Below are 72,089 nucleotides of genomic sequence, written 5' to 3'. Positions count from 1 at the left end.
CCATGGGAGATTCACGTACCAGAGAGACCCAGTTTAGGGTTTTTACAGAGGTCTTGCAGACTGGGGCTAAGGTTAGGGGTTTTGACAAGGACCTTGCTCAGATCCTCACGCAGCCCCTCACAATAAGCCTGATCCAGTTGAAATGTAGGTAAAAGCTGAGAGCCAAGCGTGCTACCTCATGACCACAAGCGAGGTTGAAGACTCAGAGGGAAACAGATAAATTACCCTCATTGTCTCAGTGCTCAAACTACTTTGATTTTTTTTAACAGAATAAAAACGCATCTCATTCTACCAAACAAACAAACAAAAAACCTTCTTTATGTAACTTTCTCCCTCCAAAATGCAACAACAAAACAAGCACCCAGCTGTATTGCACATCCATAATTTGGCCTTTTCTGTGGAAGGACGTGACTAACATTTCTGTGCTACGCAAGGGGATTTGAATACCTCACACCCCGTGGTTTTCTCTCCTCGGGGCAGCTCTGCAAATCCCAGCATAAATCAAAGTAGCTAGCGGCAAACATCAGTGAGAGATTTGCCTGTTGATCTGCTGATGCGCTGCCACAAGAAGGATCAGATCTAGGCTGGGGAAGGAGGCAGCCAGGGTCTCTTTCTGGGGTGACGTGATGCAGCTGGGTGCTGCTGGATGCGGCGTTTGTCAGGGCAAGGACACAGCAAAAGGGGGCAACAGGAGGAGAAGAAAGGTCCGGCTTGAAGAATAACTGAGAAGCACCTCTCCCCTAGGAAAAATGTCTCTTAAATAATAAATATTTTGATTGATTTGGAGTAATATTTAACAGATGTGGACAGAATATTTGCCCCTAAAATAAAGTACTCTTAATTGAAACAATATTCCTTGTATCACTATCTGCAAATTCAAAGAGCTTATTTTAGTTTAGGGATAAAATAATCTTAAGCGATGGGAAGGATAGCCATTTTCCCAATTTTTTTTTCAACAGCTACCTCTCATCTCTCAGAATCCTTTGTTTTATTAAGAAATCCCGCAGTCCGAAGCTGATTTGCAGGAAGCCCAGAGGTGTGGGTTGCAGTCACTTCCATAAGGGCTATTTATTTTTTTAGCAGCTGACAATAAAAAAAATGCCAGTCTGTTCCATATGCAAAGCAAAGGATTAACCAGGAGAGAAACACTAATAAATTTCTTTCCTTCAGGAAAGAGCCAGCAGAGCTGTGTCTTCAATTTTATTTAGCCGAACACCGTTGCCCATTGCTTCAAAATACCCTGCACCCCCACTGTCTGGTATTACAAGGAGCATCGTTTGCAGGGAAAATCACATGCAGAATCATATCTATAACTGGCATGCATAATTACTCCATGTTTTCTTCAGAAGGGATTATCCTGTGGCAATAATTATGTCAAAAACATGCCCCAAAGAATAATACTTCAGACAACTGCAGCCATCAAAAAAATACGCTGTATAATTATGTTATTTTTTCCCCTCTGAAAGCTCTCACTCATATTTGTATCTTGCCTTCCTAAGACCTCCTCCAAGGGAAGCACCAGATTGTTTCTGACTATAGCACATATATCAAAGCAGGGATGGCGAAGCCGGCTGGGCTAGGGTCTCGCAGCAGCCCCCGGCAGGTCTGGCTCAGATGTGGAGCTATGCTTGGACTTTGCCCCGAGCAAAAGATGCCACCTCTAATATACAGAACTGTCATGAATTTGGTTTTTGTCATAAATGAAGCATGGGTCTGTGGTTTAATTTTCCTCACTGCCCTCTGTCAGGTAATAACCATAAATATTGTCCTGAATCATTAAGTCACAACCTGAAATGTGATCCTGCCCAGTTCCCAATCAGACAGCCATCTGGAAGATGAAAGAAGTCTATTTTTGTTTTAGAATGATCCAGACTCTAATTTGTAGTAACAGTCTTAACAGGCTGTTTCAGAGACATTAACCAGAGACCGGTCACGGTTGCTCAAGGAGGGGGCATTGTATGTGCTGCCTAAAGCATGCATCGCAGGCAAAATACCCCGTCACTGCTCTGAGCTTGCAGCATCTGTGGCTTTTTATTCCAGCACCATGTTTCTAAATGGGCACAGGTTACGCATGCAGGGTGACTGGAAATATACAATGTCGTAAAAAATGCAAACACGTTTGTGGGAGACAGAAAATAGTGTTTCCACAAAGCTAACAGTGGTACCACAGGTCGTATAAATGCCTCCTATCTTAGGGTTAATTCCAAGCTGAAAGCAAATATTTTTTCTGTATATATGAATGTATTTATACATAAATATATCTTTTGATTTTCTGGCTACTGAAAAAAGTGTTTCCACCATCAAAGTGCTCTTTTATTGCAACAATGAAATACTTTTTACTCTGCTAAAAGCAAAGAAAAAAACTGATCAAGTGATTATGTGGTTGAGCAAAAGCACCATCGATCAAGAGCTTCTCATTACATATCTGAAGCCACTGCCCCCTCCTGACCCATGCTACCTCCAGTTAGTGCAGGACATCAAAGACCAGCTGGCCCGTGATTGTGCAGAAGGAGCCCAGTGGATGAAATGGGAAGCACGTGCACCGGTTCTCCCTGCCAAGACGCAGGATTGCGGCATTTCTCCACTCCCCCGATGTCTGCAGTCCTGGGTGTCCCTGAGCAAACCCCACCAGGACTCATTTTTCCCACTTGTGGAATTAGGATAACGCAGTGGTCTGGGAGCATGGTGGATCCATCAGCACGTGTATGCTGGTCTGTGACTAGTGTTGCTAGGCTTAAAATTAAGCCCAAAATAGATTATTTCAGTACAAAATATTAAAAAGCTACAGCCTTAATTCTGAAGGACAGGTAACTTTGTCATAACTCTCTCCATTCACTTCCCACGAGGAATTCAGAGATTTTTCCCTCATTCTTAAACAGTGATGAAAGCACAGTATTCAGTGTGTCCTTGTTCTCGCTCCCTTGCTCTTGCAAACCTGCTGATTAAAGATGGATGCAGAGGCACAGAAATGCATCTAACAGCAGACATCTCTCAAACAGAAGTTCAGAGCGGTGATTGTTTGGCTGAGTCTCCTATTTTCCTTGATGTTTTATCATCCTGGGTTATGTTTCCTTTAAAGCTTACAGAAAGCATTTGCTGTAACAGATGTGTATATGTGAATGAGCTTAGCCCAGAGATTTGGAAATGACCACACGGGGATCTCTTACAGGTAGAGATAACTGAATTAGCATCCTTCTGAATAAGCCCTTCTGTTTTTCTAAAATGCTGTGAGTTAGAAATGGTGCAGCGAGAAGATAAGGAGCAAAATAAATGCCATTTGCCTGCATCTCTGCACTGCAGATGTATGCTAAAGCAGGACTATTTTCTAGCAGGTGGGATTGAAGTGTGTCTTGCACAGGGAGGAGAAAAAGGAAGGAAAGATAAGGATTTCATCTTCTGAATATTGTTGCTGAGGAAGAGCTGTACCCTGCCATATGTCCTGCATCCCGAAAACCACCTTCAGCCCCTGTGAGCACCCAGGTCCCTGGCTTGAGTTACCCTTTGAAGTCTTTGTGCCCTCTGGGGTGGCATTTCCCTTGTGCACACCAAGGTATGCATGGGTGTCCTACACGTTTCCTATCAGACTGCTGAATTATTGGTGTTTTCACCTAAGCTTCACAATGGGAGGAAGTAAAAGACACTCTGGGTGCATTTGCCCCATGCCTCACCGCATGAGGCTTGCTGCAGCTGTTATTTGCATCCCAGCAAGGCATTAGGCGGGATCAGTAGTCTCTGGTGCTCGGAGCTGCATGTGGCAAATGGAAATCTCCATTTCGGACCTGATATATGAATAGACAAAACGGTCGCATAACAGGAGAAGGGAAATTCCCTACCAAGTTTCAACTTTCTGGATCAGAAACTGATGGAAGAGCGAAATCCTGGGTGTGCTGGCACCAGAAGAGTTGTCCGTCTTGACCTCCACAGGGCTTATGTTCAACCGCGGAGGTGAAGATGTCTGTGGAAAAGTCAGACTTGGACCCCTATTTCTATGACCAAGACACTATTTTTCCTTCCCTGTTGCAAAGTAAACATGTCAGAGTAACAGCCACCAAAAATCAGCAGGAGCACAAAGCACTGAAAGCTTTGCCAGTGTTATCCTTCCAAAAATATGTAAAGGAAGCTTTTTTTCATTCTTTTTTAGATGTGAAAGCATACACGCTCTACTACCACAGTGCAAGGTATTGAAAATAAATCACAAACATGATCTGGTGTATCATACCGTGTCTAGTGAAAAATGTTCACCACAGCCCTTTGAAATTGTTTGGTAAGTTTTTATTTTGCTTTTTTAAAAGTCACATAACTTGGACAAAGCACAGTTGTGATAATAGGGAGTGTGCCGGGTTTTTCTACATTCCAGAACTGTAATAATGAAGCCACTAAATTACTAGGTCAGAGGCCCCAATTCGCAAAGAAATAATACCAGTTTATTATTTCTAATCTTATTAAGTTAGAAAATTGTCTCGAGATGTAACATCAACCTATAATGGTTGAAGTATTGATTATATTAACCCAATGCTCATGGATAATTCAAAGAGCCTGATTTCATCTAATTTCTGTAATTTTTAAAACAATCCAGCCCAATTTCTTTATGGCAAACTAATCCAGAATTATTTCTATAAATAATGAAAATGTATTATAGGATTTGCTAGCAGTAAGCCAATAAAACATTTTGTGTGATGGCTAGAAGAGTGGGGTTTTATTCCCTTTCTCCTTTATCTTTCTTGAATCATGAATCTTCTTTTTTTCTTTTTTTTATCCTTTTTTAATCTTCCATTGTCTCTTTTGGAAATGTATACCCGCATATTTCAGAAATACCCACGGACTTGCTTTGTTCACCTTTTAACTGAAATTGATGGGTCCTTTAAAGATTTTACTTAGATAAATATAACAAAAAATATCATTTCAGCTCTGCCAAATTTGAATCTTCCCCAGTTCTGTGCAATAGCTACACTAGCAAGGGAGACGGTGTAAAATTCCAGAAACTCCAATGTCACCTGGTTCCTGGACCAAATCTTTGAATTATTTTAATTTGCTCTGAAATTTTTAAGAAATATATAGTTGTGCATGTATGTGCACAAGTGATGCACATACACTTGTACTTGCAAGCACACCTGCATGTGGTCCAGGGTCCGTTAAGCTCAATGGGAATCTTTCCATTACTTCATTGAGCTTTGGATGAAGCCCTAGAGGGGCTGGTTAATTTTAAATATACATTTTCTAAGGTTGTTTCTGATCTTCCCCACTGACCTCGCTCTGCACCACTTCCCCAGTTTCCATCCAGAAACACCAGCTTGAGAAATGCTGTGTTTGGGGATTTTTCTGTGCCTCCTTTTCTGCCTTCATCCCTGCGGCTTTCCTATGAGAGCACTACATGCATTAAGAAAATTAATGTGACTTAAGTTACTGAACCAACCTGAAGGCTAGTTCACTCAAAAATATTTCCTATAAGGATATTTATTGGCTCAGAAGACATGTGTGGGCAGAGCATGTTATTTAGTGACCTGTAATGCCCAAATAATGATCACAATAAATCAGTACTCATTACTATGTAAGGGAGGTCTGGATCGAGTGACTCAATAGGTAATGAGGTCTAATTTAGTGCCACGGTATTATTTTACAGAGTATTTGGGGCAGGGGGTGGGGGGGAGGGAAGCAATGGCTGAAGGGGGTCTAATTACCTCAGATTTCTCATGTGATGATGAGCCTCTAACTTTGGCTGGTTGCTTCAGTGGGGTGTTAGAGGTCAGGCCTTTAATTGCTATTGGCTGCATTTGGCTACATTAAGTGAATAAATATTTAAGGTCTGGACCTCTAGCACTGGATTAAGTGGAGCAAGACTGGGGGTAAAATCAATATAATGGCATATAGGGAGGGGGGGAAAAGTGCATTGAGGTAGAAAATAAAGAATGTAAGTCCTTCCTTGTAAATGGGTGAGAGATGAATTTGGGGGATGGGGAAGCTGGTGCCATGATTTGCAGACAGCAAAACCCAGGACCTCGGAGGGACCAGCACAGCCCATAGCATCCAGGCTAAAAGGCCCCAATACTAAAAGGCTAAAAGGCTTTCAGCCTTTACTTTGTGCTGAGACCCTAGAGGCATTACTCCTTCTTTCCTGCCTCCCGCTGTTGGGGTGGGACTATTCTCTCTGGCACCAGTGAGCATCCCTCGGTCATCCACAGGGAAGAAAAGATGTGCTACAGGTGATACAGAAGGGGGGGACCCCAAGGTCCTCCTTTTCATCCCCACCAGCTCTTGAGGTAGCCTGGGAGCGCCACACCCCAGAGGCAGGCTCCTTTATAATGCACATGTGCATCCCAGGAGCAAGCTAGTCCTCACATAAGTACATCTTCTGCAATGTGTTTTCTTCCTGCCTCCATGTTTTTAAGCCTGTCTGGAGGTTAGCTGCATGTCAACGACTAAAATTAGCAGTGGGCATGAGGTGCTGAGCTGGCCATTGCCAGGGTCCCTAGGTGAAGTTCTTCAGAGCTGAAATCCATTAAAAGTTAGTTACTCCATCTGCTGGAATGGCCTTGAGTGATTCCTGTTCTGGGAATTCACAGTTTGGAAGCAAAGCTGAATTCTCCCAAGTTGTGAGTCTTTGGATTTCAGGGATTCATGGGGCTTCCAGCGGCACATGGGGTTCCAGACCCCAGGAGCCAGGCACTGGGCTCAGCCTATCTCATCGGTATAACAGTTCAGGAAAAGAATGGTATATTCTTTAGCATGGCTGGAGCCAAATTGTCATCCACAGAAATGCATACTCTTTCTGGTGGAAAAGAGACTGTGCCAGCTCATCTCCAAGCCTCTGCTTATACCTGTTATGTCTGGATGTTAGAAAATGATGAGGCTCATGGGAGACATCAGTACAAATCCTGCCTGGAAGATTCAAGTGGAAACTAAAACTTTTTCTACGCTCTAATACCCAAAGGAGCAAAGGAAAAATTTCAAAAATGATTCTACATCCCAGCTTTCCCTCCTTTTTCCCCATCTTTCTCTCTCCAGACAGACACAGTGAGAAGTGGGAAATTGCTCAGTAACTTCAGTCCCACTCTGCTTCAAGACTGAGCCTCAACATAAAATCCCTATGTCAGAAACGTGGAAAGGGCTGTGAAAAATAAAAAGGAAGCAAGAGACAAATGAAGCCCTGAAAATAACATGATGTGTGAAAAAATTAGAGAGTAAATAGCAAGAGCTAGGTAGCAGCAACCAGTGTGTGCAGAACATTATCATGTTTCTGCATACTTCAGAGCAGGAATGAGCCATTTCTTTGCAGCGGGCATCATTTTAGATGGGAAGGAGAGCAGCCAGAGACTAGGCTGTCTGTCTGTGAGCTCTCCTACCTCCTGCTGTGGCTACTGCACAGATTATCACTGTGTGCTGCACAAGGCAGGCTCCAAACAACATGCTCTTCAAGCCTTGTCCAAGGAACATCACTGCAGCTATTTTTAAGTCCCCAAAGAAGGGCTTGCTACTTAGCAACTGTCCTCTGATTTCCTAAGAAAATGAGATCTGTGCAATGATGCACTATACCAGAGCATCTGTGTGTCAGTGCCTTCTCTCTCCCCTCCCTCCGTGAACTTAGGGACTGATTTTAACTAAATTCGACAGAGCAGTAGGAGTCTCAAAGGTGCAAAATTTTGCAAATTTCATTAAATAGTCAGCCATGTAGAGGAGACAGATCCCAGTGGTTCCCATGCTGGCAGAAAGGCTGCCGAGTGAGCTCAACCACACATACTCACAGGTGCTAGACATGAGCGAATCCACGAGGAGAGCACTGTTATGAGTTCCCCAACAATAGCTAGAGAAAAGTCTCATAGCTTATTAGACAGCAAGGACTCCACACACAAACTACAGAGCCACTGGAAATCAGATTTCATGGACCTTACTATTTAGAGTTTTAGTACTTTATTTTCACATATATAATCTGAAGGGACTCTACAAAGTAAATGAAGAAATCCTGGAGAGATTGAGGCACTGAGCAGACTCCAGGACTGCAGATAATATACAGAGGATTTTTATTCTACCTCCCTTTCCATTCCCTTCCTTGGTCTTCAAGTCCTCCCTCTGCTCTTCTGCAGGTTATCTGACTACCGATAACTCTTAAAGGTTGCAGGTTATAGGGAGGCCATGTGTCCGATAATGCAGTATTATTTTTGGCTTGCTCTCCTTTATGTTTTTGTTTCTGAATAAAAAGGAGCTCCTTTGTTCTAGGTGTGGGTAGAGGCTGAAGTGAAATACCCAAAGGTCTGGATGTCTCTTTGAAATGTCCAGTCAGCACCGATTTCTTACTGTCTGGAGGCCTTTGACACAGAAATCCATTATTTCTTGGTTTAATTCTTTATGCACGGCTTTTCATATTGATTATTTAACATTATTAGTTTTGGTCATTCCATACCAAAGACAATGGAAAGATCAATTTTAACCATATGAGCTAAAGGAACTTGCTCTTAAAGCATCCAGGGACTGGAATCATTTATCTTCTGCTCTCTGAATCATAAATCTTTTACAAGTGCAGCATTAGATTCATTGTTTGCTACAGCCGCATGTGATGTAGTCGGGGATCATTGTAAAAGTGTCCTACATTGCAGTGTGAGGCTGTACCCATAAAGCATATTAATGTACAGTATTGTCATGGAAACTGTCATGAGCTGCTGCAGAGAGCATGGTTTTCACAAGAGCTGTGCAAATCATCAGTTGTTTTTAATCTGGTGGTTGAACTGGAAAGAGAGAATTTTTTTCTTTTAGACCTAGAATGGAAAATATTTCCTTCCTCAACTAATCAAAAAATGTTTTGCATCCAAGAAAATATTTCTTTTTCAGGCTTTTTTTAGTAAAAGCAAAGGGAATTTGGAAAGGAGGAGCTAGCTTCACACAGGGATTTCAGTGACATTTGCAGAATTCAGCAGAAAATGGGAGGTAGTCTATTTACATGCAATAACTGTGCAAATAGCTGTCAATAAGGCTCTCACTCAAAATAAAAGAACATACCATTCAGGCCCATGTCTGTCTGTTTAGGACCTAGGAAAGAAGGGTAAATGCTGAGCTACAGGGTCTCTCTTAATCACATCCATAAAAGCTATATTGCTTTTCAAGATAATTTATACAAACACAAGAGGAAGGTTTTGAGCCATGGCCTCTCATATCCTAAGTCCCTACCGCTGGGGACAGATGGAGGGAGTGGAAAGACAAGATACATCTGAACTTCTGCTCAGAGCCTGTACTGAAGCTTTCCAAGCAAACTTTAAAACAAACCATTTATCATTCTTGTGTAACAAACTAGCAGTGTCCAAACTCTCACAGATACTGCAGCAAGAGTGGAGCGGGACAAGCCGTCGTTGGAAAGTTCAAGCCTCGATGACCTGAGTTAATGGAGCTCTTCCATGGCATCATTACTGCAGTTAGGGCTTGTCACTGGGAGGGGACATGATCAAAACCAATGGGCCAATCTAATAAAGGGGTATTTCTGCACCGGCTACTTCTGACCAAGATCAATAGAGCTGCACAAAAACAAGAAGAAAGGTATTTTTATTGGTTTTGACCTAAGAAATAGTCATGCGGACATCCATATACGTGCATAAGGGTTCTGACCTCTCCAAGTCATCTGATCCAGTTTTCCAGTCTCAAGAGATGTGAGTCGGGTTGCTTCAGATTAGCATACAAATTTGAGCTTTTGGATAGTTTGCCAAACAAGTGGATGTGCTGGAACTTTAGGGATATTTCATATTCAGGTTTTGTTAACAATAAAAGTAGGAGAGGAATCTAAAAAGTACTAATATTTTTTTTCAATCTCATTGGAAAGAAGCTTTTCATTTAAAAAAAAAAAAACCAACTTTTTCAAACAAGAGTTTGACTCCTTCCCCAAGAGTTTCAAACAAGACTTTTTACCCTTCCCCAAATTTTAACTGTTCTGCTTGGAGCCTTCTGGGAATTTGCTGTCACAGATCTCCGGACTGTAAAGTGCTGAGGAATATAAATGAAGAATAACAGGACTCATCTCCTTCAAAGCTCTCAAAAGTCATAGTATATAATCTCCTTCATTACAGAGAAGTAATGTTGTGTTGGTAGTTCCACCACTCTCACAAAAGACCTGTTAGTAATTTAGAGGTTTTAGATATTCTAGCCAATGTTCAGCTGGTGATATTCAACAGAGCTTCAAATTCCCTTCAGGAGACCTATGCTGAGTCACAAAAATTGAAGACCTTAGGAGGCAATGAGAACACAGCATGGATAAAGCGGTGATAAAAATAACAGGAAAGCCTCAAAGCTTTTCCTTTATCTTAGGCTATGATACTTAAGAATGTAACTTCCGACTTGCCCCCAGCTGAATGTATTTTCATTTCTTTCTTTCAACTCTCCCAAGACAGTGTCAGATAAATAAATAAGTGCAATGCTGAGAAAAAGGACAAACAACATTAAGGGCTGAGATCATACAAGCAAGCCTCCTGCTCAAGACAGTGGGTAGTATGGAAAAGCCACACATGAGGTAGTTGCACAGGGTGAACTAACAGAGGAGCTAGAAGAGGGTGTATAATGTGGCATTACATGATCGAGGTATCACCAGTGTGTCTGTGAGCGGCCAGAAAGGCTCTCTACAGCAACAGCTTGCAGTGAAGGGCTTTGCCTGGAAAATGCTGCTCTTTGCTCTCAGGAAGCTCAGCTTTCTTTGTAGAGCTGATGGCAGTGATAGACAATACCTTATTCATCTCTAGTAGCAATGTGATTACAAGATGGAAGTTTGGTGTAAAGAAGCAAGTACATGAAGGGTAGACCCTGTGCAAACTACACCTGGAGCAGATAATAAACTACCTGGCTCTGAGGGAGAATATTTTATTCCAGCATGGATCAAGATGATGTATGAAACCACCAAAGATTACAGTCAGTGATGTCTTGGGAGTGATTTGATGTTTATGGTTAACCCTAACACTGCTTTTGTTTATAGACACTATTTCTAGAGTAATCTTATCTTGTATGGCTTTTATGGAAACAAAAATTATCAGGCTACAGCTTTTATAGTACAGAGGGTGACATGGGTTTGATTTACACTTCATTACAAACCAGTCCTACAAATGTTGCTCAGGTGCATAGTTCTTAGTTTCTTGGTGAAATTCACAAAGGAAATGAGAAATTTTTGAGCTTGTGTGTATGACCGGGTAATCTGTGTTGGACTCACCTAGCTGCTCTGATGCTTGTGCATCCTTGGGCATCAGAATCTTTTGCCTGGAAAACTCCCTCCAGGAACAGGTTGGTTCCTCTGTGTTAAGTTACCCCCTAACTCTTATACATCAGGGTGTTGACCTTACAACCTCTCCTTAAAAATGGAAATAGTGATACTTTTTTTTACCCTTGAGTACCTCATATACTGTCGCAATGAGTCTTGAAAGTACAGTGAGTGAGACAGATTAACCACAGCCGTACCATCAAAATGGAATGATAGAGAGCACAAAATGGAGTATATTCTGCGTAGTACTATGGTGTTGGACCCTGCTATGTCCCAGGGTTTTTTCCAGATACAGGCCTACATAGCCCACCCCAGTGAAGTCCTGAGAAGTGCAATATAGCTGTAAGGAGTAATTAGGTTTAGATCCTGCTGTGTAGATGGGAAGCTTCTGAGATGAGCTTTGGACCCCACAGAGTCCAAAGGGTTTCCAGGGAAGTCCATTCCCAAATTAGCCCATGTATCTAACTGTCAACACTTTTGAAGAAGCATCCAGAAAACCCGTGTGAAATCATAATACTGAGCTGCAGTCAGGCCTACAGCAACAGTAAAGTCCATACGGGAAAAAAAATAATACTTTAACCTTTCAAGGAAAATCATTAATTTCCATGCATCTGTTCAAAGCAAGGGGCGGGGGGCAGAGAAAGAAAATCTGTATTTTATAAAGAATTTTTGCTAAACAGCTTTCCAAAATGAAATCACAGTTTCCCTGCTGTGAAAAAAATCCCTTTGGTTTTCCACAAGCATTTTAAAGAGAAAAGTTGAAATTATTGTTTAGATTTTTTTTTAATGAAAAATTGTAAAAATTATATTTTCCATCTCCTTTACCAGAGGTGAGAATTTGTAGCTACACACATCTCTTCTGTGGCTACTCAAGGAGTCAGATGGAGATCATTTGTCTGCCTTGCTCTACTGTTGATGCCGCCCCCATCTCTAAAGCGGTTCTGGCAGGCAGCTGCCAGTGCAAGGGCAACAACCATCTGTTACCACTGTTTGCTGCTGGGTGGTACCGCAGCATCAGCTCTCTCCATGCAGTGTCAGCCTTCCCCTGTGCTTGAGAGGGGATATCACCATGTTGCTGCACATCACCCATCAGCCTGGCTGGCCCATGTGAGCACATAGCATCTGCTCCAAGCACACCACCATTGTTGGGGGCCACCTCCGAGGGGTTCATTTAGGAAATCCAGACCTCCTGGATACAGATCAGAACCAGCCCAACACCTTATTAATTATCAGAATCAATCAATCAATCAGGTTGGAAGAGACCTCAGGGATCATCTAGTCCAACCGTTGCCCTTACACCACCCTGTCAACTAGACCATGGCACTAAGTGCCATGTCCGGTCTTTTCTTAAACACATCCAGAGATGGTGACTCTACCGCCTCCCTGGGCAGCCCATTCCAATGTTTAATGACCTTTTCTGTGAATAAATGCTTCCTAATTTCCAACCTGAACCTCTCCGGGCAAAGCTTGAGGCTATGTCCTCTTGTCCTATCGCTAGTTGCCTGAGAGAAATGATACATGTTATTTGCATTGCAGCAGCATGAGACAATGGTGGAAGAAGTAGCTTCAAGCACTAAAGTGCAGGCACAGGGATGAGCTGCTCCAGGCGCCGGGAGCTCCTTCTGCCTGGAGCAGTAGGTGGGATCTCCTACCAGCAACCCCGTCATCATTGCAGGGTGCTACTGGCCCTGTGCCATTTGTGGAGGGATTGCTGGAAACTTCTAGTCCTGACTGGACCTGAAGCATCACCAGCAAACAAAAAGTGAAGCACCAGAGCTGAACTTCATACTGTACCATGTTGCATAGCTGTTAAACCCCCTCACGAGGACTTGAGGCTTGGAAATTGTTACTAATCCTCTTTACTGTTTCACGTATTTAGAAAGTTACCCCATCTTCACAGTATTTGGCATTTGCTGTGGCTGCTAGGATTTGATATCTCTGGAGTAACCATGGGGCTGGAGAAGAGCAGGGTCTGGATGCTCGCGGGAGCCTGGACACACTCCGATAAGCTGATGGGAAACAACCTGCCCTGGGAGCGGGCACGTGGTAAAATGTCAGTACCGCATCTCTGAAAACCAGGATGTTATCTGAAGGGAACCACTTGAATTCTTCCAAAGCTAATGATACCTAGTGTGAAATTTCCATCTCTCCTGATTTATGGCCCTTGGACTCATCTCCTCAAGGTGTACAAGGCGGGCATATATTTAGGCCAAGCTGACCCCCCATGTTTCTGTTTGGGTGTTGGCGAGTGGTTGAGGGAGAGGAAGACGGGAGACATTCACTTTCAGAGTTGCTTGAGTATTCATAAAGTTGGGATCAAGGACAAAAATAATCCTTTAGCAAGGAATCCTGGAATTAACTGAAGAAAGTTTCAGGTCTGATTATGAAAAGCACAGGAGGTGACCGTTTCTGGTTGCTGTTAGCATGCAGCAAATTGAGGTATTGTAGTTTTATCTGTTACCAGAAAAGCCCTCTACTTTTTTAAAAAAAAAGTAGGAGCCCCAGCGTCTCATTTTTAACAAGGACCAGCTGAAAAATGAAGGCAAGCAGCACACAGACCATCTTATGTCTGCCATTTCATTTCCTGGCCCTAACAGAAAGAAAAAAAAAAAGAAAAAAAAAAAGAAAAAAATCCTCTTGTTTCCTCTCATGCAGGCCAAACATGGCAAAGCACCCGGGGAATTCTGAATGGAATCAATTGCACTTGTTGCTAACTGAGTTTTCTTTTATTCTTATATTACCAAGGCCTGGATATTCAGCTGCAAGCAATTATAATGAAGAGTTACTGAGTAATGGTTTCCAGATTGCTCCCTGATGGGGCATTAATTGAAAGGGACAATTTAAGAGCTTAGGCCATGTAAATGCATTTCTTATTCTGTCAAATAGAGAAATTTCTGTGTACAAGAGGCTGAAATGCTCAGAACTGATAAAGACTTAATAGTAGCCACTTAAGTGAACATTTGGAAAAGGGATTTTACATTTAAGGGATCAAGAATAATTAAAATAAAGTAGAGAGTCAGGGTTTTATTCGGAGTCAGAATGTGAATGTTATCAGCAACCTGGTAATTCTTCTTGGAGTTACACCGAATTTGCGTGGAGGAAGATGACAGGAGGGTTTGGCTCCTCATCTCGCTGTCTGATTTTACTTCAGTCTTTGACTCTCCTGAGTGAAAGGACCTACTGAGTCTCAAAGAATCAAAGGCAAAATTCCCTATAAAGTTAACAGGATGAGTTTGGAAGGGTAACAATGCATTGCTGGATATCTGCCCTTTTCTAAATGCCAGTTAAGAGAAAGTACTTCATACTGGGGACCTGATTCCTAATATAACAGTTAACTTCAAGTGTAACAGTGGATAAATGATATTTTTAATCCTACTATAGCCAAGCAAACACAAATGAAAAATATCCCTTGGACTACCCCAGCAAAATCTGAGGTTTTTTGTTTCAGTGAAGGGATGAAGACAGGAATTTTCAAGCTGTCCAAGCAATACTATTTTCAGTATGATATAACCGATGTTTTGCAGGTTTTATATAATTATGTCTCTGTACTTTACTATGAAATCATACATTTCTTTTTTTTTTCCTTCAGTGGGTATTTTATTGCCCTGGTAATAGCTACAGATAATACAAATGAAAAATACATTTCACCCTAGGTGGGTGAGTCTTCCTAGTCTTTTCATGAATTCATATTAAACCAAAAATGGCTACTAATCAAAATAAATGTTTCCTTTCCTAAAACACTGAGCCACTTATAGGAATATTTCTGGGAAGAAGAAGGGGGAAGGGAGCTTATGTCTCAGGCTTCTGTCATTATCTAGTTTGAACAGATGGAAGCTCAGCCACTTGTGATTAAATCACTGGAATGAAGATGGCCATCACTGAAATGATGGTCAGTCATTTGCTCAATCCTACATGAAGAGCAGCCCCCCTGAAGCAAGCCACAGCCTGCTGGAGAGCTATTACTAAGATGCCTGGGGTTGAAAATATAAACACCTTCAGAGTGGGTGGTCAGCTCGGGTCAGGCTTAGGGTTGATTCACAGGCACTAAATTAATCTGTAAAAAGGGATGTTGCTAGACTTCAGGCTGGGGAGGAGGGAAGTGTGGTGTGTGCCATTCATTGGGCTCTTATAAATGAGCAGGCCAGGCAAGAGTCTGTGTTTCAGCATCTGGAGCAAAAGCAAACCAAACATGAGGGCAGACATGAGTATTGGTCCTGCTCAGCTGCAAGGTAAAATCCTCTGGGCTTCCCTAGAGCACCTCCCTCCCGAGCCCCCTTCCCCTCTGCTGCCCCGTGCCACCACTCACCTTCCCCTCCCAGTTGCAGGCAGAGACATGGCTTGGGGCAGGCAGGGAAATCCCACTGACCTGGGGGCACCTGCAGAGACTGTGGCCAGCCATGTGGGACCCAGGAAGCAAGCACCATCCTTCCCCCCTGCAGTCATGGGACCTTGGTCGTGCAGCTAGTGGTTGCCAGCTGCTTGCTCTTCTGAGACTAGCCTCAAGATGTAATTTAAAATTGGATTGAGATGGCATTCAATCCACCTTTGGGGCTGGCATGGTAAAGAGTTAGGAGGATCCTCCAGAAGAAAAGCCTTGCAAGTGAAGCAAAGTGAGGCATCTCCATGCTCTAAAGCATGCAGAAACCTGACAGGAACAAGGTACAGCCAAAACAGGAGATACTCAATAAAAGGACCTCTATTTCCCTGCATGATTTGCATGTGCCAGGTGCTGGAAGAGCAGAAAGGGACTGGGAGGGATGGCTAAGTTGTTACTGCCAGGAGCACAGGAGAAGGGGACAGTTTTCTCACCAGGAATAGAAATTACCCGCCCCCCCTGCTGTCTCCTGATCACTGAGCCTGTCTGTCCCACCCGGGGATCTCCATCCCAGCTCCACTGCTTCCCTGCTTCCTCCCAGCTCCTCATCCTCAGGATGGCAAAACCCACAGTTGCCTGCACTGCTGGGAAGACCTGAGCAAGTGCTGGGGGAGATGCATGCAGAAGCCCTGTGAAAGGGCAGTGCGGTAGACAAAAAAAACCCAGTGCACCCTGTCCCCCGATGCATCCAGGCCTCTGCACCAGGGTGTGCACTGGGGAGGCACACTGGAGACTGGTTGCTGCATTTTTGGCCTTTTTGGCTTCTCTGCCTCTCCCCCTGGCACTGGCAGTCCTTGACACAGCAAAGGTACAGAGACCCACGCTGGGAAACCTCAGAAGCTGTGGGAGAAGCGTCTGGGAAACAGTTAACAGTCCAGTTAATACCTGGAGAAGAAAAGGTGTGCAGTGCTACTTCACAGAAGCCACAGGAAAACAGGCTACTGCAGAATAGGAAATTTAGGAAAGGCTTTCCCCATTCCCCTCAAAAAACATGTATTTATGTTCAGTAGGAGGGCTTCTCTTTAAATCAATGCCATTGCTTTCTTTGTTGACTAATAAACTTACACCTGGAATTGCTCCAGTCTACAACCAGTCAGAAATTCATCCAGCAATCCCACACATACAGAAAATAATGAAAATATTTTTTCTCCATTATTATTAAAAGCAGAGAAAAACATTATTTGGGAATAAATAATAGCATCATTAAAACAGCGTGTGGGAGACTAGAGGTCTCGGTGGGGGGCGGCTGTTATTGTTTATCAGTTTAGGTTTCCCCCCAAGTCCAACTCCACTTTGAAATGTAATACGTCATTAAGGAATTTGTAGTTACAAAGTACAGACACTTGCTCCTGACAGTAAGCATGGCCACTTCTGTTAACAGAGCAAAACCATAACCACTCCCTCCACCTTGCCCCTACTCCAAAACAGCAAAAATCCTGATTAACAGCCAGGATAAATATGGCAGCCAACCAAAACACTATGCAACGTGAAGTTTGGTCAAGCTATAAAACTGCCAGCAAAAAAAAACAGAAGCAAAGCTTGACATTGAATTTTAAGTTTAGAATAATAGTCTAACCCAAAGAAATATGAATCTGATAACCACTAAGGAAGGAGTCTGGGATTTTCATTAGTCACTTGGTTGGAGGGGGTGATGTTGCTGGTGGGAGGCAGGATGCATAATAGCACAGTGGTGAAATGTAAAAAGGGGCAGAATGGTTCAAATCCTGAGAATGAAAAGGGAAGGGGGAAGTGTATTTGTTTTTAAAGGCAATTTTACATTAAGTCACACAAGTGGTTGAAAGACTCACTGTTCTTGCAAGTTCTAGGTCAGTCTGCTCTGATACGGCATAAAAGTTCTTCTGTTTGTGCAAGGGGAATGGGTGTGTGCTCAGCGCCCACAGAAATTAATGGACTGTACACAAAGTCATTTTTCCCTCAACTCCTCAAATTTTTTTTTAAGGAAAAGCCTGTGACTCCATTATATAATGGAAAGTCAAATGCCTCAAGGTAAATCAAATAATTAGAAGGATATTTGCTTTACTTTAAAAATTTCACTCGCAACAAAAAAAAAAAAACAAAAACCCTCATGCCTCCAAAAAACTTGGAGGTGGTTTACTTGTTTTTTCTGGCTGAAAGGATCATTGCATAGTTGGCCTTTATGTGTCTTGATTTTGTGACACACAGGTTTTAGTCATGCTTAGCCTTTCTGAAAAATAATAGTAGTAATAACAGCAGTGGCAGATTTAACCACAAGCAGACGGGACATTGCCTCATGGCCCCTTCTCTGTAATGAGCCTACGTTATTTTAGTTGCTATTTTCTGCTCTGGGAAGGGCTTGAAAGCACTTATACATAACTCCTGGCACCAGTCCCACACATTAAATGGTATTTCCAATGTAGCCAAATATGAATTGCTCACCTAGTCGGGATTAAACCGTTCATTGTCTACCTGCTACATGTATGTGTATTGATGTGTAGATGGAAGTGCAGATCTTGATTTTCTATGCATCTGCATATCTTTCATATGGTCATAACATGCTAGTGATAGGGAGTGTGATTGCTATCTGTGATTTTTGCAGTGAACCAGAGAAGTCCTCTCTTCTTCATGTTACACAGCATCGTGCCAGACTGTTTATGCACAATTTCCTAAAGCCCTAAAACTCAGCTCTGGTGTTTAAAGGCCAAAGCAGAAGCTGCTTTTAGTGGGAAGAAGCTGACAAAATCTTTTTATTAATGCTCTTTAGCTATATTTTGATGGTCTATTTAAAAACAAAATCCTTTCACAACTAATTAGTGAGATTTTTACTTGCAGGAAAAAATGGCAAAAGAGTAATACTATGTATAAAGGAAAAAATCAATTCAAGTTCTTTTTTTGTGTGTGATTTATATTTTGTGTAGTTTTCCTTATAAAACTAGAGCTCACTGGATGCTCAGGAAGAGGAAACTAGGAACTAACAAGTTACATATGTTAGATAACATGCGTGTGCAGTTGTGCTGATACACAGTGAGTTTGTACAGCTCGAAGGAACCATTAGCTCCCTCTCACCTCAGAGATCCTCAAGGAAGTTATAAACAGATCCCCAGATTTCTGAAGATGTCATTATTTGATGACTGGTTGCTAGTTAATGATACCTGTAGAGCCCCCATTTGCCTCACGGTGTCTCTTCTGTAAGTGCAGGAGTTACTTGCACAAGAGGCAGTTGGTTCTGAGCAATCAAAACCACGTAGGCTACTGTCTTTGGATTTGTTGGATATAACCTGAAGGTTTAGAGGTCTCTGTGTAACCCCTCATGGTATTCATTCATGCTAAAGTGTTCAATTTTTATAGAAAATTTATGAAAACCTTTTCTACAGCATTTTCAAAGCCATCCTATGGAGTTTAACAAAGTCCCACTATGGACTGTTCCACATTAGTTTACGGATCCTACCCATCCTCTACTCAATGTCAGAGTATTTTTCAGTAAAGGGGTAGACAGCGGTTTCTGTGTCAATACAGTCTCCTAAGTGGACATCTCACAGCTTTACAGATGCAACAGGAATTTAAGTCATAGAAGATGTTACTGCAGTGCTGCTGACAAAACCCTGACTGTAGTAACTGCAGTCACCACAGGCAACACTCCAGGAAAAGTGAGAAATGGGGGAAAAAGTAGAATATGTCCCAGGAAGATGTCTTGTCTCCAGGGTGGCATCTGGCACCATACTTCTCCCCTAGCTTGACACAGAGTGCAGGAAAGACAAACAAAATCCTGGGAGCTGTGTCATGACATTATACTACCTTGTTTTCCTATCAAACTCTGCTATCAAGCCCACAGATACTTTGCAGAAACGATGTTTTTCCTAGAACATCTGGATCCCACCGAAGGCTTTCGAAGCAGAGCTGTGACACTGGCCGCTACAGAGATGTGAGCCTGTTTCTGTCAGAGAGATGCTGGAGATGATCGGCAGGATAAATTGTTTCTCATTATTCCAAAACAGAAAGAAAGAAGGCTTTAGGTGAATGCTCTGTTCTTTCTTATCAACAGGGAAAAGACATCAGCATGAAGGGACTACCAATATCAAGGACCAATAAACATAAAATAACAATTATGGTAAAAAATGTGTATGTCTGTCCTGTCATGCTTTGGCAGCGAGGATACTAAGGCATCAGAGACAGTTGGCAGGCATGGTCGAGGTTGAGGCACCATGCAGCAGGTACCTATGGGCAAGTTAAGTGTCTCCCTTAGCAGCTATGGAACACCTTCAAGATGCAGATGTTCATTATCATTCTGCAATAGTTAGGTGTGAGTAAGTCCAAAGATTTGCAGAAATCTTAGGATATGTCTCTGACCACATGAGAAGGTTTTCCCACACCATCATCTGTTCAGCTAGGCTGTTTGCTCTGAGTGAATTTACCCCTTATTGTTTCAGGGACAAAAGTTAAGAATAGTATTTTTATTTTAAAAGCAGTTTGGAAAATATCTCCACTAGTATATACAATTGCAGGCAGCAGAGGCACTAAGTATATTAACAGTGAGTGAACAACTTTCTTGGAAAACATCTGTGGATGACAGTCATTCCACCCCACCCCCCTGAAAACCTGACACTTGGATGACTACTTATCAAATATCACCCAAAGCAGCTGCAAACCAGATAGACTGAGCTGAACGTGAGCTTCTGCTGAACCTCCTGGAAACTGTGTCACCTGACAATTGCCTGACTGAAGGTAATTTTATAGGGGGATCTGCCAGCCCATGCACATTCACATACCGGCTACCCTGGGGCCAACCCTTGCAAAAGGTGCATTGTCTGAAATTCCCATCAAAACCTCTATGGCACCAGGGTTGACAAAGATTATTAGCATGGTCTTCCCTTGACCATGCTAAGACAGGATTCTGTATGCATTCACACCTTCACTTTCTCTAATTCATGTGCACGGTACGCAGCCATGACAAGACCCTGAAGCCGTGAGTAAGGAGGCAGGGCTCTGTCTGGGAGTCCTGCAAGTAATTCGTAGACTGGGTCTCATTTACCAGCTCCCTACCCGCATCAGGGGCTGCGTGTGAAAAAGTGCCACTGGAAGGTGACAGCAGAAGTTCCCTCTCACCTCCCCATCCTCTATGGGGAAATTAATGTCTCGGGTGTTGGGAATGAATATCTTGGGTGTGGGTCATCCTGCAGATCCCTGACTTGTACTTGGCCTTGGAGCTTTTGTGCTTTATGGAACAGCACAACAGAAGCCTACAATATCCCGTATTCCCCCTTAAACCATGTAATCCACCAAAAGCATTAGTAGGATCATTCAGAGACAGCTAGAAAGGTCATAATTTGCTAGTGACCGCTGGGGTCTGATCCTGGACCTGGGGAACAGTCCCTGCTCTCTGCACAGTGCCCAGAGACCCACTATGGGCTGTATTAAATAGCACCATGACAGCAATGTCCACTCCCACGTTTCTGCCCAGCTGCAGTATCAAGGACTGCATCTATCCAGGTGCAATAGCGTCCTTCCATAATACACATCTCAGCTTTTCAGCTGAATTTATCACAGTGTGTTCAGAAAGCAGAGGGATGGGTGTAGAATTTAGATCCCTCAGCTAGTGATACCCTTAAGAGACTACATAGAGCTTCCTAGGATGCCTTTATAACAATTAGCTGTGGTTCAAGCTTCTTATTCCCTGTTTTGTTCCCCCTCAGAAGCATCCCTGAATCATTGACCAGGAGATGTTCAACTGCCATTGATCCTGACTGTTAGATACAGGAAAAGACATACAGATGTCTAATCTACATACATCTGTAAATCCACCTGTCCTTGCCAAGAGTATTGATGCTTCACTCATTGACCAAAACCAATAGTGCATGGGGGTGCTCCCTTTGTCTCTTGCCTCCATTTTCTATTTTCTTTATAAAAAGCACATCTTGTATCTCGTATACATACTCATATATGTTGATGATGTTTCTTTTTTTGGAGAAATATCCCTGCACTAAAGCTATTTCTTGGTAATGCATACTTGCAGTATAGTCCTTACATAGCCCTCTAAACCCCAGCAATATTTCAGCTGAAGCAACTTCATCCCGTAAATTGTGACAGTTAGGACAGGCCTCAGTGTTACATGTATGTTTCAGAGGCTCCTGCAAGTACAGTGGTGGATTTAAACATTTGCCCTGCAAAATCTCAGCGTTCATGAAGTTTTGCATTGAAAACCTTTCACCAGAAAATCCAAATTCAATCATGTATTTTAGTAGGTGATGACACAACTTGACTAATATTCTTTCCAATGTGAAAATAGTGCAATAAAATAAAATAATTCAAAAGACCCCTTGCTATTGTGCTTTATTCTTCCCATGGAGAAAAATATATTAGAGCTTTCCTTGCCCTGTTCTTTACCAAGACTGTTGGTCAGTATCATATGGATTAGAGATTTATCTCCCTCCCTCTGTCAAATATTTTCTCTGGTTTTAAATAAAAAAAAAAAGCTTTTTCAGCAGCTGAGCTTGTGAAGATCTAGTAAAAGTTTATGAGAGATAAAAAGTGTGTGCAAGGATGTTAATAAATAACTATATACAAAATCTCAGATGTCTACAACTGGACGTAGATGTTTACTAATGCATAGGCATGCATGAGACCCCAGTGGGGCATCCACAGATGCGAAGCACCCATAGACCAGAATCAACAAGGATCCACACTCTTGGAGTGCTTTGAATCACTCAGTCACTTTCTGTTAGGGAAAGATAATAATTGTTAAAAACAAATAAGAATGACCAGCATGGCTTCATCTAATAGTATAACATCTATAACATCCAGTGTGCAATCCGAGCATGCCCGTACTCCATCCTTCTTTGGAGGATGTCTGGACAGACAAGCTTTAGAAATAGTTTTTGAGAAAATCATAAACTCCCTTGAAAACTTCTTCCAAATGCAGGCATTCTTATGCTGTACCTCTCCATTAAGATCAGTGATGAGCTTTCCAAACTGAGATTTCCCTCATGGAAAGTTCATTTAAGGAAAGATTAAGACCATACCAAAACTCTCCAGGCTCTTCATATGTCTACAGAAGAATTGTAGCCCACAAGGTGAGTCTGGCCCTCCAGATGTTTACAAGAATTATATCAATCAACTAGCGAAGGGAAAAGATACCATGCAACTAAAATGCACCCATTCTACTGCAAATGGAAATAGCCAGGAGACTACTCAAAGGGATCGGTTTGTGCACAAACCATAACCCCTGCTTGCACAACACGTTTGCCAAGGACCTGCAAAGAGTGGATCACCAAGTGCAAACTGAAGTCAGCATTTGTGAAGCAAGACCTAAATATAGCAGATAAAATGTTCTTCATTAAAGACTCACCATGCTGTGATTACAGATCACCTCACTCCAAGCACTAAACCAAGAGAGCACCAGGGACTGTTTTGCTCATGCTTTATCCAATCTGCTCAACTGACACAGAATTTGCAAAATATGCTTTTCAGTCTTGACATGCCAAGAAAGCACTTCTAATTTTGGCTCCAGTCCAATCCCAGTGCTAGTTATCTGGTACTTTGCATGGAGTCATCATATTTTGTTCCTCACACACACTTCTCATTCCTGCATAAGCTTTAACTAACCTCTTCATTAAATTAGGAGTTTGGAGAGCTTTCTCTTTTAAAGCTTGGAGTCTGCAGGTTGTTTGACAAGTGCTCTACACTTGACAGAACCTTGTTAAGTTTGGCAGCTTCGACTTACAAAGATACAACACTAAACCACTGAATTCACTTGGTTTGTTCCATTCATTTCAGAATCATTTAATCAAGCTCGGCAAAAACATCGGAGAAATAAATTTACCAGGTGACACATACAAGGCAAGCAATTCACATTCTGCAGCTTATTTACTAGTTACCCCTGAACAGTAGCCAGCTAACTTCTACCTAATCTCTAATAAGATTGGTTTTTCTCCCTCCCATCAAAAATCTAGCACTCTGACCTTAATGCAAAGTGATGGATTAATGTTACACATGCTGTTCTTAAACCTCAGTTACCCTCTGCTATGACAGCAGGATTAGGAGGGAAAGTACGGACTGAAGGCACCCAGCAGATTGGGTGATTTAATTGTCTGAGCTTAGGTGTGCAGGCTTAACTTTGGCTTAAATAATGTCTTTTTCCCATCAGAATAAGTCTGTTTGAAATGAATTCTTTTTACTGAAGCCCCAAGTAGAACATTTTCAGTTTTTAAGATACTTTGTGCATGACAGAGGTGTTTGTTTGCCTTAATGCTCCCCAAACATTAATGTGAAGCTCTTTGCTTTCGCTACATTCTGCATCTTGTTTTGGAGATGTCTTGATCAATTAGTGCAATGTCACAATTACATGTAGTTGTTGTATCTCCAGCTGCAAGCTGTTAATAATGAACTTACCCACAGGACAAACCTGCCATATGGTTGATAGGCAAGCAAGGCTAAAATATGCACTAGGAAAAAAATGCAACTGTCAACATGAAGCTGGATATGGCTTATTGGATTTGATGTGGGCATCTGACAGCAATGTTTCTTTTAGCAATATTCTGTATTGCAGGTCAGGAATCTGCCTACTGTGGAATATTTGTCATAGGAAGACGAGAAGAGAAAAAAACAAGGAAACATTTGTGAAATGGAGAATACAGGGTAGGTTAGTCGTGGCTGATTTTTTTCCAAGGAGGGAAGGAGGAGGGAGTGTTGATTCAAGGGTTTTTTTGTAAGAATGGTTTGCTAAAGAAAGCCTTGTTCAAATTTTTTTCACAATCATGGAAGATCAGATGCATATGACAAGAAAACGAAGTGTGTCACACAAAACATGAGCTATAGAAGAAAACATCCAAAGTCCATCTGGTGATAGGTATATTCCCAGATTATAATTTCTTTGTGCTAGGAAAAAACTCAGCATCTGGGTATTTTTTGTAACTCTTGACATCTATTCTAGCCACTCAATGAATGGCACTGGCATGGTTTCTTGCCTTGTTGATAACACCAGTGCAGCAAATACTTCCTTTAGCTTTATAAAAGCGGAAGGTACCACAGCTGGGTTTGCCATTAAACAAGACAAGTCAAAGAATGCCATGAAAGTAAAAGCAAGCCCTCCTATTCAGTGGAGGCCTTCAAGTCCTTCCCCCTTGCCTCATCAAAGGCCACCTCCCAGTAACTTCAGTTCATTTATGAATTGGAGGGTATGCAAACCGTTCCGTTCTATACTACTGTCACTTTTATCAATGGAAGCAGAAACCAAACTAATTGCTATTCTAAAAGCAGTCATGCAGTGAAGACTTTATTAAAAGTCCCAGAGTCCTGTTTACATGCAGTAAGGCTTGATTTGATTAGTTGGTAATTAGAAGCACACTGTTAATTATGTAATTTAAAAGGGATAGCTGGGAGTCACAGTTCCTAGGCGAATTCTCCAACATATGAGAAAGCATTATTTTTTGTTAGACTTTGCTATCAAGGCCTTGTTCTTGCAAACACTTCTGCAGGTTCTCGACTTTAACACGTGGTGAGCGGTCTCTCTGACTTCCATGAGTCACTCCCAATCTCATAAGCAGAAGCTTTCTGAATATATCTTTGAAAGGACTGGGCCTGAGATACCAAAAATCCCTTCCAAATTTCCAATTGTTTCTCCAGATTTTACAAATATATTACTCACAGAGATGATTTCTCCATCTCATGATAGACACAAAAAATAAGGGCAAGCTTTCCTGGTAGCTTGGAGACTTTGGGGCTTTACTGGGCATATCACTAGATAAAGAGGAGTGCTATGGTGCAAACCTCAGAACATCAGCAGTTGGTCTTAAACTGGTGACATTAAAACACTTTGCTTCTAAACGTGCCATCATTTTGCATTAGAGCGATGTTTTCTCTCTCTCCATTCAATGCAGACTGGTATTCAAGCCAGGTCAGGTATTCAGCCTACAGTCTTCTGGGGTGGGCAGGTGTTGTGTGTTGAAAAATGGTTTCTTTTTTTATCTCAAACTTACTGTGAGGAGCTTGGTATTCTACAAAAAAACATAAACTGTTGTGTTTTTTTTTCTCTGGGCTCAAAAATATTGTTGGTGGAAATGAGGAGTCTGGATTAATCCAGGCCCTTCCTTTTCACAGTTTTAAAAATGTAGAGGAAAAGGCAAGACTGTGGACTTAAACAGATTTCGAGCCCATATGCCAGCAGCTATTTCTGTGGGTTATTCCTGAAGGACCTATATGTTAGAACGTTTTTTATTCCAACTATAGCTGAATTTGTACTGTGACATAAACAGCAAAGGAAGCTCTCAATTAATAAGACAGAGAAGCAATCAACAAGAAAGACCTCAGAGTCAGAGTTCAAAAAGTAATGAAATGTTGAGTAAATGGGGAAAAAGAAGTCTTTTTGATGTGGTACAAGGTACAAATTCAAGAGCAAAGGAAGAAGAAAAATTAGGGGGATAGTGAGGATTGAGAGGAGAGTAGAATATGAAGACATGAAGTATTGTGTGAGCTGAACATACTGAAACCAGTGGAGTCCTAAGAACAGGGAATTAGCGCTAATTTATGTTATACAATTTTTTTCTTGCTATTTCCAACAGAAGAAACATGCTTACTTTGATCACAGTAAGTTAATTAAATGCACCAATTCTTGGTAGCATATTTATGAACCACCACTTAACATTAACAACAGCTCCATGTATATACACAGTAACTCACTTGTAAAACACTACTTGCTTATTGTTGCTCCATATTTTTTCATGATTTCATCCTACCTGTTTTGTCTAAAGGGAGAGTGTGTCTGTAACACATCTGAATCTTCATGATAGCCCTAATTTAGGTGTTATGCATATACATTTTCTGTGGCTTTCTGGGCCACCCATCTATTAAATGTCCTGCCACTTGGCTGTTTTACATGATGTCAGCTCGTGATCTGGCTTTTTTTACTCTGTTACCAAATCCTGACTTCTTACAACATTAAATAAAATGTTTCTTTCAGGGTTAATTATTTTGGAGTGTGACAGAAACCAGCACCCATAAAGTTTGTTGACATAAAAAGAGTAGATGTGAAAATAAAAATGTATGCATGTCTACACTGAGCTCCTGAGCTAATGCATTGAGTTTCAGATCTTGACAGAAACTTGGCCTCCATCAGTCTTGACTCTGTTTAAGTGACAGGATGGCTGGCAGCACTCACCAGTGCTCGCAGGATGTACTAATATTTACAAGCAAAAGAAGGTCTCTGGCTTTGTTGAAATAACACCACTTTCTTAATTTGACTGCTGCTCCATAGCAGACCTTAACAAACAGCTACCAAGGGAGGAGGTAAAGGACTGAGCTTTCATCAAATGCTAATGTTTACCTTAAACTGAAAAAGTCACAATTATATTAAACAGATTTCTGAGGGCAAAGTATAAATAATGATATCATTCTTCTGGAATATCATGCTTAGGATGACATTGTAAACACTAAGGAGTTCCAAAAGCAAAATGCAAAAAGGAAAAAAAATGATATTGGACAAGATTTCTTCACATAAACAATAAAAATTGTTTGCCAGTTGCCTGTCCAGTACTGAGGTGTACAATGTATGTGTTGTATGTGTATGGTGGGAGAGGTGGAAATGTATCTGGCACTTCTTTTCAACTAGTTGTTAAGGCAGGGGCAACTGCAAAGTTTAAATTAGTTTTCAATTTTGGATCCAAAGTCACCTGAATCTTCAGAGCAATTTAACGTCATACTTCCATTTCTGCTTAATCTTTGAAATAAACAGGTAAAATATACAGGATTAATGTAATTGTTTTACACTGATAACATTTACATTCATCTGAAAGGATAGCAGTATTGCTTGGTGGATTGCTGTGGGATTTAGTCTGACATACTATTATCTGTGTTTCTATATACATCTGTACTGAATAGGTTAGTTACATATGCAATAAATGTAAATCATACATTGCTGTATATAAAAGTTATCACTTCTCTAAAGAATTTGCATGACCTCCATCAATAGAGTGATTCATAATTTGTAGAGCACTTGCTCTCTTCACAGCTCTGTGCAGTAAAGAAATACAAAGAAGGGAAAAAAAGACTGTGGAGAATCTGTGTCGGTTTGCTCAAGATCATGCAGTAAAACAACAGCAACATGCACAGGTACATCTAAACTACAACAAATTCATACACTACCTCAAAGAATATCTGGGTGAAAACTAGCTCTGTAGAAATTAAAATGACATTGCCTCTGATGTTAATGGGCCAGCTTAATTTTGTACCCCCCCCACACACACACATAGAACCATTGAAGTCACTGGAATTCCCTCTACTGAAACCAGCATGAATTTGGCTTTTTGTGTGAAAAGGGCAATTTTGCACTGAGAGCATTTGATTTTGATACACATTAAGATGGAAAAAAATCTGTGAAAGGGTACTTTTGCATTGATATATACCAACAGAAAATAAAAATGGGATAACAAACCAACAAAAACCCCACTTACAGTGTCTGGGAGGCTCCAGCACGCTGTGTATAATTGGAAACGTGTACTGCTAAATAAAATAATCAAACAAGTTTTCAACTGCCGTTTATAGCAAAATAGCTAAAAAAGACCTTTTGCTTTTCTGTGCAGGAAAGTCAAACAGAGGAAGAGGCACAGCCCAGGCAAGGGAAGCACGTGGTCCTGTACTGTGGGGTACTGTCCCAAATGCCCCTGATGAGGACCCCAGGAGCAGCGCAATGTCAATGGGTACCTTGTTGTCCACATTTCCACTCACAGACAGGCATCTAGGCTCTTCTTAGCTGTATGTAGCCAGAAGTTTTCACCTTTTATACCAGCGTTCAGGTTTTAATGCTTTCTCTGTTGGGAAAAAAAATCTTAAAATGGAAAGGATGCGATCTCAAGTGTCGAGTTGTTCAGCCAAACACAATGATGTACACAGCCTGAGGAATGAAATAATGAAGATATCACTGCTGCTGGGGATGAGATTCAGAAGTTATTAGTCTCACTGGGTGTTGCCAACTATGAGTTACTGAAGTTTCATCCTTTGGGTGGAGGTAATTTTAGATTTCAAGTCTTCAATGCAACTATAACCTTTGGCATGTATACTTAACCCTAACTATCTGTTTATTTCCTTGTTCCCTTTATCAGTTTTCAGACACCGTAAGTCTAATTTTCATCTCAGCTTTTTTTCTCTTTTCCTCTGATAATTGGTAGTAGCTTCAATGCAAAATGCCATGAAATAATGACATCTGTTAAACCTTTGGAAAACTACTCCCAGGGAAGTCTTGGATGTTCCATTGTATGAACATTTTTAAAGACTACTGGTGGGTAGGCAGAGGATAGAGTGCTGGCACTAGCAACACCTAAAAAAGTGAATACGACACAGATGCTGCACACAGGGACAAAGACATGACCATAGCAAAATATCATCTTGTATATTGGCTGAACTGAATCATCAGCACCCCTGGAAAACAGATCGTTTTCAAGCAGGTACACCTGAATTTAGATGTTTAAGTCTCTCAGCTTTGAAGTTGTGAATCAGGACAATGTGAAGAGTATGACCTGAGCAGAGGTTTGACTTTTAAGACCTTGACCGCCACTTTGGATGACCTCTTGAATGCATCGTCAGTCATGCATCTCCTTAACGCAGAACAGCACTTTTATTTTTGAAATTGCTCTAATTTCTTCCCTTTCCCCTGAATGGAAATGAGGGTCCTGAATGGCAGTCAGAGACAACAACTTCCAGTGAATATTAAAGACCTTGTGACACTGGCAGCCTGTAAAAGTAACAACATATTTGAGTTTTCTTTACGTTTTCCTGCTGGTATTTTCAAGCGGATATTTTTTATCTTGCATCTTATTTGGGGTCACCATAATGAGCCCTTGCTGCTTTCCAAGAGAGTCTTGGCAGAAGCCATTATGGCATGAATTTAAAAGGGGCTTTGACACCTGGTCTTTCAGCAACCTTTTTCTCTGTACTTCTAGCTCTTTCCATCATAGGATTACAGCAGCTGTAGCTGTGAAAAAGACTCACTTTTTCCCTTCTGCTTTTTGTAATGTAATTTCAAGCCAAATCCTGTGACACTGTGAAGCATCTACAGCTCCTGTGGATTTCAATGTAGAAATACATTCTCAGTATTTCTTAATATTTCAGAGTTAATTTTGGCAACTTGGAAGTTTGCAGATTGGGAATTAATATTCAGTGTGCTACTAGCCTAACCCAACCTTGGCACCAAAAAGGCTCATCATGTTTGTATGGCTTTCTTCTAAGTTTTGATTAAGAGAATGATTAGGAAACTAAAAACTGATTCAAATGGTCCCACACAATCCACAGTTTTGAAGCTTGGCTGCTTCTGTGAAATAAAGAAGAGCAAATTGTGTGAATATAAATCATAGCCCATAAATTGTGTGACTGGCAACAACACTCTGGCAGCACTGCTATTCGGATGCAAAACATTTCAGTAAGAGAATAATGTCTCAGTCCAAGTTGTATGATGCTGCTCTGTGTAAAATGTGGCTCTTCCTTATGAAATGTCTTTTCACTAGCTGCCGTTATAAAAGTGCCATCTCGGTGAAGCCCCATTGTTATTAATTACTAAAAAGCTGACATGGTTCCTTGAGGGCTACCCTGAGGGCACAGCTGTTTCCATACTCTGGGTTTCTTGGCTGTATATTAGGGCATAAAGCTACAGCACCTTTCAGCCCAAGGCACCTCATACATGCCATGAGCACTGTTGTGTCTATGTAGAAATGACACTGTGGTGACTGCAGGAGTGCAAGGAGCTGTCAACGCCTTTTCTCGGACCAAGCCATAAAGTGCCCCCCTGCAACTTGGCATCTCTAACAAGCATGTGATGGAAAGTGTGAGTGTTAGTCTTAAAAAATTGTTTTTAAGTAACCTTTTAAAACTTTCTTGTCTATATTGTAACAAATAAATGCTTTTATATATGCTCCTTCTACATAGACACTTACTTCTAAAGAGAAAAACTAGGACTACTGTCCTGCTTTTTGTCCACAGCAAAGACCAAATGTTACCTTTCCTTTTCATCTTCAAACATTTGACTTGGGTCAGGAAGGAAAAACAATTTAAAAATCCCTTGAGGAAAAAGGCAAAGAGCATAGATTTCAATTTTATTGCTGTTAAACCTTTTATGCCCAAAACTGAAATATTTGAGTGTTACAGAATCACACAGAATCACAGAATGTTAGGGATTGGAAGGGACCTCGAAAGATCATCTAGTCCAATCCCCCTGCCGGAGCAGGATTGCCTAGACCATATCACACAGGAACGCGTCCAGGCGGGTTTTGAATGTCTCCAGAGAAGGAGACTCCACAACCTCTCTGGGCAGCCTGTTCCAGTGTTCGGTCACCCTCACCGTAAAGAAGTTTTTCCTCATATTTATGTGGAACTTCCTGTGTTCCAGCTTGCACCCATTGCCCTTTGTCCTGTCAAGGGATGTCACTGAGAAGAGCCTGGCTTCTCAATGTTCATAGAGCTCCATGTTTTATGATCTTTATTGGGTAGATAGATAGATCTCTGTTTATAGAAACATTGTTTTAATGGTTCAAACATTGAACTGCAAAAAAGATTCATTTTTGAGTGATCAAAATATATCATTCCTCATTCTAATAAAATGTTGAATACCGGCTATAATATAGATTATAGTAGAAATGCCTCTTGCAGGATCTGGTGATTCAAATTTGTTTTCATAAATGTCCTGGAGTTAAGGTTAATGCACCAAAGAGCTGTAACTCACTAGTGTGTAATACCAGCTGATACAATACGGTAATCCTGCAGCAGCACAGGGCAGCAGAGCGATTGCTCTTCTAAGCTACAAATATGGGCTGTAGTTCACAGGATGCTTCCCTACACACAAGTCTAGCTTCTGACCAACATGTTATTGAAAAGAAAAAAAAAATATGCATGAATAAAACAAAAAAAATAACCCCATCTTTCCCTCAAAGCAATTGACAGTAACACCAAAGCTATAACTCCTTATAAATTTCCTGAAGAAATTTAAAACCTTTCACTGCTGACTTTTTCTTCCCCATCTGTAATATCCTCCTTCCTGCAATTCCTATCCCAAGCTTGACATCGTATCACTGCTGCATCCTGTCTATTCATTAGTAGCAGCGTTGTACTTGCCACAGGTTTAGGAACTTGCTTCATATTTGACAATAGGATTTGGTTTACTCTCATTTTACCGATATACCTTAAAAAAAGTCTTGGATCGTCATCTGATTAAAAAGATACATTTCTCTTTAAGCTAGTGCAGATGTAATGACAGATTTTTTTTTCCAGAGAAGTCAGCTACAACAAAGGCAACTCCAATAATATGCTTTGCTAAATCATTCTTCTATTTTCAGCCCACTGTTAAGTCCTTGGTTTTATTTATCTGATGTCCATCTCCATGGTGTCAGGGCTACTCACAGGATTTAGTGACACAATCAACATTCCAGTAAGAAAGAGGAAGTCACACACTTTCTTGCTACCCCTCATCTGGGACATAAAATCAGTCATCTGAAACAGGTTGTACAAAAGAATGACATTCTGCAACAACCCTTCCTAAAAGTGGCCAAGTTTGTACTTTCTCATGTTTTGCAGGGAATCAGTTTGGTAAGTTTTGGGTCACCACTGAAAAATCTCTTCTCCTGGCAACCAGACTCTGCAGATCTGGAGGTGTCAAATTCAATGAGCACATCCTTTGCTTGGTTGTAAGGAGTCCCATCTGCCTTGTCTTAAAGCTGAGAGGTGTGTCTCTGTACCTTGTCATATGCCAGATTCATTACAGGATTGAGAATTTCAGGAAAAGATGGTCTTCAGCAGGGAGAACATTAATTTCAGTATGACAGGGAAAGTAACAAGACTCCAGAATGAACTTTGTGTTTGAAAGAAAGAATAAGAAATACAAATTTTTCACAGAATCACAGAATCACAGAATGTTAGGGATTGGAAGGGACCTCGAAAGATCATCTAGTCCAATCCCCCTGCCGGAGCAGGATTGCCTAGACCATATCACACAGGAACGCGTCCAGGTGGGTTTTGAATGTCTCCAGAGAAGGAGACTCCACAACCTCTCTGGGCAGCCTGTTCCAGTGTTCGGTCACCCTCACCGTAAAGAAGTTTTTCCTCATATTTATGTGGAACCTCCTGTGTTCCAGCTTGCACCCATTGCCCTTTGTCCTGTCAAGGGATGTCACTGAGAAGAGCCTGGCTCCATCCTCATGACACTTGCCCTTTACATATTTATAAACATTAATGAGGTCACCCCTCAGTCTCCTCTTCTCTAAGCTAAAGAGACCCAGCTCCCTCAGCCTCTCCTCATAAGGGAGATGTTCCACTCCCTTAATCATCTTTGCGGCTCTGCGCTGGACTCTCTCTAGCAGTTCCCTGTCCTTCTTGAGCTGAGGGGCCCAGAACTGGACACAATATTCCAGATGCAGCCTCACCAGGGCAGAGTAGAGGGGGAGGAGAACCTCTCTCGACCTGCTAACCACACCCCTTCTAATACACCCCAGGATGCCATTGGCCTTCTTGGCCACAAGGGCACACTGCTGGCTCATGGTCATCCTGTTGTCCACTAGGACCCCCAGGTCCCTTTCCCCTACGCTGGTCTCCAACAGCTCTGTCCCCAACTTGTACTGGTACATGGGGTTGTTCTTGCCCAGATGCAGGACTCTACACTTGCCCTTGTTATATTTCATTAAATTTCTCCCCGCCCAACTCTCCAGCCTGTCCAGGTCTCTCTGAATGGCTGCGCAGCCTTCCGGTGTGTCAGCCACTCCTCCCAGTTTGGTGTCATCAGCGAACTTGCTGACAGTGCACTCTATTCCCTCATCCAAGTCATTAATGAATATATTGAATAGTACTGGTCCCAGTACCGACCCTTGAGGGACTCCGCTAGACACAGACCTCCAACTGGACTCTGTCCCATTGACCACCACTCTCTGGCTTTTTTCCTTCAGCCAGTTCACAATCCACCTCACTACCCGATCATCCAGACCACACTTCCTCAGTTTAGCTGCGAGGATGCTATGGGAGACTGTGTCAAACGCTTTACTGAAATCGAGATAGACCACATCCACAGCTTTACCATCATCTGTCCACCTGGTTATGTCCTCATAAAAGGCTATCAAGTTGGTTAAGCATGACTTCCCCTTGGTGAAGCCATGCTGAGTGCCCCTAATGATCCCCCTATCCTTGATGTGCCTAGAGACAGCACCAAGGACAAGTTGTTCCATCACCTTTCCGGGGATGGAGGTGAGGCTGACCGGTCTATAGTTACTCGGGTCCTCCTTCTTGCCCTTTTGAAGACTGGAGTGACATTCGCTTTCCTCCAGTCCTCAGGCACCTCTCCCGTTGCCCACGACTTAGCAAAGATGATGGAGAGTGGCCTAGCAATGACTTCCGCCAGCTCCCTCAGCACCCGCGGGTGCTGAGGGATTTTGAATTTTTGTTCAAGTGAGTTCTCTCAAGTAAATACAGTAGGTAGCAGCAACTTTAGCAGTGTTAAATCAAGAGGATATTTCCCTTCTAACGGTCAGGATGCCTGTCCTAAAAGTTCACTGTTTGCTCAAGATGTCTGATGTGGCTTTGAGAAGAGTCAGAGTGATTGGAAAAGGGAACTGTTTCTCCAAATCATCAGTCTTGTTCTGTTTTAAAGCTGAAAAGAGTATTTTAAAAAAAAAGGAGAGACGGAGAGATTAGAAAGAAAGACCATGCCAAGACATCTTCGATAATAATAATGTCTTCCTCAGAGAGGCATGATAAAAGGATTTCCTAAATTGCCTTAGCAGAACTGATTGCTTTTCATCTATCACTAACCGTTAGAGTTGTCTGCAGTATTGCCACTAAAACAAAATTTTGACAAAGATTTGGAGAGGATGGGGTTATTTTTTTCTTTATTCCAACTGATTCTTGCAGGCAGAAGGGTTTATTAATAGGTAGGTCATTTGCAAGAATAGCTTCTTAGTTCCTTGGAGAAGGAAAACGCTAACAAAACCTTAGAAGCACTTTGCATATAGAATGGTAAGACACATTTTGCCTAGCTTATTTACAGATTATCTCCCCAAAAATGGAAGTGGAGGGGATTCCTGAGAGGTAGCTGGGAGGGAGGTTTAGGCCTTCCCCTCCTCTCCCTCACTGCAGATCCACCTTTGGGGCACACTTTGCAGGGCAGGATTTCCTGTCTTCATGAAATGCCTCTGCAGAGTTGCAATTTAGTGTGGAAAAAACTGGTGTGGAAAGGTGTCAGCTATCTTTGAGAAGCTTGCTTACTACAGAGCTCTGATCAGCCTTAGCTTCACAGTTCTCATCTATTTACAGGTTAATTTCTGCTTACACACATTAACAAAACAGGAAAAGAAATGCTTACTGGTATCTTTGTGACACCACCCAGCACTTGATATTACCATCTCACCAGCAACTGTTTTGTCGTCATACAGGAAAGCAAGAAAGGAGAGCTTCCACAGTGTCCTAACATGAGAGTAAATGGCCGCTGCACTGATTACGATATGCTGTTCCAGATGGGAGACTGGTTAATTTAATAGCAGGCATCTGGAGGAAACCTAAGGACATAGATGTTAATTATTGTTAAACTTAATAGCACAAACTGAAGTGAAAACAATTGCAGTCATTCAAATTCAGCAGTAATCAGTTTAGTCCAGGAATAGGATTTTACATGAAAGAGTCTCTCTCAATGGCATGAAAGTTATGCCAATAAAAGTGAAGCTGTGGCCATAGCAATGAAACAAAGGCAAAAGCACCAGCCAGCACCATTGCCTGGGGATGGCTGGCAGGGGTCCTTGACTGACCAGCACACATCTTGTTCTAGGATTGCAGACTACCCATGCTCCTGCTCACATGTTTCCTAAACCATAACATTCTGTTAATAAATGCAAGGGAAGACTATAAAGGGAAATGATGCCCTGGATACAGGGCAAACTGTGCTTGTTAAAATACTCTTGACTGCAATCCTTTCACCTTTGTTCTGTGTGCATGACTGTGAGATGCCAGAGAAGTATTTGATATCAAAGGTGAGGAGGATAAGCTTCTCCTGGCCTCCTTAAATTATTTCTTTGACTCCTCTTTCTTCAATTTATAGAGTCTGAAACAGTTACTGTGCCAGCAGTCAGGTTCAGCTGAAGCAAGGATTAATGTGAGCACTGCTTCCTTCGACTGCATACACAGCACTCTGCTGTTTCTCCAGCTTCCATTTCAGCTTCTCTTCAACTTACTTTGGATGCATAATGAGAGGACAGTCTGTCTCTTCAGTTGTGAGCATTTTGGGGAGCAGATGAAGACTTCCTGGGTCTTTGTACAGAGCCAACCACCAGAGGAGCCCATGCTGGTTGGATGCCCTGGGTTTTATACCACTGCAAAGAAACTAACAAGAAATACCTTTACAAGTGCTTCTAAGTAAACATCCTAGAGTACTGACAAGGACTGGGACCCTCACCCTCTCCATCTGTATCTTAGCTCTCTCTGTATCTTCACTTCCAGTTCAAGACAGAGGAAATCCAAGAGCTCAGAGCTCAGGAAACCAAGTCTGCCCCAGGTCTTCTCAGCAGGTCTTGTGGAAGGCTGGGGACCCAACCTTGTGTACTAGCTTTCCCAAGAGGCAGCAAAATGCACTATTCCCTTTGCTCACCGGAGAACGTAATGGGAAGGTGGGGATGGTAACTCCGGCATCAGAAAAACTGCCAAGGCAAAACTCACCCATCAGCCTTCAGCAGGCTAGAAGGAGTGACAGCATTTTGAAAGACTGAGACCGTCATGAGTTTCTATCCTAACACAGCCTCCGGACTGGATTTTGTTTTTGCCTTCATAACTAAAATATTTATTTCAAGGAATGGGAAAAGGATTGAGGCCACAGACTGAAATTTATGTTTTCTCTGAGAAGCAGAAAATTGTTGCTGTATTTTTGGTGATTTAATCTGCATGGTACATGTCATTAAATCATAGGGGGATGAATCAAAAAGCAACCTCTTCCCTGATGCTTTTAGAAAGCTGAAATTCACACTGCCCCACTGCAGCCCCCTTATTCCCATCATCCACTGGCTGAACTGGAGCCAGTTACCTGCACCCCATGTTTTCACCAGACCCATCTCCAGAGAGACCCTTTGCAGTACCAAAGCAGCATCTGCTGAGACAGATGTGTGCTTGGAGGTTGAGGAGCGCCCACAGAAAGAGATAACAACTCACAGCATTTTCCTCTCACAAAGGGCAAAAAGAGGCCAGTCTGAATTTGGCAAGCGATAACTTTTAAAGCTAAATAAGACCTGCAGAGCTCCACTGCCTGAAAGCCATGGGAAATGCAGCACTATGAGCCACCTAGTAAATATACGAGCTGTCAGTGTCAATGAATGGTAAGATATGAGTGAACTCTGTGCAGGCTGATGAAGCAAACTTTTTAATGCATGCCCACTAAGATGTGAAAACTGGTTTATTTCTGGTGCCTGCCCATGCTATTGGCTGTGTCAAAGAAAACACATAAAATGTTGCTGCCATAAATCTTGACAAATCCACAGGATAATCTACTTAAACACCTAACCAAATGAAACAGAAAAATACTGCTACCAAAGCTCACGCTGGAATGATAGACTTTATGCTGTTACAAATGGAAACATCAGGAATGTTGGGCTCAAGACAACTAGAGATCAATAAATATGAAATAGCAGATCATAATCTATTTCACACTGTACTTAGCCTCTTCATATCCATACAGCATTAACATATTTTTATCCTTTCTGTTACCGGTGAAGCTTCCTTTTCCCTGTTGCTGAGTGTTTCAATATATGGATGATGCATTCTTTTCTAGGTTGTTGTTCAAAGTGTTGCCTTCTGATGGTTCATTTTAGGTCCAAGACCCTGAAAAAGTTTTGCTCCCAGCTCCCAGCTAGGTTTCAAGGCTACTTTGTTTTTGTTACCCAGATCCTAATTCTATACCTAGCATGAGTTTGATTGCAAGTACTCACTCAAGGAGAATGTAAAATATATTGGACTATTTTTAATTCCAAGGTACTTCTGTTTGTAATTGACTATCAGTGATCCTCACCTAAATGAGGGCACATAAAGCACTGAAGAATTTCTCAAGATGGAACAAATCTGATTTGGTATTTGTTATAGGAGAGAAAGCCTATTATTAAGGGCATCTACTAATTCCTTCTGTAAGGCCCCATTTTCAATGGCTTAAATCCTCAATAAACTATAACCAGTTAAGCTGAAGTTCTCTATGCCAGATTCACATTCAGATTTGTGTTTTATCCACAACAGTTTGGCCACCCTGCAAATAAAGCCATTGAAAAGAGCTTCTATTGGAACATTAAAAACCTCCAAAAATCCTTTCTATGAGAAGCTATTGTCCACCTAACTTTGGAGCAGGAGACTTATCATGTCAGATCTGTCCTCCCTCTCAGGATATGCCTTCTGAATGTCCTGTGAAAATTTCTGCAAATTCGGTACATTGTGAGACTTTAAATGATTGCCAATCACATCTGCGCAGGAGAGAGCTGATGATCAGTGGCAAAAACTGCAAAAAGCGTATGTCCTTGCTGCACCTCTCCAGCTCAGCATAGACCTAGATGCCTCCTCCAGAGCCAGCCGGGAAGGTTGAGTAAAGGTGAATTGGTCCCATCAAGGATGGTGGGACTGAGCAGAGCAGTGGTGGTAGCTGGTGGAGGGGGAGCTGGGGCCATGGCAGGCACCGAACCTGGCATGGGCACCTCAAGAACAGGGAGCAGGGCACCAGGAGACATGAAACAAAGCAAAGAGCAGATGGGCAGGGAGACCTGGAGAGGAGTGCTGGTGCTTTGGGTCAAGAGGGAATGGGTGGATGGGGCCAGCTCCTGCCAGAGCTGAAATGGATCCAAGGAGTCCTCTGCCTCTGCATTCCTCTGCTGTCAGCAAATACCTGTGAAAGCCATTAGCAAAGTGCTCTTTCTTCAGGTGTTTTCCAACTTTAGAGTGATTGAATTTGCAACTTTAATATTCTTTCAGTATAGCTATGGTGTGTAACACATGCTGACATAGCCCGTTGGTACGTACACATATGATGTGCAGATATACATACATACATTTTGTATTTGAAATGCTACAAAAGCAGAAAGAGCAGTCGTAGCTATCTAAACTATTACTTATGTGCCTCTGATCACATGGACATCCTGGGAAGACCAGAACTTAAAAAAAAAAAGTAAGGACAAATAAAATGGCATTATTTCTTTTCCATACAAAGATGTAACATTTTTGAACATCATCATGGCACACTTATAGGAGTCCTACTCTGACCACATCTAATCAATATCCCAGTGATACAGATCTCAGAAGATGGCTTTTATAGCCCATCAGCTCCAAGAACTAAATGTTGAATATGAAAAATCCCTGGCCCTGTAGCCCAGGCTTCTGTATTTCCAAAGCCCGAGGGATGAATGGGATTAATTTTAAAATAAAGGCAATAGATTGGTAAGTCCAGCCATTCACAGAAAGACAAGCAATGCAATACCTCTAAAAATCAAACATATGGCTGGACCCAACCAGCCTCAGAAAAAAAACCCAGATATTTTCTTAACTTAAAAGATATGCACTTACTGGCTAGCTTGCAAAGGACAATTTAAAAGGACTCAAATTTAGATTTTGCTCAAAAATGGGTTTACAGAAAACAAAGATCAACAGAAGAACTTCAGAAGTTCATTTTAAACTCAAATTGAAAACCATATTTAGTTTGAATTTAAGAAAATTCATTACCTTTTTCTGAACCCCAACAGCAGAGCACACAATGAATAGGAAGTGAAATGACCGGTCAAGTACCTGTAACAGACTAACACCAGAGAAAAACAACAATATGCTTGGCATTAAAGTGCAGATAAAGATACTCCTAAAATAAAATGTTTATGTGTTAATCTTAATGGCATTAGACCCTTTTAATAACTAGACAGCTGAAATACTAACAATGTGCAATTCTTAATATTTGCCAGGTATGTCTTGATCCGAAGACATTTTCTAACCCGGATAAACCCCAAAGGCGCTTTCTTTCAGGCAAAGGGAATGAGTAATTTGGGTGCATGTGGATGGCCAGAGTCACTGGAAGCATCTGACTGCCCATTCAAACCAGGCGAAACCCTGAAGGGACTGGAAACACAATCGACTAACCGGGCTTCCCTGGTGGCCTCTGTGATGGTGGAGCAGATGCTGCCATGTGTCCTGGTGTCAGGCAGGGGCTGGGGAGCTGACGCCTGGGGCATCATATCCCTGCTTCATGGGAATCCCAGCCAGTTCCTGGAGCTGGGTGAGCAGCAGTGCCTAAGGATGAATAATACCTCCAATGAATTTAACCTGTATTTCTGAGGGAGGCTTCTCAGGTTTTTAATTCAACATCACACAGCCAATACAGTTTGCTTGATTTTTCATCTTCAGTTCAAGTGACAAATAGTGAAAGAATTTGCTAAATAATTTCTGGAATGTGAGCTGTATTGATTAATCATTCCTAGTCCTAATTTAACACTTCTTTTCCCTGATCAGATAGATGAGTTTAATTGACATTACAAGGAGGCATAATTGTGAGCTTGACTCTTTCAGGGAGAGCAACCTGCTAAAACAAAGTTCCAATAAACAGGATTATAGCATTTTAGAGCATTTTAAATCTTTTTTTGTGGGTCTCATAACACTTCCCTTCAGCAACATACCTAGAAATATTAAAGCTACTATAAAATTTATTAGCTGGAAACAGAGTATAAATGTATTCCTTCTCTTACTGTGTGTGACCCTGCTACTCCAGTGCTTGTTAATAAACAGTGTCTGATCCCATATAAAATGTGCTTGATATATTAGTGCATTGTTGACTGTAATTTTTGTCAGCACCTTTGTGACTGGCATCGCATAATCACTTGTGTGTCTGCTTCCTAGCTGAGAAGAATGTAGTCAGATCTGCATATGTTTTATTTAATTGCCTCAGTGTCTGGGCCCTGTTAAATGGCTTAAGGAAACCTGATCCACTGATGTCTCGTCCCCTATAAAATCCATCCCTTCCGTTGCAAATGGTTGAGCATGTGAACTTAATTCGCTTGCCATCAGTTATGCTGGGAGTAAAATGCGGCTGGTAGGAAACAAGTGGCAAAAGAATATAAATACAACCAGAGCAAATTCTGTTTGAAGTTTGAGTGTATCTTCATGAGAAATTTTTATATTGTCCATACAGGGGCAATTAATAATACCAATAGAAAATCTTATTTTTTGAAATATCAAAACAAGTAACACTTGGTTCAAAGCTGAAAATAAATGGCAGTCCTTCTATGCATTTTATTTGATTCAATCAGTTGCTCAATCTTCATTTAATAATGTCCAGGACAGGAAATAACGATCCAGTCACACCTCATTACTGCCTAACCGGGTCCCAGTCCACCAGTGATCTAGAAGTAAATGTAGAGGGAACACTTCAAATGCTCAATAGGATGTTGTGGAAAACAGTTTAAGAAGTCTTACAGAATAGCCTAAAACAATATTGAATAATTTCTGTCAGCTTCTGAAAACAATCCTGAGTAAAAATAGAAAATTCTGCAGAATTGCAAGAATGTCTTTGATAATGACCTATAGCTTTGTAAGTGCTATATTATTTTACATCTATGAAAAAATAAGTGTCTGAGGCTTATTTAAAGACTATTACAGAGAGTGAAGGAAGAAAGCAATTGCCTAAGACCCTGGAAAGAAAAACTATAACACCCTGGTTACTGCCTACTAAATTATTGTAATAAGGTAAGACATGGAGAGATTTGTTGATCTGCCCATAAACATTTTTGTCCCTAAACTTGCACACCACTGGTTTCTTCACCACTGTAGAAGATCACAATTTGTATTAGCCCCTTAGAAATGTCTGTCCACCATTCTGAATATACCTGGATTTCATAAAAAAAAACTTGCACACTTGTTGGTCATTTTAGCAGATCTCAAAACAGGGACAAAGATTTTTACCAAGTACATAATGACAAAAATAAAGAGTATAACTCTACTTTCATCAGCATATAACGGCAAGGCTCCCACAACCTTTCAAGACCAACTAGATCCATACAGGCTGGCAATACCAGCCATCAAAAGCTTCTGTTTCAAATTCTGTTTCCTTCTCCAGCAGCAAACCCTGGTCCTTTTTCAACTACTTCTTGAGAAAAAATAGCATCTACTTTTTAAAGACATAGCCAGCCCCTGCTAGGGATTTTCAAAATGAGTAGTAAGTTGTGTCTTTATCTTCAGGTAATGCAGAGAGTCTCTTAAAATAAAGAGGATGAAGAGGCAGCCAAGCCTCCTGTGAAAAGACACACACTCTGTTTTCCACCATCAGATCACAGGTTCCCAGAAGACGCTCCCCAGTAAAACTTGAAAAACAACCCCAAATTCTCTAGGAAGAAATCTGTCATTGAATCCTGGCAGACTCACTTGTAGCCATGTTGAAGAGAAGTATTGTTAACATCTGGAATATTGGAAATGATTTATATCAAAGTGTTTCAGTTCACTAGAATTACACAACAAGAAATCAAGTGCTTTTTGGTGGTCAGAAAAATTATAGGATTCCTTCCCACCATTCAGCTCAAATTACAGATTCCTTTTTAGAAAAGAAAGTTAATTGGGCTCCAGCTGTTGTATATCCGTATGAAGGGTTCATTGTGTACAATAATCTATGCCATCTGCTTTGGCTATTGGAAAATTTGTTAGCAATTGTGAAGCTGGTCTTGTGAAATAGCTTCTCCAGTGTAAAACCATAGAATTTGCCTTTTTGTTGTTCCACTCCAGATGAAAACATCAAGATATTTGGCAACGGCATTTCCAGAATCAAAAAATTGTCATATAAAAGATTAGTTTTAAAAACCCATGAGAAGACCTACATCTGCTGGCTTATATAGCAGCTTCTAGCTGAAAAGTGACTTTGCATATTCCTCAGAGTGAAGAATATTTGGCAGAAACTTAGCATTATGAATGAATTTGTCATGAAACTTTAACCAAGTGCTGCTAATGATCACCTTGAGTATATAAACAGCTTTACTGGTTTTTACAGTGCTGCATCCTTTTTTTTCTTCTTTCCATTGTGTTTATCACAGTTATTTCTCACTTCACTGGTCTGTTTGCTCCTGATAACCACAGAACACTGCTCTGCTTTGTAGAACTACATGACTTGAACAAATATTGAAAGCTAATGTTTGATGACTGAAATTAAAAACAGGGATGTATCAGGTATCCTAAAAGAAATACCTGGGTCATTCCTCTGACGTTCTGTGAAAAGAAAAAGAAATAAAAGCATCAGCATCTCAGAAATTATGTACCACAGCTTAAACATGTATCTACTGGAGTCAAAGGAACAGAAAGGGATAACTTCCAGAAAGAATAATTACACAAAGACATGCCACAGTCCTTGGCCAAGAGTTAATGCAAGGAAGAGCTGCTTACATGATATCCATCAGTGAAAGGTAAGAAAAAAGACCATGCTCATATTGAGTTAAAAGGTAGCTAGCATATCCATCTTTGGAGATCCATTTTCTGACCCTATATCAACGGCTCTCCTTTCTCTATTGTCTGCTCTTTCGTCCTGATGCATCCAACGAAAAGCCCAGCTTTCCGTATCAAGTCTTATCTCTTTATTACTTCCTAATGTTTCCCTGTGGTGTTGCCTTCTCCCTCACCTGAAGTACACCTGATGCTTATAGCCACATGAAGTGCAATATCCCTTTAAGCATTCTTAATAAACCTTCTTGTAGGAGCTTGGGAGAGCAGCAGTAGGTGTTTATACTTAGGCTCTCCCTAGCCTCTTGTGTATGAGTAGCAGACTCAATTACTTGCATGCAGTTACTGTATGAAGAGCAAAAGGGTCTTTCATGAACTTCATCTTGCAGATTGGTCAAAGAATGATTCTCTCCAATCTGCTGCACATATTGCTGTGTTTTCCTAAGAGATGCTCCCTTTATCTTAGATATACCAGCAACAGGAAGTGCTGTTAAGTCTTGGTATTTTTTTCATCTATTTTGCAACATTTTTGGTTAGTCTAAAATCCTCAGCTTCTGGGGACCATCGATCAAGACAGAATGGGCCTGTCATAGGGCAGCACTTGCTGGAAGGCAAGGGAGCACACCCAGACAGGACCTACAAAAACAAAGGAAGTAGAACAGAGCTTCTTGTCTCCTGGGGGAGGTACAGTAAACTGACAGAAGCAGCACTCAGAAATCAGCCCGCTCACCCAGCACACCTGCCTGTGAATGATCATGATAATTCACAGTTTGAAAGCCCACTTTAATTAACAGATTCACCTCTGTCTTCTTTATACCCTCCCTTCAGGTACTTATATACATTGATAAGATTTTTGAGTCAGCAGGGTTACTCACACTAGTACATGCTGGACTTGATAGAAAATTAAGGCAGGGTTGGGCCCTAAGTGTTCAATACTGGCTGTGATTAGAGATGCTCAATTAGCCTCTGCACTGCCATGTGCCCAGGCGGGTCTTCCCTGAGGCAGCAGCAACAGTGGTTTTAGGCTCCAGAAAGACCACACATATTTGTTATGCTAATACTCTTGCTGTGGAGGTGAGGGAGGACATCTTAATTTTGTGCTTATCGTCAGAAAGCTTCAGAGCTAAGGTCTCTGTAACTCTGCCATTACTGCCAGGGCTATTGCAAATTTTCTGTTGACCCCCCTGCCCTTATGATACTGGATTGTTCCTTCAGGTAGTTAATTAAGATCTGCATTTCCCTGCACGATTCATAATCTCTGCAACACCTTTTTGCCTATTCAGAAGCTGTGTTCATGACGGTCACAGCCTTACTGTGATCTCTCAGGACATAGCACCCTGTTACCCGCCCTCTCACATATGCTATTTCCATAACACAGGCCGTGTTTGTTTAGCTTTCGTCTAGCAGATGTGGCTCAGTCCAGAGTTGCTAGGAGCTTCTGATCATGCCCCTCTCATGTTTTTCTCCTGAAAGCAAAGAGTCACCTAGGTAGACTCTAGTAACCTCTAGACCATCACAAATCTGTTGCATTTCCCAGTGAACTGCCATAGGTGCCAAGCACAACCCAACCAGTAGGCAGCTGAAATAGTTTCTTTTGCATATAAGGTGTTAAATCTGAACAAACATGTTCTGTGTTTCTCCTAAGGAGAGTGCCAGAACCCTGCTGAGGCATCACACATAAAAAAATATTTGGTTTCAGTAAGGTCTCCACTCAGAAGTAACAGAATATGATCCTTTTACACTGAATTTCTTCTATTGGGCTTATACTTAAGCAAGGGAATGTGTCCTTTTTGTACCTTGACCAGTGTCTGGGAGCTTTACTTATGCTATGAGATCAAAAGCCAACCCACCTCTTCTGCAGTGCAAAAGGAACTTGTCTTCAGACTTGAGTTGTGGAAAGTTTGTGCTCTTACAGCTCCTCTTTCTGAGTTTCTGCCACCTTTAAAAGACAGGCTTCTCCTTTTCCTCAGAAAATGTGGTCTCTGCCTTTCCAGGGGACTGGGCTCTTTTTGCTGGGGTCAAAAACTAGGTATGCTTTTACCCCATTGATGGATGCATCTTATCTTGCTATAATTAAAGATGATGTAGGTGTCTTTTCTTCCTATTTTGGCATATCAATATGTTCAGCCGACATACTGCCACTCCACACAGAAAAGATGACAGCTCTTAGCCCTATATTCTACTTTCTCTGTTGACTTCACTGCCAAAGGAGCGCCAAAGGAATGATTATATCACTCTTTTGAGCAAGCCAGATCATGTTCCTGTGTCCAGCTCCAATCAAACAAAAGACCTTTTGTTTGCACTTGAAGGTCCATTCATTTTCGATTATGACACTGTACTCAAGGCAGTAACCCTGCTGTCTCTTGGTTTCATATGCACACTCCTTAATACCTATTGCAAAATGAGGTAATCTTCCCCCACGCTTTGCCTTGTGCTTTTTGCCACAGCTCAAGCAGACCAGCATGCACTCTGTGTAACTCTGCTTGATTTACTTATGCTTTTCTACTTCAAATCTTCTGTCTCACCCAGTTCTCAACCCTTTATCATCTCCAGAGTGCACACACTGTCTGTCTACTCCTCATAAACCTCATTTTAGACCCAGGAGAGGTTTTTGTCTGCTGAACACATAACTTATCTCTGGAACTTGCAGGGAAGCTTCCACAGAGGGGAGGCTGCAGGTGCTCGGAGCTCTTCATTGCCAATGTGAACAAGCTCCACTGCCCGATGCCCCTCTGCTGTGACTCACTGCTCTTTCCGCTTTTCCCCTTCACTGCCCTGGCCTGAGGGAAATGCATAAGGGAGACAGACAGCCCTTGGAGGGCTTTGAGAGGGTGTAGAAAGTAAAAATTGCTCCTGGCTCTACACCTGCAGTGCACTTCACCATGTGAATGAGCAGGGACAAGAGGGGAGAGGTGAGCAAGGCAGCACGGATGGCAGATGTCACCACCAGCAAAACTCCCCAAAGCCTTCTCTGATGTTTAGTTTCCGAAGGATGATCTGCAGTTCTACTCTGAAGTTGAAGAGCTCATTACTGTTTGTTATTTAGGCAGTGGTGAGTGAGTCTGCACTCTTAAGTTTGTCACTACTTACACACATTTGTAAGTTTAATATAGTCCTGCATTTGTTTAACTGCCTACTGCTACTCACCCCAATGGAAGGACACAGGAACTCGTAATCATGCCAAAAATGTACTGAAATATAGATCTAAAATGACATAACAAGCAAGCTTCTGAAAGTAAATCCACGGCTTAAAATTAATAAGAAAAATTTTACAAAATCTGATATTTAACTTAGCAAAAAAGAGATCAGCAACCACCAGCCCTTTGTGAGCGACCATCGTCCCACATAGGTCAGTAAGCCTTTCATCTCGAGACCTTCAAATACAGCAGGTGACTTTAATCCCTGTAACATGGCGGAACAATATGTACCAAGGGATTTGGCCCCTGGCAAAAGCCTTTCTATTAGCAGGAGACTAGTCATCAAAGCAGCATGTGTGGTCTGAAAGTGGGTCTATTCATTATCCCCCTAATTCCTATCGGGCATCCTTGCATGGGGGACTGTGCTTGCTGGGCTCACTACCAACAGCAAATTGGTCACCATTATACCATGCCCAAACTCTATGCAAAACCACTAGCCCCTTGCCTTGCAGACCATGCAAGCACAGGAGAGAGCCCAGCCAGGCAGGCAGTGTTTGTAATATGGCACCCAGCAATTCTGGAGGCAACATCATCTGGCCTTCAGCTTTACAACAGTGCACGCCACCTCCAACACGCAGCAGCCAGCACAGCATGGAGAGGCTCCTTTGCCAGACCCACAACTCCTTCCCACCCTTGCAAAAGCACAGAAACAAGTGTTGTCTGGGGCAGCATAAATCTTGCAACTGGGGAAGAGTTGGAGGGGTGAGAAAGAAATGAAATAAAAATCTGTGGTCAGGAAACAAATCAAAAGTCGTGTCAGACAAAGGTGATCCTACTGCTATACTGCTGTGTCTCGAGGCATCTCTCCAGTGTCTGTATTCCCTCCAGGTAGTGGATGGTAGCTAGAGAAAAGGCTCGTACCTAAAGAGATTCCTGTCCATTGCCGCTCTGCACTGGGAAGCCACTGCACCTCCATTTCTTCACCTGTAAAACAAGGTACCTGATATCTTCCCCATAAAGCACTCTGAGCTTTGCTGATGAAAAGTACTTTATCATGCATCATTCCTATTAAACTTTTTCTGTCTGCCACGACACAAGATCTTCACACAGATATTTTTTTTCTGAGTCAATTTACCAGCCTTTCAACATTTATAATACAAGACGCAGGAAATGTACTACCGTAACTCTGAGTTTTGGTCCCTTCATGGTATTCATGCTACCCACTTCAGTAAATGAAGCCCAGTTCATCCACTCCCTGTGAAGACTCACTCCATGTAAGTTTGAAAAAAACCTGTAGTTTGTGAATTGCATACTTTTCTGCCTAAATGAAAAAAAAGGTAACTAAAAACCTATGTCAATATGTTAGATATTACATTTGGACTTTCGTTTTGCCTTTATCTTTTTTTTTAGCACACTTTGTTTTAATTTTCTTCTTAGATATTGAATTTTTTTTTGAGAGAATTAGAAAGCACGTGGTGACACTTGGAGATTGGGGTTTTTTCTGTCCTGAACTTGCATATGGCTCTTTGTTAGTAAGGTTTCACATCTCCGGCTGACATATAATCTGTTTGATAAGAAAATAGGCTTTTATCAGATTGTGAGAAGTTTCTTACAAAAAGAATAGCCAGTGTATTTTGATAGTTTGCTAAACATCTGGAACTTTTTCTTTTCTAAATCCATTAAGACTTTGTTCTCCAAGCGAACTGAAAGTGTCAGCAGGCTCTGAAGGCGACAGCCAGGGCGATGCAGTGCGTGCTATAACCAAAGAGTTCAGAAACCACAGCGGCATTGCTGAAATAATAGAGATAAAAGGGAAAGTAGGGCTAAACCACTAACGCATCCAAAACCAGCTGGATCCCAACAGGAATTTCCATTTCAGTTTTGAACGGGCTTGGTCAGGTCACACGGGCTAGTGCTGGTTCCCACTGCTCTCCATGCCTGGCGACATTTGACCAAGTAACGCGGTCAGGTTGGGAGCACAAAGTGGACAATGGAGGTCAGGAGCCTGGTGAAAGGCTCAGGTGTGCCATGGGACTTGGCAGAGAGGGAAAAACAAAAAGCAACAGAATCTCAGAGGGAATGGGTCTCAGATCAGTCCAAAACCAGTCATGTTTCATCATTCTGGGTGAAAGAAAACCAAGCAAATTCATTCTGGTTTTGGCCAAAAAAAAAGGCTGTCTCTAAGCTTTTTCAACTCAATTATTTCTTGATGAAACCATTATTGTGAAATTATACATCCCAAAAAATTCATTTCAAAAATGTCAAAATAAAATATTTTGATATTTAATAGGTTGGCAGCAATTTTTTTTTCCTGACATGAAGCAGTCATTGCGACCAGTATGCATTGAGACATGCATTGTTATTTTGTTTTTCTAATGGCTGAAGTTTTTCTCCCATTTCATCTTTGGCGGGGTACTTACTGCTTCATAAGGCCATTTAGTGCTCCATAAGATTTTCTCAAAACCAGCCACAGATTTCTCAACAGAGGAAGGATCTTCTCTTTACAGCTCCCTCACAATTTTTTAAATCCCTAGGACAACCTGCTGGTGACAAGTTTTATTTCTACTCTCACAAGGCATTGGCTAATGAGTAAATATTGCAATTTTAGAATTAATTTTAGTAATTCATTCAACGTTTATGGCTCAAAATGAAATATCAGTAGCTAAATGTTATGTGACAGCATTGATCATACTGCAGAGGTTTAGGTATACATGCTATGTATTCACAACAGCTTGCTGTTTCTTAAAACTAGGGCACACAATTGAGTTACATAGGTTTAATGAGCTCTTTGTCGGCTGAGGGGAGGTTTAAATGAACTCCAGTTTATATTAATGTATCTGACTGCACTTGCCATGGGCTGAGAGGGCTTATAAAGAGAGAGACAGCAGCTCTGCCGCTGCGCGGGAATGCACCGTGCTCACTACACGCCTCAGTTCCCACCGCAGCCCACCAGGCTCTTCCAACTTCTCGCACCTGATCGGTCACCGGGCTGAGCATGACCTAGATCAGCGCAACCACATGATATTGCTGTCAGTGACACACACAGTCAAGAGACCTGTGGGATGCTTTCATGGAACTGGTGTGCAGCAGCTCTGGCACAGGGTATCAAAACCACTCACGTTGTTTTGCAACTGCCTTCAGTTGCATTGCTTCACAATTGCAAACCATCAGGCATGCTAACACCATGAAGTTCCATGGGGTGGGTTTTTTTTTGCAAAGCCAGTTTCTGCCTAAAGCAGCTCTGTTTCTCTTGCAGAATTCATGCATACCAGCAAACCTTGGCCACTGAGACAGGGCTGTCCCACCTAGAGGGACCACTGCTTGGGGTAACACTTGGTTCTCTAATGGCAATGCTGCACTCCTCAACTAGAGCTCCAGGGTAGCTCACAGCAAATTTTCATATTGAACCAATGAGCAAACATTACACCCAAGCCATACTCACTGGTGAGATGACCTGCACCCTCCCATCAGTCACAGAAGACACTCTGGGACACTCCATGGACCTTGAATCACCCTGATGACAATAGCCCTATGTCAGAGCAGAAATACATTTGTGCAGTGGTACCGAGGTCCTTGTGCCGTCTGCACTGCCTGCCCCATTGAGATGATGGCAAACTTTAAATTCTCAAACTCATCACTTCAGTGGCTTTTGGGAGCTGAACATCTACTTTCAAAGAGGAGGAGCGGGAGACCTCAGTAGCTAATGCAGCTGGCAAACTATAAGGTAGCAAGTTCTGTTTTGTTGCTACCAGGGATAACTGAAATATATATTTACATATTGTTCCTGGCTGATAAAGCTCTAATCACTTCAGAGGAAGATAGGATGCATAATTATTACTAAAAATAACGTAAGTGCTTCTCTGTGTTTGTTGCTTAGTGCTCAGTTTTTACAAAGCACTGCCCAAATACAGGTGACCTTATACTGCAATATAACTTTATAATCATTCGTTTCTTGACTTGACTCAGAAAATGGGTTTTTTTGGTAAGAAATATGAAGCAAATTGCTGCAAGCAAGCAAAAATGGTCCCAAATCCCAAAGAGCAGGTGTACATTTCCGTAATGGCTGCAAGATTCAGAAAGCTGTGGCACTTTGTTGCATGTTTCTCGGAAGGGCATTAGCAATCTTCAAATGCTTTGTCCTGGTGATTGAAATAAATTACTTGCTGAAATTGCTAAGCAAGATGACCCATCTGTTGGCCCATGCATGTTCAGATTCTCACTGGGTTTATTATTCCAAATAATGAGTGCCATATGCAACAGTAAACAGTTCTTTTAAAATTGACTGAAAGATCCTGTGCTACTTTTGAAGGCAATTTACAAAAGTTATTCCTGTCCCCCTCAAGAACCTGCCATTCAACTAAACTTTTAGAAAGTGATCCTGACTGGTTTTCCCTGACGGAACTATTGCACTGCTTTTCTGTGAAGGCAGAGACAAAACTAGAGCAGGAGTCTGGACTGGATCAGATTTATTCTTCATGAATGGAAAAGCCCCAAACAGCACCAGGCACGGCCCAATTTATTTGTTTGTTTGCATCGCCAACACAACTATCATATAACCAAGTTGCAGGAGCTATCAGTATCTTTACGCATGTATTACAGAACATATCTAAGCTGACAGCAGCCACAGTAATACTCCCCAAGCCACCAAAGAAGGAAAAAGACTCTCCCAGTCCAAATTCACCTTCCTCTTCAGAAATGCCTGAATGACCAGCCAAACTCTACAACACTCCTTGATGGTCAACAAATTCTGCCGCTGTCAGACCCCGGAAGGCAGAGTATCCCAGGGGTGAGGACTCTCTCCCAGCACGTTGTCCCAGGCGTCTCCAGAGGCACAAACCAGGAGACTGCCAGCGTGAGCATCTCTGGAGGTGTCCAGGTCCGGAGCAGAAGGCAAGGGTAACGGAAGGACCTGAGTCAGCACGGAGACATGCTGCTTGCTATCAGCATGCCCAGAATGAAGGTATCATGGCACAGGGAAATTTGTCTAGGTAGGGGAGCGGTTTCCCTGCTGACAAATTAATGAGAGCAGCTAAAGATGAACACCAGCCTACGCAGGAGATGAGTATCATCAGATTACTTTCTGGGCAGCTTCTTCTGCCTCGTGGTCACTTATTAGGTCCCTGTTCAAATTAAAGCTGTCAGAGCCACAGCACTGAGCAAGCACAGTGCAAAAAGGTCATCTGTTCTCAGGGAGGGAGACACCGGTGGGGTGTGAGCCCACACACTGCCCACCATACTGGAGTGCAGGCATCTGCAGCTCATGGCACTAGGTGGGACTAAACAAAACCACACTTACCATCAAACACTGTGCAGGCCTTTACAGGTTAAAGCATGTGCCTGTGTGTTGGATTTGATCACCTCTCTTTGTTTTATTATTCTTTATTGCGGATTTTCTGTTAAATCCCACTGGTTCCCATCCTCTAACCTTTCCCTGCTAGGGAAGGGCTGAAAGCCAGACTCTCACAAACAGTCCTCAGATACTTCTGCTTAATAAATAAATAAGTGGCAATGCTCCTTTTCATAACTTCCTTTGCCTCTAATTTAGACCATTCCCATTTCATCCCCAGGCTGAACACACATTCAATTCATACAAGGCCCATAAACCATGTTAAGACCACAGAGCATCCATGATTTGTTCATGATGTTAACAGTGACTCACCATGGCCAGATTACAGATATTAAATTGCTGATGGATGGCCCACATCCAGCACGTGGTATTCAGCTGAAGTATTAATCATGTGTGGAAAGATTTTTCTTTTTTCTTTTGGTCCCTGTGAATAATGAAACCTCTAATACAGTATATTGTACTTTACAAGCTCACTGAAATGAACTCCTTTCTAAAAAGAGAAAAGGATAACACTATTAAAGCAACCAAATGCTGTACATGACATGATGACATATTAGGACTTTCTGGATACTTAAATGAATACACTTGCTTTTTGTTGATTTATGCCAGTGGGATGGGCCTTTCTTTAAAAAGCTCTTTCCCATGAAGGGAAGTTTTCTTGTTTCCCTCTTTCTTTGTTGGAAACAGCTCACTTGCTGAGTGCAATACTGGCTTGATAGACAGTTGTTTATGAAAAATGCAAAATAAAAGTGTGTCAAGGAGGAGGAAAGAAAGACTAAGTGCAGATTTGGCTAAGAAATAATTCATCTGGAGTTGGAAATAATGTTTTCCCTGGGCATGCTGTCAGAGGTCTATCTTCTTCTGAGGTACTGAATGAGAATCAAGTGTGGGAATCTTCCACACCATTTCTTGGGTTTCCTTTTCCTTTTCTTCTGACATGAGTATTTTCTTTGGTAAAAAGATTGCAAGTTGTACGGGGCAGTATACATTAACAGTCTGTGATAAGAAATGCCTATTATCATTGTTCTTTTTCCTTTTCTTCTGTTTTAATGCACAAATGATCCAATGACCAGGACTTCAGGAAGAGTCTTTCCATACACTTCTGTGCATTGAACACCTGTTTTCTTTAGTAACACATTCTGGACTGTTTTTTTTGCCAAGTCACACTACATTGATAACAAGAAAATATGTTGAAAATAAAAAAATAAAAAAACACAAAAAAACCCCACCATGAAGCACACTGAAGAGAAAAATCAAGTAAAGTGCTCTATGTAAATGAAGACACTACACACCAGAACCAATAAATCCCTCTTCCACCCCAGACACAAAACTCTTGCTTGTAAAAAGACAAGACAACAAATGTGCAGGTGAACACCATCACTCTGTGGAAGGAAGATAGATGACAGCCTGACTAATTTGTCTGGATTTTTAGGTTATGCTAACTTCACCGGTGTACCACATTAGCTCAGTGACAATTTACTTAGAGAGCTCTAACATGCACACTTAGTGACCTTGAACTCTTCAAAATCACACAGGAACACACCAAACCACGTACTTGAGCTTAGGTCTCCCAAGTTTACCACAATGGCCTAAAACCTATTTCACTTTTCCTCACTGAGGGAGGTAACTAAGTTGAGTTGCAGTGGGAAAAATAATACCTCTTTTCTGTTGAAATTTTTTTCAAAATGGCAAATTATGACAATTTTAACCTGCTCTGTACAACCTGGCATTTCTGGTCCAAGGCAGGCCTTATGTGCTCCCAGACCTTGTTTCAGTAACACATTCATAATTCAGAAAGTGTATGATCATGTGCTTAAATGAATACAATGTGAGTACCCAAGTACAGCTGAACTTCTTTAAAGTGCTTTTATGAAGCACGGTGTAGAAGAAAGGCATGTGAGGGATATTAGCCTCCTCCACACATGGAGCAGTGGTCAACACCTTTGCAGACAAACTCAGATGTGGTGAAGGATCCAGTGTCTACCTGGCTCCATGAAACAGGCAAGGCTTGGAATAAGCTTATGTTTTCTGATGTGTTGTATTTATTACAGTAGAATTAGCTAGTACACATTTTGACAATTCACTTATTCACTGAATGAATCTAGAGGGAAGTATAGGAAAATTGTTTTGCGTGTGATGAGCCTAGAGTTGACATTTTCCCATCTTTCACTATAAAACCAATGATCTCTGAATCTGCTCTCTGTAGCGTGGGTTTTACTTTCAAACAATGCTGATATTGTGCAGAAATGCTCTATCATGCAATGGATCACTGCCAAGAGGACAGACGAGGAAAGCTGTCACCTGTTTTTAGTTCCATATTCAGCCATGTCTTTTCTGATGCCTGCTTTTTTTTTTAGTGAGTTTCTCATCAGTATTCATACTCATAACCTCCTTTAGCTTAACTGAACTAGAGAACTACCTCTTTTCCAACACACTCGCTTGCCTTTTGCTTAATAACTTGTTTCTTCAGACAGCTCATTTGCTTTTGCAGGTACAAGCTCACAGAACTCTTATTAACTGAACACATCATTTGGAGGAAAAATCTACCTGTAAAGTGGATGAGCAAAGATATGTAAGAAATCAAATACCTTGATGCAGGACAGCACTATGTACTGGGTCTCCAGGAATGGCTTTATGCTTCAAAAGAAAGTATGAAACTCCAAAATCAAACTGTCTCACTCCTCTAAAGGCTGTTCTTAAGGTGTGGCCAAAGAAAATAATGTATCAAAAATAAATAAACATATCTCAGAGCAGGGAAATATTCAAGAAAAGAGATCCAACAGATAGTTTGTTCCTGAAAGGGTGAACAAATAGAACAAGGTTCTTCTTATGTGGCACTGCAGCGATATAAGAAGCCAGGATAACAGTAAATCAAAAAATTAGAGGCTTGGAAATATTTTCCTATGCTGTTAAAAACTTGCCATTAATGCAAACCATACAGTACGCTCTGCTCCTCAATACAAGAAAAGCAGATGGTTTTGATATGGCCATGACTGTCCCTTCAGAAGGCAAATTCAGAAGTGAAGCAATGGTTTGACAGATCATTGAGCATCAAGGCTAATGGAGACTTCTGGTAATGGTATCATAGATAAGTAAGGACAGTCCCTGGGCTGTCAGAGAAACAACATCCTGCTGGCTGTAGATGCTGAGGGAAGAAAACACCTGGGAGAATATTTGGCCTCAAGGTTGCTGCTGTTTTGGAAGATGTGGACTTACTTATGCAGGGAAAGGAAGTAATTAATATAGGCATATGTGAAACAACGGAAGGTAGCACTGCAAATCTCTCCTGATAGCCATGGCTAGCTATAAATACTTCTCCTGTGCTCTGTGTGCCATAGCGTGAGATGATAACTGATATGCTCAGACAGGGATGTCAAGAGGGGAATGGGGACTGGAAACTCCATTTCAGGTGCCAAGACAATTTTCTTGAGAAAGGAAATCTGAAACCAGTGGAGAATGGAATGCACCTCATGTGGAGGGACTGCTGTAGGCTTTGGCCTGCACACCTCTTACACCCACTTCAGTCCTCGAGACACCATTTAGAGAAGGTTAGAACAGACCACAAACTGTCATGGGGTCAATATCACCCTAGTTGAATTAATCACTACTGCATTAGAAGAAATAACTGGGGAAATATAATGATAGTTGGGCCATATGAAGCAGCTGCAAAGTTTCCTAGCAACTTTAAGAATGAACCTTCAACCCTTTCTCATTACTCATATGATTAATGCTTATCCATGTGAATAGTCTCATTGATTTAACTCACGTTACTTACACGAGTAAGGACTTCAGAATCAGACATAGAAATATAGAATTATACTCTTCCTCAGTTTATTTCAAATCCAGATTTAATTAAGTGCAGTGATTAACTCAATGGATCTTGCCCCATAGAGGCTTTCCAGGAACTACTCTGTAACTAGGGGATCCACTTTAACTAAAAGAACAGTACCAACAACCATAGTGTAATCTGCCCTTCTAGTCCCACCTGTATCAATGATATTGTTTGAACTTATTTTAAAGTTAGATGTACATAAGTAATCTTTAAAAGCAGTCTCTGCTTTAATTCAACACATGAAAAGTCAAGAAGAAAAAAACAACACTGGGCAAAATATGAAAGACACTAAAAACATAAGAGAACATCTTGTTAAAGTTTCAATTAAAAAGTAGATTTGCCCAAATATTTTCAGTTTTGCAAAACTACCTTCATTTTGTGACTTTTTAAACAATTTTCACAAGTCCAGTAAGTAGCTATGGAATTTCTTCACAGAAAGGATTATTAGGCATTGGAATGGACTACCCAGGGAGGTGGTGGAATCACCATCCCTTGAGGTGTTTAAGACAAGACTAGATGTGGCACTTAGTGCCATGGTCTAGTTGATACAGTGGTGTTAGGTCAAAGGTTGGAGTCAATGATCCCAGAGGTCTCTTCCAACCTAATTGATTCTTTGATTTTGTGATTCTGTGGTAGTAAAGTGCATATTTTTCCCTGGAACACCAATATAATACTATTCCGCTCAGTGTGGTCTCTGTTTTTGACATATGCAACAAGCCTTGACAACTTTCTCAGTATCATTATTCACTGGGAACCTCTAGCCCGTCTCTTGTTCCATCCCTAAGTAACCTTCATCTATCTTTTTCAACAAATTTTCTTCAGCTCCTTATAAATCACTTTGCTGCTGTCTTAGAGAAAATCCTCTTTATTATAAGAAGCTGCTTGTCTGAATGGGTGAGGGAAGCTAGGAGAATACTCTTCTTGTGGCAATGACTTCATACAGGTTTTCATCATGGAATCACCACAGGTATTATAATCCATATTTCAATTAAAACTGTAGGGTATTTTTTAAGTGACACATACTGGGGACTTCCCTCAACTTTCATCAAATGCTCCAATATGTGCCTGCTATTAACACCTCTCCATCAGGTTTGCATTAGATACACAAATCACATCTCTGCAGTTGAAAATCATCTCACTGTTCTAGGCAGAGTGCTGCACAGACCCAATTTGGCAGTGGTAGCAAGTGATTTATGGTCCATTTCAGATAACATTTCAGCTTCCATGAATAAGGACATGAACTTCTTTAAACCACCAAGCTGAGCCCATGGCCTTACTTTCTGTCTGTACATTAATACTCAATTTTAGGTGGCAGGTGGCATTTTTTTCTCTACTGCTGTGTCAGAAAAGTTGCTTGTCTCCAGGTTTAAAAAACATCCAGAAGAAAACTGAACAAATACACACAGTGGGAGCAGTTATGGATAATTTGGCTTCATATTTATCAGTATTGTACCTCAATGATCTTGTCATTACCTCCTCCATTTCTCAAACTCAGCTAATGTCTGTCTCCCATGCTATTTGGACATCTTTGCACACCAGTGCTCACACATGAATGACTTTCCTATTGCTAGAAGCCTTCATATGAATCCTTTTCTGTACCAAGGGATCATGAATACCGGTGACATCATCGCTCCTACCATGAGCTGCTCACACACTTTGTTGGGTTAGTTTCTCTTCCTGGTATGTTATTCTCTGATACAGAATTACTAATATTTGTTACTTAACTTTAGGCAAGCATTTCTGGTCTTCTTCTGGTTTCTCCCAGATCAAAACATTACATATATAAAATACTCTCACTCCATGTCATTCAAATGCATTGCATTCTCAGCAGAGCATCTCAGGCACACCAAAAGCCCTTCATGAAAATTCTGTCTCCCAAAGGGTGTGTTAAATTTGCCTTAAAAAATATTCTCAGTTTTAATGGAATGAGTGATTGTGGAATTGTGTCTTTCAAACAGAAATGATGTAATTAAAGAGTGAAACACTAGGTCAGTGCAGTATATAGCACTCATATGGAAAGGTCTCAGCATTGAACTCAGAAGTCTTACCACACCTGCCTCAGTGTAACAACACACCCATTCTGCAGTTGCCTCTTTTCCACCCCTTTCCAGTGTCCAAAAAGTTCAACGCGTTTAAAGATACACTCCTAATGCCACACACTTCCCAGTGCCACACTCTTCCAGTACGACGAAGATTGCTCCTATAGCACTGCCCTTTCGGTTTCTCTTATCCCCCCAGACACTCCCTTTACTGCAAGTCAGAGGTTCATTTACTCAAAGCAAAACAATAACAATGAGCTGTTCTGACAGAAAGTCTTTCTACTTCCTCCTTTCTACAAAATGAGCAATAAATAAAGCCAAAATTTGACATTTTCAATTTGCATGTTAAAATTTTCTCCCAGCTCCTACTGACTTGGAGCAGCTTGGAGCACAGCCAGACAGATGTGAGGAGGTAGTTAATCTGGGAAGGGAAACTAGAGTGTAATTTGGCAATTCTTCTGGGAGGAAAAGGCACACCAAAGGGAGCCAAGCCTCTGAAGAAGTAAAATATACGTTGCTCACCTCTTCTCCCACTATTCCAGCAGTAAAGTAATATACCTTTATTAATATTTATTGCCACTGAGAATCATACAATAGTTTATAGAAATTACTGGCACCAGAAGAAAGGAGGTGAGCAAGAAGAAGAGGATGGGTAAGAGGGATGAGTGAAGTTGAATAAGCTGCCCCAGACAGCTATGATATTGGGTTTGGCTAACCACTCTGAAAAGCTGCTGCAACTGAAGAAACTCTGAGAATGGGCTCTCAACTGAAAGTTTCTAGTGAAAAAAAAGTCCTAATTACAAATTAACCAGGCTAACTCACTATGAAGTGGACACTGTCAAGTTTGCTTTCCATCAGATGCACAAAGCAACTTCCAGAATGAAAAGGAAAATCATGCACCCAGCAACTGACTTAGCTTCTCAGCTATCAGGGTGAAGGAGCTCATGTCACACATGGCGCAGCTGGGTCCCCAGCAGAGGAGCAGAAGAGCTGTGGAAGGACTTAAGGGAGGCACTGAAACCTATCCCGAAGCAGTGCAAGGCACCATCAAGGGTTTTCAGTCTTCACAGCCAGTGATGGAGTCTAAAAGCCAGCAGAAACACTTGCTTATAGCTTACATATTTCACTCTCCAGTGAAGCCAGTGACAGGTCCCCTCCCATTAGCTGAACTCGGGATTTATCAGGAGCAGACATCTGTGGCCACCGTCTACTGGGACCACCCATCAGCAGCAGAAAATGCCTCCGTGCTCTCAGTGAATATCAGAAGGTCGGGGGTCACTTGCTCCTACCAGTTGACTAAAAGTACCTCCATACAGTCTGAATGAAAGGTCATTTTAAGATAGTGTGCAGTTCACTGGCAGGGAACATCTCAGGACAGGACAAAGGCAGAAGAAGGAGCCAGACTCATTCCAGCTCTGCTCTGACTTCAGAAGTCATCGCATTCCCTATGATAACAATTTAAAACATAAGCCTCTTATCAGCCACACATTGTATTACAGACAGAAATGCAAACACAGATATTTCCTCCCTTCCGAAAATAGCTGCTTCTTTTTTTCTTTTTAGAAAATGACAATATGAGGAAAAAAACATAATTTTGTTTTTCTGCAAGCTTTACATCTTTGTGGCTCTGGAGAAACTGGTAGCAGCTGGTTTAATTTCCTCAGTTTCCCGTGTCAAAGGTTCAAACATAGTTGTAGATACTCTTTATGAGTGAAATGTTCTGCTTTTTGGATCAAAAAACTTTAAACAAAGTCAGATAACTCCATTTCAGTGTGCTGGGAAAGCCTGGGTGAACTCTTTATAGATACATTTCTCCTAACATTTACAAGCACTTCTTTGCAATGAGATCTCCACAGTGAAATATCTGTCTTTTCAGCGGCCACCAATTTTCCTCCTTTGGTTAACTCTTTCTACCCAGTTCAAAGAAAACTCACCCTTTGCCAAAACTCCAGGAAAGCCTGATACAAAATCTAGATTGGATTTACATTTCATTTGCCTCAAAATCTTTTTCATCATCAAATAAAGACCAAGTAAAAGTAGAAAAAAAAGAAGGACCAGAAGAGAGAGGCAGTAGAGAATTAATTAGATAGGGAAAACATTGAGAAAGGTGGAAAAAAAATTATCACAGGGAAAAACAGATGCCAAGTGTAGACCTATTGGTCTGGGCAATGAAGACTTACAAAGGAATCTGCTCATAAAGAGGCTCTGACAGCCCAGAAATGTCTCCCAGCAGCAGCTGTCAGGAGTGGGAAGACAAGCCCTATCCCTCTCCTCCAGAAGAGATGATAGTTCCCTATTGTGAGAGTAGGTGCTAATTATTATTTCCTTTCTAGGACCGACGGAGGCTTTTAAATCTATCCAATGCATCAGTAAAATAGACTGTGACAAGATACATATATATATATATATATATTCGGGAAGAATGAACAGGATGGGGCTCTCCCCATTGTGGCTGAGAGGCAAAACAAAAAATAAGTGTTAGTGGGAAAGTTTAGTGCTTCTACTATGGGGGTGCATCTGGTTATCCACAGGGGAGGTTTCAGGCAGTGGGACATCAGGGTGTGTGACCACAAGGTATATGATAAACTGCATTTCTAGCAGCTTGCAGATTATGAATGGGAAGGCTCTTGGGTTTTCCCTGTGTGCATCAAGTGCAAAGGTTCACATTTTTGTTCATCCATACACCAGCAGTGGAAACCAACACCCATCACTGAGAGAGTCTTTTCACTTCAGCAGGTGAAGGTGCTGACTCCACTTCCCGCAGACAAGCCAGACCTCATTTTGCTGACTAAAGAAGATGCCACTTAAATTAAAACTTGTGTAACCATATGTTTCAAGACTGTGGGTCATATTTTATGCAAGAATGACTATGACAGGCCATGTATTTGTGCTGATTTGCTGTATTTCCACAGTGCCCTGCTGAATAAAGCTATCAAACTTTATCCCATTTTTAAGTTAAAAAAATAACTAACAATCCTATGTGTCAGAAAGATTCCTTATGTGAACTAGATATTATGGTAAAAAAAGACACAACCTCCATATTAATGATATTTTTCTATAATGTTGATGGATCGATTTAGAATGTGTGATTGTATGCACTTAAACCATTCCATTTAACCTCACAACAAATTGTTTGAACACTGCATTTCACTTACGCTGGAAGCCTTGGGCTTTGAACAACATGTAACACAATACAGCAGAACAAATCAAACAACAGAGTGGCCCAAATCATGGTCCATCACACCAGCACACACAGTAAGGGGTTCTCCAGCATAGTGGATGGGATTAAACAGATAGATATGTATAAATGAAACACATAGAAAAGCAAAATTTTGATGGTTTTGGCAATCAATACCAGTCAGCGTGGAGCTGAGAGTTGTTGCTTATGAAAGCAGGAGGCTCTGCCACCAAGACCCACATCTGCAAACCAGCAAGTGCAGCCATTTGATAAATCCCGGTGGAAAACGCTGAAGTAGATGCTACTTGAGTCAATGGGCTACCTGAAACCCAGGAGAAACATTTTTTCTGCAAGGAGGCATGAGGAGCTTGTGGAGCAGGAGAAGAGTAAGGAAGGCTGAACAAAGACACCAGTGGGAATTTACTTGGACATACTGAAGGATGGGAAAAAAAAGTCTTCAGGCATTTTCAGCAGTTTATCTGGAATGGAGTTACCTGTCAGTGCTTGGGAAAAGAAGGGAAAGGCTTCATAAGGAGACTGGTAATGCCCCAGAGAAAGAATGAGGCTGGGCACTGCCTTCTGGAAGTTTACTGTTCTGTTTCTGTCAAATATCCTGAGAAAGAACCACGACATATTTGAGTAATGAACAAAATCTGCATATGTTTTCCCTATCTGGTGTCGTCTGTTCCCCGAGGGAGATAACTATAGGGAGTATGACCACATGGGCTGGGAATGATTATATTTAAGACGTAGCGTAAACCTGAGGGACCCAGCCATAGCTGCTTCAGGTGCTCGGGTGGGAGTAAGAGCCACAGCACCAGTGTCCCAACCATGTGGGCAGGGGCACTAAAATGGGGCAAGTATGGCCTTGCGGTCGGGTTTTATGCAGATTGAGGATTCACTGGACAGACTGTCTTATAACCTGGCCATGAGCCATCAGTGGGAGCCAGAAGGGGACATCCTTAACCCCATGACAAAAGCCACGCCCAGGTCTCAGCCCTCCAGCTGTCCCAGAGATGGTGTAGGCAGACATGACTCCACTGGTAATGCAGCTGGGATGTTCACAGTTCCCCATGGTCATGCGAATGTTCGAGAGACAGCTCGCAGCTAAACCCTGAGATTAAATAATGTTTTAATCACACTGGGGAGCAGACGCAAAACCATGGTGTTAGCACAATTCTCAGGTTACTGACACCTCACTTTAGGTTCAGCCTAAATGGCAGTCACTGAAGTATTTACCAAACCGCTGGCTTTTAGCACACTTCTGGGGATCCACAACCTGAAGCTAAGGAGTCCACAAAGGTACCTAGGAAACACAAGTCCTGCACTCTTTAGGAATAAAGAAGGCTCCACACCTCTTTGTGCAGTACTGCTCTGCCAATCTCCCTTCAGCATCTCTGGGTTTGGAGGCTGTCCTCACTACTCTGCACTTTTTGGTGAAGGGAAGAGTTCATCCCCTGCCCTTGCAGATAGAGCACTTAAACCCTCTGATTTGCTGCCACAGGGAAAAGCAGTCATGGACACACACACAAGAAGAAGGGAATTTTTAGAATAAAAAGGGCATCCGATGTTTTATCAACTGTTACAGACACGTTTTTAGGGAGAGCATAAAGCCTTTTTGTTCAAGTCATATGCTAACTCCCAAATAACATTGAGAAGCTCAGCCAAAGTAACTCAGTTTGTCTGTTCAACTGTGATGTTTCTTCTACCCTTCTCTGCAGCACACGAGTGTGTGGCCATGGTCACACCGGCTCTGAACTAGACTGGTTTTATCCAATATAGTAAGTCATATGTTTCTTAGTTGACAAGATAGAGTCAATGCCAGAAGCGAGATTCCCATTTAAGAGCCATTGACCCATCTTCTTGAGAGGTGGCTCACTAAATCTTCCAGCTCCCTGCACACCAGAAACAGGGCACAGACCTTGGGAGGTTGGTGTCAAGACTGCACCTACACCAGCTGGCTGTGATTTGGTCTCCTCTCACCCACTACCAAGTAGCAGGAAAAAATGTGCCCTTAGAAAGACAGTTTTGACTGAAGAAGAGAAGTTAGTGTAATTCTATGTCAGGTGAAGTTTCTTTGGCAACATCTGGCAATGCTGCAGAATTTCTACACTCCACTGAGATTTAGAAGAGCATATGGTTTCCACTACAGCAAAACAAATCACTCCATGAACAAAAAGCTCTGAAAAGGAGTGGAAAAAAGAAGATGAAAGTTTCAAGTCTGTTTGTAAATTATGCATTATCCGTGCCTATAATGCCCAAAGGAGCCATAAATTTAGAGGTTTCAACAGAAAAGCCTATAGCTGACACCTTACATTTGTAAAACTCATTACTATCCCTGGAGTGAAAATGAAGGGGAAAAAACAGTGAATAAATAATTGAGAAGATAAGAATGTTTCATCATTTCTTTTGCTCATTTTCAGCTTCAAGACCAATACAGGATTCACATCAGCTATGGTCTTAAACATGAAAAGTAACCAATATTTTTCTAGCGCATTGGATTGCAAAATCAAAACAGTTCAGTTAATTGAAAACAGGAACTTCAAATCTAAGATGTTTTCACTTTCAACATTCAGTTCTGCATCTGCCACAGACATCAGTTCTGTAAATTGGATCCAAAACCAACCTGGGCTGTCATTTTATTTTTGGTGCAGCTGAAATCTCACAAGAAAGAGTGGCTGAGAAAGCAGACATTGGCCTCTAGGAAATCTTTAGAATATTTTTGATGCAGTATTTTAAAACATTTTCTGTAGTCAGTGCCTTTTTATAAATTCCTTTTGTTCACTTTCACCTCTTTGGTCTTTCTATATATTGCCCAAAATCTATAGAAGGGCTACTCTCAGAAGCCCATGTAACATTGGACTCAGTATGACAAGGAAAACAGAGGAATGAGTGAGTCATGCAGAGCAATTTTGTCCAAGGATTAGATGCAAATAATTCTGGAAAATAATGTGCTTTTTGTCGCTCTTTCTAAAGGAACATTGATGCCTAGCATTGCACAGTGTTGTACTTTTCTGCCTTTTCCTCATTTCACTTTAAATCACACACGAAATATCAATAACTTGATGCACTGTCCCCCTTGTGACTAGATGCAAATAGCCCGTGTCCTTTCTTTTTTCCTCCAGCATAAAAACCATGGAGGGTCAGAGAACAGAAAGGAAATAAAAAGACTGAAGTCTCTTTCTTCACTATTCAAAGTCACAAATTTTAATTCAGTTTTGCAATTAAAGGGTGACCAGCCCAGGGGCTCTCTGCTGCTAGCAGGTGCCAAGGCAGGCCTGCAGCCCCGGCTGCCAGCTCTGGGCAGGAGCATCTCATGTTCAGGTCCTCCCAGCCTTGGTTCACCATTGCTACACTCCACCTCAACATCTTCGAGGTGTTTCTGCCAAACAGGCAGGCTGCATGCTCAGGCTTCAATCAGCTCCATACTTAACTGCTAAACTCAGGTTTGCCCCTTCCATTCTCCCTTCCTCTGCAGCACCTCACCACCAGAAAACATAGGCTGGATCTCTTCTACAGCCAAGGGCAACCTTTTCCTCAGAAGTACAGCTAGGACCTTCAGTTGTGTCACGTGTTTCAGGAAATAAGTGCCGAACATTTGAGCTGAGGCAGAGAAATGAGTGAGATGGCTTTGAAAAGTGCTGCCTTCCTAGCAGATCCCTCTGTGTGGAAGTTAATACGTAAGTCTTAGAATTAAATCTGTGCAAAGTGATGTGCAGGTCTGCAGCCCCAGGCGAGGCTTACCTCCCAGCTGGCCTCAGTAAAGGGCAGGAGAGGCCCCTGCCACTCAGGAGTAGACCAGATACCCACATGCAACTGACAGCATCAGTCCTTGCTACACTTTGCTCTGGGAGAGAAGTCACCTACGCTCTCCTCAGGGAGCGAGTCACTTCCTTAAACAAGTCTTGGAGTGGTAAGGCAGAATTAGGGATCCTATGGTCCACTGTTCCCTTTCACTTTATTTGCCCTGAAGGAACTTATGGACCAAACACTTTGACATCTTCCCTGGGGCCAAAATCACCATGCAGATGGGGCAGAGAAAGGCGGCTGACCACCCACTATCCATTCAGACCACAGCTACCAGCCAGGTGCCTCTCCCCACAGAGCCCAGCCCCGTTCCTAAAGCCCTCCTTCCTTCTCCCTGTTTGCCCAAGACCTCTACCTGACGCACGCCAGAGCTGAGGCTTAGCCGGCAAATGACTCACAGATGCTATTGAATAGCTGTAAAAACACTGTGCACAAATGAACAACATGACACTTAGGACTGCTAGTATTCCTGCCAGTCAAAAGGAGTCCACAGGAAAGCACTCTGAGTAGTTTTACAGACAGGAATGCCCCGTGGAAAAGTATACATAAACACAAGAGATTGGCAATACAGTGCAGAGCAGTGTTCCCACATAACTTGGTTTAGATTGCACTGAGCTGGTATATTTTTGTATGTCTTGAAGAAAAACATCTTTCTCATTTGCAGAAGATAAATTTAAAACATCAGTGGTATGCTAGTGCCCAGGGCCCTTTATGCATCAGCTTTTACTATTCTAGTCCATGAGTCATAAGTTAGAGCATTTATCCCATAGGAACTTGTATTCCCTGGGCTACTCATTCAGATTGGCAGGTTTTGCAAACCAGCATGTAGTCCATAAGAGGCTGAAATTAAAAAAGGGAAAGGTGACACAAAGAGACGCCCCCCCCAGTAAAATAAACAATGGCAGTGGAAAGCTCTATTTATTGAGGCAAGAAAGGGTCTTTGCAAAGGAAGAGTGACTTCATGGACTGAGCAGCAAGGAGCAGAGGAGGCCGTCAAATCTGCCCCTGTGTATTGGGAGTAGAATGAAAACTACACTGACCATGCAGGCTGCCTCGCTGTGCTGCCTAGCCCACGATCACCTCCAAGCTGTCCTTCTTCTCTAAAGCCAAGACACTGACCAAGTCCTGGCAGACGTCAAGACCTGCCTGGGCATTGCATTTTGCTATCCAGTGACCTGCATGCCCAAGTCAAGGACCCATGTGCCTTGAGTATTTGGTGTGTACCGTAACAAAAGTAATCACGTACTATAGGCTAGGTACCCTCAGGTACCCTCAGGGCTGATGGAAATAACAGGAAGCACAAGCCATGTCACATCTGGTTGCAAAATGGTTACTGAACCTTTGTTTATCAATGGAGCTGGCCATGTCAAGTCTAAAACAGCCACGTCCTGCCTAGTCCTTCATCACTGTGACATGTCTGTCCTCTAAGGAAAGGGCTCTGCAGTGGGAACACAGAGCAGATGCTGCCCCTACTCTTGCGGTCCACCAGCTCCTAGCAAAGGAGTGGGGCATAGCCTGATGCTCCCTTCAGAAGGAATATTAACATCTTCACACCATCATTTGTCCCAGGAGGTACAAAAGGTATATCCTACCCACTGGTTTTCAGCCTGTGATCTGAGGACCCCTGGGAGATTCCTGGTCCAGGGAAGCACATGAAAGAAAATAAATTCATAAATATTAAATAGTGATCTACAGATGTAGCTTTTTTAGAGTTCACAGTTTTGCTGGATGATGGTTAAGGAAGGATACATTAATCATAAAAGGGTGGAAAATTACTGTGCTAGCTTTCAAAATACAAGATCATTGGTGCAGAAAACTACATTTCTTTCTTTATAGAGGCATAGGTACGTGTGACATCATATAAACACGTTTAACAATAGCTAGATGTATCCAGATGGCTACATCAATTCATAATAACAGCAGTTCCCAGGAATCATTGCTGTGGATTATTACTGAGTTCAAAGGTTCACAATGCGTTTTGGATTTTGCCTGTAGAAGAAATTTCTTGTTTCACAGGCACAGCTGAAGGACACTTTTTGATCACACAAAATCCAGGACTGTTGTCTTTCTTCACGTGCTCTAAATGCTATCGAACAGCTCAGATCATTTTTTTTCTTTTGCCCTCTGCAGAAAGGATTTTTCTAGGAAGAGTCTGATGCATTATAGTAGCAGAGGACTTTGCATTTCCATACAATGATACACTCCCATGTAGCTGCTCACCCTGCTCACAGTTACTTACTCAAATTACCCTGCAAACATTAACAGGACCACCTGAGCAAGAACTGGCTCATCCACACCTCCAGGAGGTTTGCTGGGCTGCACCACTGGAACTGATGGTGCAGCCAGCAAGGTAGGGCGGGTGCATCACACCGCCAAAGTGATCCCATGCCACTGAGATGAGGGGAAAGGAGCGTTTCTTCCATGCCTTGCTACATTTGACTGAATGGGTAAAAAGACAGGGTGATACTAATTCTTCTAGAAGGGCATTTTGTTGTGCAATAAACAGTTCCCAGAGGACATGTACTCCGAGTCAGCAAAGCTGACATTCAGAGGTTTAACTGGAAGCCAGTGTGTGTAAGGTTTCCACCAGTTAGAGTTTAAATGTACAGTATAGCTAATTTTAAGGTACAAGGTCAAAGTTTCCTAACCTGGCCCCTATTACTGTTCTAACCATTAACTGAAAGGTCCAATTTAGGCTATTTATATGTCTAGGTACTTAATTGTGCCTTCAAATCAAGTAGTTAGACACCAAGGTCTCTTAAATTGCACCTATAATTATTTGTGCCTGAAAAAGAGTGGGAAGAGACAAAGAGCCCTTGGTGGGCCAGGCCAGCTCCTGGGCCCCTGCAGAGGCAGCACCAGAGCACTGGGATACCCCACCTAGTTCCCACTGCCCTCATGAGGGTGATGCCCTGGAGGTACAGCTGCCACTCATCCCGAAGGCAAAGGGAAACCCACCAGCCTGTGGGAAGGTGATAGGGCCGGTGCTGTAGGGTCTGGCCGCCACAACCGACTGTACTCAGCCAGGTGGAGAGGGGTCCAGCGTTCAAAGGATGCCCTCACCAAGAGGCTGCAGAAGGTGTATCCACCAATCTCTCCAGTTTCACGGCTGTTTTCTTAACGTGTAACAGAGGGTGCCGGTTTAATATCCTGCTATAGCACTCAACAGCAAGGGTCAAGAGCAGCATCGGAAGAACTGGGGCAAACTTAATGAAAAGAGGCTTAAACATCTTGAAAGAATAGGGTTGTGCAGGTCCAGGCACAGCTTGAGGCCCCAGGAAGTACCTCAGGTGGGGGGAGTGTAAATCACAGGAGAAGATGCTACCTCATGGTCTGCAAGACCTTCAAGTGGGAAACATCAGCAAAAGAAAAGATGAGTATTTCGGCTCCCATGCAAAAGCAAGAAGCATTTACCTACAGCAGCGGGGCTTGCAACCCACGTGTTACTCGAAAACAAAACCCAGCCTTGGCCCCTGGGTCCCCAGTCTCCTGCCCCTTCCCACCACCGCGCCGAGCTCCAACCTCTTCCTTTGCCCACAGGGGATCCAAAGCTGCCGCCTGCAAGAAGCAGGAAAAGCTGCACGGCCCTTCCCTGGAGCAAGCAGGATCTCGAATCCACCGTCGGGATTCACCCCCCAGGTCCTGAGGAGGACAGGCAGCAGCACCTGTTTGAAATTAAATGCCTGGATTAAAAGCAGGGCTTCTAAGCTCACTGCTTGAAATCGCCATACCACAGATGAGGGTCTTTCCTCCCCCAACATTTCTTTTTAGGGGTAATACAAGTTTCTTTACAAGAGAGATTTTTTGAAACTTTCCATTCCCCTTTAACAATAACCAGAAGAAGTTTGTAGCACATCAGGGCTTAACTTAAGGAAATGAATGAAGGATCTCCTGTTCACTGGGCTCTCTACTTGGTGTCTGATTTTGTAGGCATTATTTTGCAAACAGGAACACCTGCACTTTGTCCCCTATGGGGCTGGCGGGGGCACACACACATACAAACCCTTCTGTGCATAAAAGTACAAATTCTGAATAACTTCTCCCTAAAATGTATCCACCCACACATACATCACTAATTGGTTGCGCAGCTGAAGATTGTGCTGGGTAAAGACAGGGCCAACTGAGTTTGAAAGTGTGTGTGTGTGACTACGACTATTTGACTGTCCAGGTTCACAGATTTTTGTCAAGAAAAATCCAGTGCACAGACATTTAAAAATGAAGAGCAATACCTTGTTAAAAATATTTTGTAGTCTCTCTTGAAACAGGAAGGAAACTCATAGGGAAGTTTTCAGGCTTGTGTTCAGTGTTAGGATCAAGGAGCGGGGAATATCGGATGTATAAGGACCCGGCACTGTCGGCCAGCCATTACTGCTGACACATGTGTCACCAAGACACAGCCCTTCACCAAAATGACAGCTATTCCAGTAGGAGACCCAGGAATGCACTTTATTTGAATAAACAGCTTCGCTTTCTAGTTAAAGTCACAGTTAATAAAAGGCACGAAATGCTTCTCAGCATGGGAACGTTCAGGCACAGCCTGAACAAATGGGGTGCAGATTTTTTAAGAGTTTATTTTCATTCCCATTATAATATATGTCTCAGCTTGTAAATGCTTTTATGCCAACAGTAAAAATTTCCATTTATATGGGTTGAATTGAGCCTTTGCAATTCAGTGGCAGTCTGGCCACTTTTAAGCAGATGTTGATACGGCTTGAAACTTACTTAGCTGAGTGAGTGACAAGCTGCCAAAGCCTGATGATTTCCCGTGGCTGAGCATGCAGATAGGACAGACAGACATCCAAACTGATACATGATTCATTCCTATAATGGAATTATATTTTTCTTGCCTGTGTGTGCATGGGATCATATCATAAATACTTAAAAACATAGGATAGCAGACCTACATGCAAAGGAAATTCTGTTTAGTTCATTGTAAGTTATGGATCTGAAAAAAAAAAAACCAACAATAAAAAGACCAAGGACGCTAACCAGCCTGGGAAGACCTCAGTGCATTCTGAGAGTGCAGGGATTCTGTTTCCCACATTTTGCAGCCCATGATGCAGACTAACCCGGACAGTGTGGCTGGGTTTTGTTCCAGCTATCAGCTAAGAAACCATTAAAGGAACCTTTCTTTACAGAGAGGTTTTCAATACGCGTAAAGGTCCAAGCCTTTCCTCAGATCAGCTGAACCCCAACGGGGCTGTCTGATCCTTCTCTGTGAAACAAGGACAGCTTATGTTCAGCAATTACATTCCTGTCCATGCACAGACAAGAGGCCACCGCCTTTGTCAGCCAGAGCTCCTCAGGCTTCTCTTGCCTTTCAGTGGAGACGGTGACCTTTCTGACCACATCAAGATGCACCATCGCCATGTGCTCCACACGGGGCCCAGTGTGTGGCACAGCTTTTTTTCCAAGCATCACTGGAAGAGGAGCCAGTCCGTCTCCTCTGATCCAGCCTGAGGACAGTGATGGACTGCCCTCTGGGCCTAATTGCTCCTCCACATAGAGGATAAATAATCTACATGACAACAGACTCCATTCACTCACGCCCTCCCACACCTCCCTCTGCCCGCATCTTAGCTCTGAGTGACGGATGGAGAAAGTCTGGGCGGATGACAAGGGGTCCCCTCAGATGGACTTGTGTTGGCCATCCCAGCCACACTGCAACATCTTCCTTTCGGGGCAGAGCATATACCCTACAAATTCAGTTGCTCTGTAAAGCAGCTTGGTTCCTAGAGAACATAACTCAAGTTCATCTAAACAAATGCAGACAGCTTTCTGCTGCCCAGTACAAAGGACTTCAACTAACCAGCCTTTTCAGGACTATCCTGTGCAGCTTAAGGGGATGAACTCAGGTTATTCTCCACTTAAAGTAATTCTCAAATAAATTATACGGGTGTACCTAGGCAGTTTTCTAAAAATTTACCTTTCTCTGACCTTTCCCGTCGACTGTGAAAGGAAACAAGTCAAGACCAGGTGGAAGTGACTCCTTACACACCTTTAGATCCCTGCCAGGGCTCTGTGCCCCGCTGGCTGTTAGCTCTCATTGTTGTTCTAGTTCAGTGAAAGGAAACCACTCTGTTTACCCTAGGATATACCCACTGACTTGAAAATTTACTGTAAAAGCTGCCAACACTGTAAATGTCTCCTGTCAGCATATCAGTCAGGTGCTTCTCTTAGGGCTTTGTCCAAGCAAGCCCTATATTTCAGAGCTTAACCCATTAGATAACCAGAACAGGCAGTTTTCTACAGCAATGACACTTTCTATAGCCATGGTTATCAGCTTCCATGAGAGGTAGCTTTCTAGAAGAAGCTGAAACTCCAAAACAGTCCTTGCCCAGGGTTGGTCACAGCCCCACAGACCAGATAGCGCTCCATTGCTCTGAGTAAATACAAGGGAAATCTGTTGGGGCACTGGGGGAGAAGGCAGAGGGAATGCGTTTTGCTGCAGCATTTAAGCAAATGCTGACATGATAGGCTATCTAAACTAGCGAATGACAAGCTGTGAGAAGCTGCTGGTTTTCCATGACTTTGCAGACAAGCGAACAGACAGGATGGGAAATGAGATGCTGCTCCCATGCAGCATCCTTCCCAGGCAGGGGATCCCTTCTGCCATCTCTGCTGGGCCTGGCATCAGACCACAGGTACGCAAAACTAGAGGGGAACCACAGCAGCGCTGCAGGGGACATAAACCCACTTTATTACAGATGGAAAGCCAGCATATTCGAGTGCATCAGGACTCCAGCTGCCACAGTAACACAGAACTACATTGTGTGCAGAACCACAGTTTGCCATCTCTGAAAAAACAGGCAAGAGACATTCCCTATGAGATCTGATAAGAACAGGAGCTGTTTGTTTAAATCTACTCCCTCGCCGAAAAAAAAAGATGAAATAGCAAACCCTTGAAATGCAAGTAGAGGATCATTATTCTCATTAGAGCAACAGTGGGCACTTCTCATAATGTGTAGAGAAACACTGGCGCTTGAGTGAATAGGACCAACTGTTCAGCCCCAGAACAAATTGCACATCAGTCTTAACCTAATAGGTAAGATTAATGGAATGTCATATAATGGGGGAAACTCAAAAAATTAAGGTAATTCGGCAGAAATCGCTTGGAATTATAGTCGACCTAAATGCATTTCATCCAGAGGATTACTGTCTCCAGTGTTTTAGTTAAGAGTTATATTAATTTGAAAGCCATGCCTTACACAGAACCATCCTATGCTTAAGGGCTGGCTTTCTGCTAGAAATGCTTACCATGATACCTTTGCTGAAAGTTTGCCCAAAAGTCTCACAGCCAATTGCAAAGCAGGGTGTCTGGGGGCTCGGAGCGCCGTATCTCGCCCGTGTTTATGACTAGTTGACTTTTTGGCTCCAGCACCTGCATTTGTCAGGGCCTCTTTGCTGCTGCTGGGAATGTGCCCCAGCCGAGCCCGGCTGCTCTCCCTATCACCCCTCTGACAGATTAAAACACAACAGGATCTGTTGGATGACTGACACATTCCTCCTCTGTCTGACTCTGAAAGGACTTCATTTAACAGCCCTGGAGTTGAGCTTTTGACTGACAGATTGTGAAGGGGAAAAGTCATTCAGTTCCATTAAGCTCAGTAACTGCTGTAGAACAAAACACCTTTAAAAAAAGGGGATGAAAAAAGAGCTGCAGAGAGCGGGGGCAGGAGCTTTAGGGAGAAAAAAGGGGATTCTTTTCAGGTTCAAAGACAATCTTTCCCTTTGCTTTCTGTCCATCAATGAGGGCA

The sequence above is a fragment of the Nyctibius grandis genome, chromosome 7 (genome assembly GCF_013368605.1).
Source record: "Nyctibius grandis isolate bNycGra1 chromosome 7, bNycGra1.pri, whole genome shotgun sequence".
In the NCBI taxonomy this organism is placed as follows: Eukaryota; Metazoa; Chordata; class Aves; order Nyctibiiformes; family Nyctibiidae; genus Nyctibius; species Nyctibius grandis.
The sequence above is the reverse complement of the archived record's forward strand: the minus strand, read 5'-3'. Positions refer to the sequence as shown.